Genomic DNA, 71135 nt, shown 5'->3' with positions numbered 1-71135 from the left:
GAACCCTAATAAGCCAGGGTTCTAGATTGTGTGGGATTCTATAACTGTGTTCTATAACTTGCAGAGCTTCCCTGTCAAAATGGGGAGGTTGCAAGTGGAAGGGGCAAGAACAGAGCATGCATCCCCAGCTCCTTCCATACTTACAGTTAATCCCTCTTTGGAGAACACCTCAAAAGGGCTTCTGCCTCCCCATTTTCCTCCTCAGCCAGTGGGCTTCCAGAGGAGAGGCAGATTGCTCTTGCCAGAGGTCTGAACTGATCACTTTCAGAAGGTTTTTGAAATAAGTCCGAGAGCTGCATACGGTTGCTCACCCCTCCTCTAAACACTCAGGGATAGGGGTTGTCAAGTCTCTGGCATCCCAAAGCCTGAGGCTGATGGGGCTGGGCATAATGAGGTCATGGGCTGGGCAGTAAAGTGTGTCCTAGCAGTAAAGGGATGGAACTAGAGATGTGCACAGTGGAGGCTGGTGGCTCTGATTTCGGTGGGGCTGTGAATCCATCTGCATTTCAGTCAGAACAAGCCAGAACTCCAAATGAGCTATCCAAGGTGCTGGACCTATTTTGGGGATAGAGCTCAGAACCTTGGATAGCTCCTTTCCTTTAGAGTTCTGATTGATACCCAGAATAGATTAGCAGCCCCACTGAAATCAGAGCAACCAGCCTCCACTGGATGTGAAGGTCCAGGAAAATTGAACTTTTCTGGGGAAAACGTTTTGCTTTTTCATTCCGGGGGCAGGGATTTTTTCCATTGGAAAAACTGAAAATGTGCGGAAATGTAGGGGAAGGAACTTCTTATGCAATGTTTTCTCTTTCAGAATGAGTCGGGGGGGTAAAATGCTGTTTTTAAAATATATATATATATATATATATATATATATACGGCTGCAGAACTCCTGGACCTAAGATTCAAAGGAAGTAATTTGATCCTAGCTCATGGCCCTGAAGTTTAAGCTTGCTGCCCTGAAATGGACCCCAAACCCTGAGTCTCAAGCCCAAAATATCCATTTTCATCATTCCCTATAATTGCAAAGTTTAGGGGTGAATGCCGATCCTTGTGCGGCCAAAACAGCACCATCCATGCTCAAGAGGGAGGTGTTTGTTTGTTTGTTTGTTTGTTACATGTCTATACCACCCAATAGCCAAAGCTCTCAGCAGGCTTGGAGAAACTTGCAGAAGTACCAAAAAAGCAGAATAATTTTAATCATTCCCACTGTTTGCTCATTATTGTTTCTACTCAGGGGCACATGTGAGAAAGCCCAAATTTGCCATAGTTCCCTGATGCATGCCGGGCACATGTTTAGGGATGTCTCTATTTTACAGCAGGAAATCCTGATGCAGCCTCTGCCACATAAAAGCGTGAAGCATCCCTGAGTCACCACTACCATTGAAAAGCCAAGATCCTCTAGGCTGAGGCAGGAGTCAGCAAAACAGTTGCATCGGGGCCCTTTTGGAAGAGCTGAGTGCTCCGAGCATTAAAAGGAGTATGGACCCAAGTCAAGAGAAAGGGAGCTAGACAGAGGAAATGTCTTAATTTAATTGGGTTTTAACAGCACATTTAGTTTCCATCAGACCAGTTTCCGTTGGCCTGCCAATCTCTCTGCTCTGCCATTTCAATTAGCAGCACCTGAGTCAGCAGCTCCAGGGGTTGGGAAGCCGAGGGAGGCCTGGGCTAGAGTTACAGCCGGCAAGCAGATGGCTGCGAGGCCAAGCCCACAGGAAGCGAGGGCCACGGCTTTGCCACCAGCAGCATTATCTGAAGCTAGTATCTCCCCAGCTGCGTGTTCCCTGTGATCTCCCTCGCTAGTATTCCCTGCTGTGACCTGCTGTGTGTAAATCCAGCCGTGTGTGTGTGTGTGTGTGTGTGTATACAGGGAAAGAAGACCCACACTCATGTGCACAACGGGCCTGCCTTTGATGCCAAAGGGTTCCATTAGTAGCCGACAAGTTCTCCTGCTTGTTTTGCCATCCTCCTCCAATAGAACAGCAGCATTTTTTAACATCTAAAAATCTGGACGGCACAGCATATACACAGAAATGATGATGGTGATGGTGATGGTGATGGTGATCTTATCCAAATTTCCTAATCATGGGTGAACACGGTCTGAGCATGCCCTCCAACTAGGGTGGCCCTGTGTCCTACTTTATAGAGGACAGTCCCCTGTTTGAAGGGCTGACCTGTCCAGATCTGGTTTAAAGATAAAGAACCCTAAGAAAGGAGCGCAACTGGAGCCTTGAAGTTGCCCATCAGCAGCATCTGGACAGCAGACCAAACACTAAGCACACAAGTCACTTGGTCTCTATCTTCCCCACTATGGTGAAATGTATTGTATTTCTATTTAAATGCTAGCCATTATTTCCAAATTTGCATCTGTACGTATGAATCAGCATATTAAAATGTCATGCAAATCTATGTCCTCATTTTTGGCGATGCATTTCTTTGATTTGGGGGGGGGACAATGTGTAAGTGGCCAGCGTCTGCCCAACATTTCAGAGATGAAAATCTTGACATGCTCAAGACAACCCTCTTCTCATACCAGCGGTGCTTTCAGACCAAGCATTTATCCTGCCATCACCCTGCCTCATTCACGGAATTTGTCCAGGGGCCTAGGTGACAACAACTTCAACAACACTGTGTTTTCCAACCACATCATCTGACTTTTTTCTTACCACGGAAAATCCATTAAGGAAGAAAAGATAGAATAGCTACGCAATGCCCTCCGATAGATCTAGGAGCCCTCCGTCTGGAAGCACCCCAGGTCTGGCATCAGCATTCATCATTCTTGGGCAGCTACCAGTGGCACAGAGCTCAAGCATGCCCCCACCACCACCACTGACACCTGCCCTAGGCATCACTTTATAGAAATGCTGTGTGGCTCCAAGCCACAATTTTAATTTCCCAGAATGCCCCCTACATGTAGTGTCCACTCTGGGGCATTGTGGGAAAAGTAAATGGCAGATCCCTGCATTCCTGCTGGTTACTGGAGCCAGGAGCCATTGAGGTAATGGGGCCTGAAGAGTGGCCAGGTGGCCTACTTTAAGGAGCATAGTCCTCTATTTGAAAGGCTGCCAGAAGACTGATGTCTATTTGAAAGTATCCTCTGTTTGAAGGATTGTCCTGTTGAATTCCAGTTTAAAGACTGAAAAAAAACACCATAAGAACTGTTGCCTATCAGCATCTGGGCAGCAGGCTGAACAGACAGGCACACAGGTCAGCTGGTCACAGTCTTCCTTCCTAACGTGAGATGTACCATAGCTTCCCTCAGGCTGGGTGCTGCAATTGAGAATGCCCTCTCCACAGTTCAGGTGGGGGTGGGGATCCAAAAGAAGGCCTCTGTAGATCAGGGGTGGGTATACATCAGGCTTGCAGGATCTCTTCTGTTTTCTACTAGAATCCCAAGGTACACCACAGCCCAGGTGTAAAACAGTGACTTGGGCAGGTGGACATACACAAGTAATTAAGGACCAGGGTATCTCTGATCTGATGCTCAGCCCAAGGATATGTGATCAGTACCTGAACTAAGTTCATGAGTCCTCTCATGCAAAATCCACTCCCCCTTTTTCAGCAGCCTAATTGCGGGGGGGGGGGGAGCTTTTAAGCTGCTGTTATTGTTAGACAATTGGGAGTCAGAAGCCTTTGCTGATCTACTGCAAATCACCCCCAGTAGATCATAATCTAACTGCTGCCCACCCCTGCTGTAGATGACCTAAGTGGACAAACAGTGGTGTTAGGCCAGGTGGCCAGCCATTTAAGCACCCATTGAGATGTGTTCCCATTGTCCGATCCCAGTTACCACACTAACAGCTGTATTTTCAGCTAAGTGCAGTTTCCAAACAGTCTTCAGAGACAGCCCCATGTGCGATGCATGACAGTAGTCTAATCTGGAAGAACAAAAAGCCAAAAAGAGATATCTTTCCGGGGGTGGGGGGAAGGTTTCTTAATTGTATTTCCAATTCTGCTGGGGGAAATGACAGCAACAACAAAGATTCATGCCTGGAAGAAAGAAAGAAAGAAAGAAAGAAAGAAAGAAAGAAAGAAAGAAAGACAGACAGAAAGAAAAGCTTTCCACAGCAGGAAAGATTTCAAGAGGCCTTCTATTTCACTTCATATGTGCCCCCTTGTGGCCATAAAAAGCAAAGATAGCCATATTAGTCCATGAGAAGAAGAAGAAGAAGAAGAAGAAGAAGAAGAAGAAGAAGAAGAAGAAGAAAAATACTCACCATAATCCATAGTTAGGCAATATTTTTATTGGAACCAACCAAAATGTTGCAAAACACTGAGCAAGCTTTAGAGTTCTCCAAAGGTCTTCATCAAGCTAGATGGTACAAAAAGCAGAAGGTGTACCATACATCTCTTTAGCATGATGACTTTGGGATAAATATTATCGCGCTGTCTAAAAGACATCAGCTTCATCTACACAGAGAGGGGGATAGTGCAAAAATGGCTCAGCCAAGAAAGATTCAGGGTTAGGACCAACGGGAGGCAAGACAGAAGTGGGACGTGGGTGGTTCGGTCTTGCAAAGCTGCAGCCGAATTTCCGCAGCGGTTGCCAGTGCAAACCCAGGCAAAGCTGGGAAAATAACACAGACTGGCTTCACAGAGTGGGATGTGGGCACATTTAGACTCTTCAAGAAAGTTTTGCACCATGACACAGAAGGAGACTCTGGGTTCTAGTCCCTGCTTGGCCATGAAGCTCACCTGGTTGAGTTTGAGCTAGTCACTGGCTCTCAGCCTAAGTTACCTCACAGGGTTGTTGTGAGAATAAAATAGAGAGGGGGAAGACCATGTATACCACCTTGGGCTCCTTGGAGGAAAAGGCAGGATATAAACATAACAAATAAAATAAAACTATTATTATTATTATTATTATTATTATTATTATTATTATTCCTACACTGAAACTGAAGGCAGCTGGTTAGCTAGTGAGCACAGAGCAGGCCAGCTTTGGTGACTCGGGGGAATAATTGGAGAGGGGGCTGCTGCTGCTGCTGCCCCCCCAACATCTGCCACTTGAGGCAGTTGCCTCACTCAGCCTCATGATAGTGCCGGCCCTGCTAGGATGTTGCAATCTTCAAGAGATCACTGTGCACCTGTGAGCCAGCCCAAAATTCCACAGGCTCCCTGCAAGAGGGAAGCGTGTTACTAACAACCAGCTTGGTCAACCACAGCTGTCCGATGAAAACAGGACATTGGGTAAAGAAGGGAAGGAGGCAGAGAAGGTTGAGGGAGAGAGGAGTTGTAACCAGCCACACCTTGGAAGAGAAAGGAAGGGGATGTCTTGAGAAGAGCAGGGGTATGCAAGAATTCTGTCTGTTCTATTGTATTTGCTGCCTCCTTTGTTTTATGATGATAATGTGGGGTTTGTTTGTTTTTAAATTGCATTATGTATTATTTGAATTATATTTGTACTCTGCCTGAGTATCCACAAGGATGAAGGGCGGTTTAAGCGCGTTTTTAAAAAATCAAAATAAACCGTGTTCTTAATGCCATTTGTTTTTGTTATTAAAAGATCACATTGGTTTCATTATTTATTCAAATCACATTTGTTCTGCTTTTTATTATGTTTATTTTGTTACTCGCATCCGTCATCTGAGTTACAGTAAAAGAACAATCCCTTCTTTCTGTGCCAAATAGCCCTCCCCTCCAAATAATGGGAGTGATTATCTTATTGGGCCCCAAGAAAGACAAGCGGCACCCAGAATGCCTCAAGAAATAGTCTTTGTGAATATTTATGTGCAATCAGTAAAACAAGATAGTTCCTGCCTGTAGGCTTATAATCTAAAAAGACACGACACACAAGGAAAAGGGAATGAGAAGGGAAGAGGAAAAATGGTATAGTCTTTTAGCAGGGCTGATGGAATGGCTCTCCTTCCTCTCTCATCTCCCTCTGTTACAGCCTTCTGGAATCAGGAAATTCATCATCATCACAAATACTTTTAACTGGATCAAATGTCTGTGGTGTTCTGCACTCATCAAACACACACAAGTTGGTGCAAATTAAAAAGTCAGCACCCTATTACCCAACCTATTGAGTTTTCCTTCTGAACCCAGTGGGCTCCGTTGCACCTCTGCTACTGGACCCCAGTTAAGAAATCAAAGGAGCAACCAGCCCCAGAATGGCCCCAACTCCACGAGGAAGCGATGTTCCCCTCATCCATTCCTGCATGGCATATATTCAATACTCCATAAATATTTGCCCATTATGGGCCATGTGAAACATATATTATACCATGTAGGAAGCACAGGAGTTTACGACCTAATGGCTGGAGTGAAAAGCTGCAGAAGGACTCTCAAGCCCCAGTGGATTATCTTCTCCTGCAGCTACTACTAGCCACAGTCCCTCTTTGATGTTGCCATTCTTGGGCACACAGGATCGGGCACAGATTCATTCAGCCACGCGCACATTTCCAGATCCCCAAAGGGGAGGGAATTTCAAACCAGCCTTTACCAGGAAAATGTCCTTCGGATCGGGGCCATATTTGGGACAATGTGCTTATTTACTAATGCACAGGTATTGCCAGGAGCAGGGGAGAGCTTGTAACACACAAACAGCTGTGGCTGCAGGCTCTTTACTGTTGTAGAGCTGTTAGAGACAACAAAATCCCTGGAATATTCCCTGGGCAGAACTTATGTTCTTAAGTTGAAGTTACATGATGGCCAGGTGGAACGGCCACTGATGGAGGACGTTCTGGGAGAGAAGGAACCAAAGGGCCAGAGATGTAAAGGCCTGGGGAGGAGGGGACCAAAACAAAAAAGGGGGGCGGTTTGGGGTTCTTTAAACAGTTTTTCCCCACACATTTTTCCAGCTTTTTTTCTGATTTTTTTTCCTGGGCCTTCACATCTCTAATTCCTGGCAACCTTAGCACACAAGATGGATTTGCTCATTGTCATCTCTGTATCTGATTTACAGTGCATGTTTGCACAGAAGTAAGGCCCATTATATTCAATGGGGCTTCCTTCTAGTGTGTTTTTCAGACAGGGTGGCTGTATGTCCGACTTTACAGAGGACAATTCTTTATCTGAACGGCTGTCCAGTTCAGTTCAAAGATAATGAACCATCAGAAGGGAGAACAGGAGCCTTGAAGTTTCCCCATCAACAGTTAGCAAACTGAGCAAGCACGCAGCTCACCGTGTCACAGTTGTCCCTGGTACGGTGAGATGTCTTGTATTTCTGCTTAAATTACATCATTACTTCTGGATTTGCATCTACACACACACACACACACACACACGTATGTATAGATATATATTTGCATATGCAAATGTTAGGCAAATCAGCATCCTCTTTTATATATATTTGCATATGCAAATGTTAGGCAAATCAGCATCCTCTTTTATATATATTTGCATATGCAAATGTTAGGCAAATCAGCATCCTCTTTTATATATTTTTCATATGCAAATGTTATGCAAATCAGCATCCTCTTTTATCTTCTTTTTTGGTGATGCATCTCCTCATTTTTGGCAACACATACATGGCCACCTTAATTGCAGCCTTTTTATGTACGTGTTATTTATTTATTTACCGCAATAATATACTGCCTCTCTGACAAAGCACTCAGGGTAGTTTACATTTTATTATAAGAAAGCCTTACAATCTATTAAAAGTGACATAATACAAAAGGAGAAAAGGGGTGGGGAAAAGATGCCAGTCTGGAATTCACTTGCACAAAATGTAGTGATGGCCACCAGTTTGGATGGCTTTAAAGGGGATTGGACAAATTCTTGGAGGAGAAGGCTATCGATGGCTACTAGTCTGGGATGACTCTATGATACCTCCAGTATCAGAGGCAGTATGCCTATGTACACCAGTTGCTGGGGGAACATGGGCAGAAGGGTCCTGTTAGCCTTATGGGCCCTTGGTCTGATCCAGCAGGGCTCTTCTTATCTTCTTAAGTTGAAGTTACATGATGGCCAGGTGGAACGGCCACTGATGGAGGACGTTCTGGGAGAGAAGGAACCAAAGGGCCAGAGCTGAGGTGACACAGGGGGCCTTGTGATCTCACCTCTCCCTTGGATGCAGCAAATGGAATGTCTGCTGATGGCAGCAGTTCTGGGAGAAGAGGAGCCAAAGGGCAGTTAGCCACCTCTGAGCAGATACAGGGGGCCTTACTGTCTCACCTTTCCCTGTCGTGTAGCATATGGAATGGCCACTATTTCAAGGGCTGCCAGGACTAGAAGCGGGTAGGGTGACCACTTCATTAAAAAGAGGATACGTTCTTGTGAAGGTTTGAGGCCTACAGAGCCAAGGAAAGGAAAAGGATCAGGCCTAGCGGCCTGGTTTTTTTTCTGTTGGGAGGGGATATCCCTGAGAGAAGCAGTTTCATTCCCCCAGTTAATATCATTTCTTCAGGTTCAAAACAGTACTTTTGGTTTTGAGGGAGGAGGGTATAAAAAGAGAGAGTCAGAAAGGCCAGAGCTGAGTCAGGGAGACCAGAGCCTGAAGAGTACAGGAGTATCAGTCACCCCTACAGCCTAAACCACATGTTACTTAGAAGAGGAAGGTAAAAGAAGGAAGGTGGGACTCTTAAGGAGGCAAGAGATCCTTAAAGAGTTGCTCAGTGGGTCCAGGACATAAGGGGAACCCTGGCAGTTGTATAGGACTTTGTATACTAATACCAACATCTTAAACCTAGCTGTGTAGCACACTGGCAGCCAGGGTAGATCTTTTAGCACAGGTGTAATACGTGCACAATGAAGCACCCCAGCCTTAAGGGCAGCCCCACACAGAGCACAGTCATCCCAGTCCCACACAACAGTTGTCCCTCTCTTCATGCACACTTCTAAAGGGCCCCCTAGACTGCTCAGGGATCGTTCCCCCAGCCTTTCCTTGCAGGCGTTTTCTTTCTTGGAATTCCCACAGTGCAGGATGGATGGCCTTTGCTGAAAGCTATTTCCATCCACTCCCTCGCTCCGAAGTGCCTGTTCATCCCCCAGACGCGCACCAGGGGAAAAAGAAAAAGTCCCTCCAAAACAGAGAAGGGAAATCGCGTCCCAGGGCTGAAAGGGATCAGAGAGCAGTTATGACATGAGGCGCGAGGGGGAGGGGAGGAGGCCTGACCTCTCCCAGGCTCTGCTGTTCTCATCACACCAGTTCCCGGCTAGTTTATCGGTCATTGGAGTGAGACCAAGAGAATATCGGCTAGGACAGAATGGATAAACATCCGAGCCAGGACTTCCTTCCTACCCTGAATCAAGCTTTCTTCTTCTTCTTTTTTATGAAGTATGGGGGGAAATTGAATTACATGTGAAAAACCAACACAAATAAACAAGTGGTTCTGTCTCCGTGGCAACGTATCACATCTCAAGGCGTTGGAGGTTCGAGGGCTTTGCAAGGACAACAAGAGAGTTCTGTTGTGATGAGGAAATGGACAGGCTGATGATGACAGCCCTGATCGGGTTAACTTTGGTTGGGGGGAAGACTTTTGAGTTACATGGGGACCCATTTCATAGAAAGGTAAGCTGAGGCTGGAGGGGGAATGGGGCACAGACTCCTACAGTGATGGGCTGGACTGTACCATTTCAAACTACAGGTGGACGATTATGTTCTTGAATGTTCCTTATTTATTTTATTTCATTTCTATACCACCCAATAGCTGAAGCTCTCTGTTCCTTGACATGAAAGAAAAACTCCCTGGAAATAGAAACTTAGAACCTCAGGGAGAAAGAAGGGCTGGAACTTTTATCCCTGATGTGCTAGTTTTCTTCTTGCAGAGTGGGTTTTTTTTTTAATGTAAGGAGCTATTCGAAATGGCATCCCAAGATCTGCAGTCTGAAGTGGTACAGTCTGCATTCTACCACATGAATGAGATAGGATCAGGCTGAATTCTCTTCTCAGCAGAGAAGCTGGAGTACCGTGGCCATTCGTCCTACTCTACGGAGGTTAGTCCTCTATTTGAAGGTGCCCTCTGTTTGACGGGCTGTCCAGTCCAAGTCTGATGTAAAGATAAAGAACCATCCAAAAGGAGAGAAGGAGGCGCCTTGAAGTTGCCCATCTGCAGTTAACAACTACACCGCAGACCAAACAGGCACAAAGCTTGCCTAGTAACTGTTTTCCCCACGGTGAGATGGATCATATTTTTATTCAAGTTATAGTGATGATTTCCAAATTTGTATCTATACATATAAATCAGCATATGCTTCAAAACGGAGTCCTCTTTTTTGGTGATGTGCAAGCAGCCACCCTAAACTGGAACCACTGACTAAGGGCACAATCCCATGCAAGTTTAGACAGAGAAAAGGCCTGCAACTCCCAGTATGCCCCAGGGAGTTGTAGGCTGGCTGGGGCATGCTGGGAGCTGTAGGCCTTTTCTCTGTCTAAACCTGTATCGGATTGCGCCCTAAGATGGGTACAGAACCATGTTATGCAGCCGGCCTAATCACAAAATGCTTTTCATAACAAGTGCAATAAGTATCATAGGCAGAAAACATCAGGTGTGATCCAGCCCAAATTAAACACTTTCCCCACCTGTCTGCATCAAAGGAACAGGGAAGGCAAGCAAGCCCCGCTCCATCTGTTTTCCTGGGACCAATTGCCATTTGGCTCCGGTGTGCCCAGAACTGTCTCCATCAGTGTCCATTCCACCTGGTCATTATTACAATAAAAATTATGTAAGAATGTGCTTATTTTCCCTAATTGGGGCCAGCTTGGCCATAGGCCTGGGGTCTCCAGTGTGGTGCCCATGGGCACATGGATATTTCTCTTACCCCCTGCCAGGTTCCCCACCCCTCCTGCTTTTTGTTTTCTTTCCTAAGATTTTTTAAATTATTTTTTAACTGGGAGGTTGGCAGACCATAAAGCGAAGGGCTGCCCTTCAGGACCATCTTCATGCAGGTTCAAAACAGTGGCTTGGCATGTTAATGCTCAGACCCCACCCTTGCCTTGTACTTAGGTTACTGGGCAAGTTATTTTTCTTTTAGCCTCACCAATTTGCCTTCTGGGACATGAGTCCTTTGTGACTGGCCGTGCTCATCATGGCAGCCATTCTATGAATGGACAAGCCCCAACTCTGTGGTAGCCATTTTGTGAGAGCATCCATGACACTCTCTTAAAATTCCAAATGTGCTCACGAGCCTAAAATGTTCAAGGATCCCTGCAGTGGGCAGAGAGAAGCAGGCACCTCAGGCAGCTGACTTGGGTATCACGAATGGTTATGTCTTTGATTGATTTTTCTGGTACTGTTATTCTCACAGAGAGGCACCTGTGGGTTTTTCTGCCAGCCATGGCTTCTATGCACATTGATTCACAAAGGGGGAGAGGGTTGCTTTTCCACATCAGGCAGCAAAACACCTTAGCCAGGACTTATTATTTTAAATTGGAAACCGCCTTGAGTGCATTGGCGGAAAGACGGTATATATGAATGTAGTGAAGAAATAAATGAATATGGTGTAAGCCTGTTTCCATCCCATTGATTGTGATGGGACATTGTTTGCCTAATGCTTCCGTTTAAGTCCATAGGACTTAAAAGTGCTTAACTGTGGCTGGGACACGCCCGTAGTTTTAAAGAGGGTGTGAAGGCTGCTGGACTTCTTCCCTTTTTGCCAACTGTGTAGCTTTTCCCCATCCAAGTGGAGAACCCACACAAAGATAAAATTCTCCTTCCTATGAAAGACTTAAAAGTACAGGCGCCCTCCAAAGTTTGGACATCACAGCCTTAAAAAGATGAAGGAACACAGTTGTTTTTCTTCTGCTGTACAGCATCCTTCCCCCATCTCTTTTAAAAGGGAAGTTGAAAAATTGCCTGGGAGTCTGGCTCTCAGATTATCCCAGGAGGAAAGCAACAGTTTGTGTGATGTGGCAGTCCAGGAAGACAAGATTGCATCAAGGGAGATGGGGTTTGGGAGGTCATTCCCAAGCACGCCAAGCCTGCCGTCCTCAGCCATTGGCTGGAAAGGCAATCCTTGGCTGCCCACCAGAGAAGCACCAACGGGCTTCAGGAATTCCAGGAACGGCCTGTGACAAATTCTCATGGAGGCCAAAATGCCTCAGCTCTGAGCTCACTCAGTAGACTTGCCCAGTTTGTGTTCCTCTGGGATCCCCTCAGCTTGAGGCCCCGTGAGCAGTTTTCTGCCCCTTCCCCACCCTCCAAAGAACACACTCCAAATATAAAATGATAAACCAAGTCAGACTGTGCCTTGTTGGAGTCATTCATAAGTCTTCTCCTCATCACCACCACCACACACACACACACACACATTTTGATGCAACTTTCCAGATGAGCAATAGAAATAGTTCCAATTAAGCCGTGGTCAGGGATCCCATTAACTCACATGAAATCCATGTTCAAATTATGGGCCAGGGGAGTGGAGGAGCAATAATAAAACCCACAATCCCTACTCTTACACCTGACTTTCTGTAATTTTAATGGTATTAGGGGCCCATAAAAACGGTAGCTACGGGAGGACAGTACAAAAGACAATTCTATGAACGTGTCATTGTAAAATGCAAAATCAGTATAGAAACCCACTAAAAGCAAACCATCTAAAAGATGAGTCTTGGAGCTCAAGCCCCATGGACCAAATCAGGCCCACCGGTGGTCTCAATCTGTCCCCCGGGGGTTCCCCAGATGGCCACCCCTTTCCCCCAAATGTCGATCACTTGATGATTTAAGAACACAAGAAGAGCCATGCTGGTCCACCTAGTCCAGCATTCTGTTCACAGTGACCAACCAGCTGTTGACCAGGAACCCACAAGCAGGACATGAGCGCAACAGCACCCTCCCGCCCACGTTGCCCAGCAACTGGTGTACATAGGTTCACTGCCTCTGGTACTGGAGGTAGCACACAGCCATCAGGACTGGTAGCCATTGATAGCCTTTTCCTCCAGGAATTTGTCCAACCCCCTTTGAAAGCCATCCAAAGTGGTGGCCATCACTACATCCTGTGGTAGTGATTTGCACAGCCCTTCCCCATTCTAGGGGATGGAAATGCCTCTCCTAAGGCTAAATGATTGGCAGCAAGATCTTTAAGCAAAAAGATGCTGCTATTTGGGGTGTTTGGGACCTGCCTCTTTTGCCTTCGGCCCTACCCACCGCTGGAAAGCGGCCCCCGAGAGCTTCTCTGAAATACCATTCAGCCCATGGTGAAAGAAGTTCTGCACCCCTGATCAAAGCAATCACTAAGAACAAGCAGCAGCTATTTACAATTATCATTTTAGAAATTTGAGCCCATTTCAAATATATCAAAGTGGATGTAAACAGCCAGGTCTTAAAAACCTGATTAAAAACACACACACACACACACACAAGGAGGAGCCAAGTGACTCTCCTGTGGCAGGGAGTTCCAGGGTGATGGGCCCAACACTGAAGAGGCCATGTCTCTTGAGTTCAGCAGCCTGATGGACCTGGTGGGTGAACCAGAGAGTAGGACTTCAGCAGCCCATCTGAATGGTTGGGCCAGTTCATGTGGGTGAACCACTGACAAATCTTGCTGGCAACCCACAGAAATTGACATCAAAGGGCATTTGGCCAGTTAAGGGGATGTTGATTACCAGCAGCGTAGTGGTAAATTTTGATGTGCAGGCACCCATCATGACAGTCCTCTTAATCACACCCCCAAGAGTGTTGAAAAATGCAGGCAGCTGTGTTGATTCGTATGGAGGAATTTTCATCTCCATCAAGATTACTGTCTTTGGTAAAGCTAATGGGTTTTAATTGCCCATTCAAGACCAAACCACCCCAAAATTCTTTGCATTATGACAGTTATAGCTCACAAGAATATATTGTTGCTGGGAAAATCCACAGCTTCCCCACCTGCTGTGAGGATTGCAGCTAAGCTCCCATATGAACCTGCCTGGACCCTAAGATCACCTTCACCGGTCCTTCTCTGGGAGCCCTTGCCAAAGGAAGTGAGGTGTGTGGATACCAAGAAGTGGGCCTCTTCTGCTTCAGCACCCCGGCTGTGGAATGATCTTCCCAGAGAGGCTTTCCTGCTGCCTACTTTGTGCTCTTTCCGGCGCTAGGGGAAGGCCTTTTTATTTTCCCAGGCATTTTAGTCTTTTAGCCCTGTTGTTTTAAATCTGTTATTGTATTTGAAATCTCTGTATCCCTGCTAGGTTTTATTTTGGTTTGTACTTTTATACCACACTTTTTAACTTTTACATTTGATATTGTATTTTATGATGTATTTTCCGGTTTTAATTGTTGTGAACTGCACAGAGAGCTTTAGTTGTTGGGAAGTATAGAAATCTGATAAACAAATAAACAAACAAATAGGAAACTGGAGAGAGCAATCCTATGGCCCTCTAGACACTGTCTAACGGGCCATAGGATATGCTCATTTCCGGGAACCGACCTCAGAGCCCGCACTCCGAGGTCGGTTCCTGGAAAACTAACCTCCCCGCTCATCCGCACTGCCTCGGAAGCAGCGCAGAGAAGCCCTGTCCTCTGCACTCGGGAGAGGAGCGCGGAGCAACTGAAAAGGGGCGTCCTGGGGGGTGGGGTGTTCCGGGTGCGGGGAGAGCGGAGCTGAGTGTACAACACAGCCAATGTGACATACGGCAGCTTCTTCTCCCGGTTGGCCCCAGCACCACTAGACAGCCAAAACCGGCTGTCTAGTGAAAAAGAGCAAGGCAGGAGAGGTGTGGAGGGAACAATCCCCCCCCCCATGCCTCTCCTGCCTTGCTTTGGATAGGCGGTCACCTCCAAGGTCAGAGGCGGCCGCCTATCTAGTTAGGATTGCATCCTAAAGGGGGTGGCATATGATGTCATTATCCCTGCTGATCAGAAACTCCTGGTGCTTCGACCCTGCAGGTCCTGGCTCCACCACACTACTGTCGGCTGAACCTCTCCAGAGCTGTGGGGGTTTTTTTACTCCCACCTGATCATTGCATAGTGGTGCTAGGCATGTATTTCCCAGCCCTCGTGCATCAGCAAAAGCCTGAGTTGCAAATACAATCCCAGTGCTGTGGATGCCAAAGAGGCAGTGCTGTAGGCTGCCACTGCTATGCCAGAGGCAGACTCCCAGGTCTGCACCATCCTCACCCTGCAGGAACTTGCATTGGGCTGAGTTAAGAACGGATGTGAAATTTTCAGGTTCCCACTGCTCCTGCTTGAAAGCTGTTGTGTGGAGCCTTTGGGTAAAATCCAACCTAAGTCTGCATCTTTTAAGAAGGATGCAGACAAACTGGAGAGGGTTCAGAGGAGGGCAATGAAGATGATCAGGGGACTGGAAACAAAGCCCTGTGATGAGAGACTGAAAGAACTGGGCATGTTTAGGCTTGAGAAGAGAAGACTGAGGGGAGATAGGATAGCGCTCTTCAAGTCCCTGAAAGGTTGTCACAAAGAGGAAGGCCAGGATCTCTTCTCGGTCATCCCAGAGCGCAGGACATGGAATAATGGGCTCAAGTGACAGGAAGCCAGATTCCGGCTGAATCTCATGAAAAACCTCCTGACTGTTAGAGCAATATGCCAATGGAACCAATTCCCTAGGGAGGTGGGGGGCTCTCCCACACTGGATGCACTCAAGATGAGGCTGGATAGCCATCTGTCAGGGATGCTTTGACTTGGATTCCTGCATTCAGCAGGGGGTTGGACTCGATGGTCTTGTAGGCCCCTTCCAACCCTACTATTCTATGATTCTTACTTAGAGTAGAAATGAATGGGGCTTAAGTTAATCTATTCATTTCAATGGGCCTACTCTAAGTAGGACTTATGCTGAATTTTACCCATTCAGTTAAGAAAGGACAAGAAAAGAAGCTGCTGCCTTCCCAATGAGTTCCCCACCCCACCAAAATTCTTAGAATGTCTTCACCCCACACAAACACACCTGCAACAAAATCTATTTTTTTCTTCCTGCATTTCACCCTGTGTGCCACTTTTTTTTTTCCTTCAGAGAAAAGAACGGATTCTTTACATCTCTTTGCAGGGGAGGGGGCGTAGCTCAGTGGGAGTGCAAATGCTTTGTTTGCAGAAGGTCTCAGGTTCGATCCCTGCTATCTCCTGTTTTAAAAAGCAATGATGATAGCCAGCTGTGGAGAAACACCTCTGCTCTGCCCCACCCCAGACCCTGGAGTGCCACTGCCAGTCAGAGTAGGCAATACTGGACTGGATAAACAAATAGTCTGACCTGACATAAGGTCACAAATTCTCTGGTTTTAGTGCTGCAGCCCAATTAATGGATTGCAAGCAGCCCAAGTCCAGCACTCTAACCACTACACCACACTGGCTCTCAAGTTGCCCATCCACAGACTGAGCAGCCACCCAGGTCACCTGGTCACTGTCTTCCCAACTATGGTAAGATGCATTGCATTTCTATTTATAATATAATCATTATTTATAAATACCCATCTATACATAGCAGGTGCAAAGTTTATGCAAACCTGAGTCCTCTTTTATTCCCCTTTTAGGGAATGCATTTCCTCTTTTTTGGCCATGCATTATGTGGCCACCCTAATTGTAAATCTTGTGAATTCAGCCTTCCAGAATGGGTGGGAAACATGGTATCTTCCAGATGTTTTGGCATCCAAGAGCCAGTGTGATGTAGTAGTTAGAGTGTTGGACTGGGAGTTGGGAGCTCCGGATTCTAGTCCCCACTTGGGGATTGGATGTGGCCACAAGACTGGAAAAGGTCAGTTTACATGCCAGTTCCAAAGAAGGGCAACGCCAAAGAGTGTTCAAACTACCGCACAATTGCGCTCATTTCACATGCCAGCAAGGTGATGCTCAAAATCCTACAAGCTAGGCTTCAGCAGTATGCGAACCGAGAACTACCGGAAGTACAAGCTGGGTTTCGAAGAGGCAGAGGAACTAGAGATCAAATCGCCAACATTCGCTGCATCATGGAGAAAGCAAGAGAATTCCAGAAAAACGTCTCTTTCTGCTTCATTGACTACGCTAAAGCCTTTGATTGTGTGGATCACAACAAACTGTGGCAAATGCTTAAAGTGATGGGAGTACCAGACCACCTTACCTGTCTCCTGAGAAACCTGTACGAGGGTCAAGAAGCAACAGTAAGAACCAGACATGGAACAACCGAGTGGTTCAAAATTGGGAAAGGAGTACGACAAGGCTGCATATTGTCACCCTGCTTATTTAACTTATATGCAGAGTACATCATGAGAAATGCCGGGTTGGATGAATCAGAGGTCGGAATTAAGATTGCTGGGAGAATTATCAACAACCTCCGATATGCAGATGATACCACCCTAATGGCAGAAAGCAAAGAGGATCTCAAGAGCCTCTTGTTGAGGGTGAAAGAGGAGAGTGCAAAAGCTGGTTTGAAACTCAACATTAAAAAAACGAAGATCATGGCATCTGGCCCCATCACTTCCTGGCATATAGAAGGGGAAGAAATGGAAGCAGTGACAGATTTTACTTTCTTGGGCTCCAAGATCACCGCAGACGGTGACTGTAGCCATGAAATTACAAGACGCTTGCTCCTTGGGAGGAAAGCTATGGCCAACCTAGACAGCATAGTAAGAAGCAGAGACATCACCTTGCTGACAAAGGTCCGTCTAATCAAAGCTATGGTTTTCCCAGTAGTAATGTATGGCTGTGAGAGCTGGACTATAAGGAAGGCTGAGCGCCGAAGAATTGATGCTTTCGAACTGTGGTGCTGGAGAAGACTCTTACGAGTCCCCTGGACTGCAAGGAGGTCAAATCAGTCCATCCTAAAGGAAATCAACCCTGAGTGCTCATTGGAAGGACAGATAATGAAGCTGAAGCTCCAATATTTTGGCCACCTAATGCGAAGAGAAAACTCCCTGGAAAAGACCCTGATGCTGGGAAAGACTGAAGGCAAAAGGAGAAGGGGACGGCAGAGGATGAGATGGCTAGATAGCATCACGGATGCAATGAACATGAACTTGAGCACGCTCCGGGAGAGAGCGCAGGACAGGAAGGCCTGGCGTGCTATGGTCCATGGGGTCACGAAGAGTCGGACACGACTGAACGACTGAACAACAACAAAGATTAGATCTGGATTCTAGTCCTCGCTCGGCCAGGAAGCTCACTGCATGACTTTGCGACAGTTACTGACTCTCAGCCTAATCTACCTCGCAGGGTTGTTGTGAGGATAAAATGGAGAAAAGGAAGACCATGTAAGCCACCTTGGGTTTCTTGCAAGAGGAAGAAAGGTGGGATATATTTGTAATAAATAAATAGCTAAACTCCCATCAGCCCTAGCCAGAACAGCCAAAAACAGTGATAGATGGTGGGAGTTGTAGCCCATCTGGCAGGCCGCAGGTTGCCCGCCCCTGTTCCAGAAGCCTCATATAAACCCAGGAGGTGCAGCAGCTATCAAAGTCTGGTGCTTTTTTGCCAGTTTCTGGTTAGTGCCACATTCACACACCGCACTCCTCTTGGCATGCTGTTTCTAAACTTTGGCAACCTGTCCAGCTTCTGGCACTGATGTAAGACCAAGTTTGGGGAGGTTGTGCTCCCTGGTACAGGCACAGTTTTGCTAGAGAGCAAACCACTGCAACAGGCCATCTGTCGGTAGCTCCCTACAAACATGAACGAACGGGCCCAGAAATAGGAGCAAATGCCTTATGTCTATTCCGCCACTGACTAAGAGGACATCTAGTGGGCAGGAAGAGGATCTTCACCCAAGCTTAGCCAGGCTTGCGAAGGTGTGCAATGTGTTTTAGCAGAGCATTTCCATGCCATGGGTGGGATGGAGGTCCTGGAGAGCACTTATCAGCCTTTACACCACTTTTTCACCACTTTACAGGAAAAAAAGGGACGTAACAGCCGTTTAGGGCACATCTGCTTTGGCTTTGAAAGACTTCACAACAGGGGAACAAAAACTCAAGCCAGGCTAAAGGCCTGGCAAAACAAAACCATTTTCACATTAAGGAAGGGGCTGATTGGGCTTCCCAGGAAAGGGAGTATCACAGTCTGGGTGCTGCAACTGAAAAGGCCCTGTCCCACATCCCAGCCAGATGAGCTTCTGGAGGCAATGGGACGTTAATGCAGGGAAGGGGAATGTGTACCCCTCCAAATGTTATTGGACTGCAGTTCCCATCATCCTTCACCATTGGCTATGCTGGCTGGGGGATGCTAGGAGTTGTAGTCCAACAATCTGGAGGGCCCTGGGTTGGAAAGGCTGCCGTTTATGCTAATCACAGACCCATTTTCTGAGTGCGGAGCCATTATGTAACCAAAATAGCAGCAGCAGCCATGCACAAGATAGAGGTATCCGCAGTCTTGGAGGAATGGCAAAGCCGTTGTAGGAGGAGGGGGGAAGCTTCATGGGGGAAAAAAACTCTAGAGGGGACCCTAAGAAAACAACCCAATGTGGAATGAGCATGCTCAATGGTCACAAAATGCTGACTGTTGGGAGTGGGGTAGAAATGGGCTGGCAGTAGAATGAAGTGTCCTGGAAGGAGGCACAGCTAGGTGGTTGAATCCCTCAACAGGAGCACTCCACGCTGCAATGTTTTGTTGCAGGGGCCCACTTGTTTTATTATGAACCATGCAAAATACACACTACGACAGTGCCATAAGTGGACACGCATTTGTTTCAAACTGTGTTCTATTAAAACTACTGTGAGTTGGCCTTTACACTGCTGTTGTTTTTCGTTTTTGTAACTGGGCTGTTGTATTTGTATTTGAAACACTGTGACATGGTTTTAATTATCTTTTGTACTCTTCCTTGGAAAGGCCTTGCCCTGACAGGGGGCATATATTTTATCATGGTGCATTTTGGGGTTTTAACTTCTGTGAAGCGTCCAGAGAGCTTTGAAATATTGGGTGGTATAGAAATGTCACAAGTCATATCATTTTTATTTTTATTATTTAAATGAATGACCAAACGTTGTTTGCTCTATTGTTTTTGAAATTATTGTATGCTATCACTAGCTGCTTCATTGTGCTTAGATTTGGAAGGAAAATGTTATTGTTGTTATTGTTGTTGTTATTATTACAAACATTGTTTCCTCCATTGTTTTTGAAATTATTGTATGCTGTCACTAGCTGCTTCATTGTGCTTAGATTTGGAAGGAAAATGTTATTGTTGTTATTGTTGTTGTTATTATTACAAACATTGTTTCCTCCATTGTTTTTGAAATTATTGTATGCTGTCACTAGCTGCTTTATTGTGCTTAGATTTGGAAGGAAAATGTTATTGTTGTTATTGTTGTTGTTATTATTACAAACATTGTTTCCTCCATTGTTTTTGAAATTATTGTATGCTGTCACTAGCTGCTTTATTGTGCTTAGACTTGGAAGGAAAATGTTATTGTTGTTATTATTACAAACATTGTTTCCTCCAGTTTTTGAAATTATTGTATGCTGTCACTAGCTGCTTTATTGTGCTTAGATTTGGAAGGAAAATGTTATTGTTGTTATTGTTGTTGTTGTTATTGTTGTTATTACAAACAAACATTGTTTGCGCCATTGTTTTTTATATTGTTGGGTGCTATCGCTACTTGCTTTATTATGCTTCCATTTGGAAGGAAAATATTATTATTGTTGTTGTTGTTATTATTATTATTACTATTATTATTTAAAGAAATAAACATCGTTTACTCCATTGTTTTGATATTATTGTAAAGCAGAATACAAACACTGAAATGAAATGTAAAAACCATGTCATTTCAAAGCGCAGCAGCAGCAGCAGCAGCAGCCTGAGCCTCTAACCCGGCCTGCTCCGTTTGATTTTTACTTTTTCCCATTCAACTCCCCTTTCCACCGCTCTTGCCCCGCACATGGAGGCGCCCACCGACGGCAATCGAGGACCGGAAGGCCCAGTGCAGAAGACTGCAGCCCCTTGAGGCCAGGAGCACGCGGCTCGCTCCAAAGAGTTCTGTCCTCCCGTCTCCATTCTCGCACCCTAGAAAACGAGGTGCGTAAAGACACCATTTCCGGTTTGTACGGGCTCATCGCCATAGGCGGGCCAGGAGCGCAGTGCCAAAGAGTGGAGCAGGAACCAGACGTGTCTGTCTAGCTGCCTCTCTCTCTCTCTCTCTAGCTGTGTTTCTCTCCCTACCATTTCCTGAGTCCGCTCTGCTCTGTGAGCTCTATGGCACTAGGCGGCCTCCATCCTCCTTCTGGGGGGCGGGGCTGCTGGTTGGTCTCCTAAGATCCTGCAAGGTAAGTGCTGGGCTTGCTTGCCGGAGGCGCGTGATAATTGGCGGGGGGAGCTGGGAGCGAGAGGCATTTAGGAGTTTCTGGGGATGCCTCCGATTGGGCTTCATGGACAGGGCTCGCCTGTAAAGCATATAAAACTAAGGAGAGAGTGCTTCTGAGCACGTCCAGAGTGCATTTCCCTTGCCACTGAAAAACCACCACCAGAGGCCAACCATAGAGGATTTGGGGAAGCGAGGGCTGCTGATATAAAGAATGCTCTCTCTCTCTCTCTCTCTCCGTTTTTACACCCAAGTCAGTTCTTCCCCAACCTAGTGTCATTCAACACACCTTGATGCCAACTTCCATGAACCCCAGCCAGCAGATCGGAGTTGTCATCCAACACACCTGGAGAGCGCCAGACTGGGAAAGGCTGCCCAAGCCTTTCATGCATGTTTAGTCACACCGGTGGCAGTGGGATTTACTCCCAAGTAAATGGGTACCGGATAGCTTGATTCTCGAAAGGGATTCTTGAGATGCCAAGCCCGAGCATACTCCGGTGGAAGAGTTTGTCCTTGGGAAGCTTCCCTCTTCCAAATCTAGCTGATGTATGCTTGATTTCATTGTCACCAAAACTATTTGCCAGGGATGCATCTGCTTAGGATGAATTCTACCCTTAAGTAACCTTATGGCAGCAAGCAACATGGCATTCTCCAGATATTTTGGACTACAACTCCCATAATCCCTGACCTTTGGCTGTGCTGGGTGGGGCTTATAAAGTTGTCATCCAAAACAGCTGGAGGGCACTGGATTGCTTGCTCCCCTAGCCCAATATTTTATACCAACTCTGATAGTGGCTCTGAAGGGTCTTAGCTGGGAGGATGCTGGGATTTGTAGTCCAACACATCTGTAGGGCACCAGGTTGGGGACAGCAGTGCTACCTGACCCTTGTTCCTCTTTAACTGGAGATGCCGGGTTGATTGAACCTGGCGAAGCTGAATTTAGTTTCTAGTTCCCAGTTCTTCTTCCCTGGTTCTTGGTTCCTTATTAGGACATTTGAAATGGGGCTGCAGTCTGAGTAAGGAAGTGCGGGGAGGGATTCGTAGTCTGTGTGTGTGTTTTAAATTACGTCTAGGCAGTGACGGGAAACATGCAAGACCATTTCACCCAGCCGGGTAATGATGCAAATGGGAAGGGGTGCTTTGATTATGTCTCCAAGTGTGTTAAGTGTGTTAAGGTTGTGGTTTCTGCAGCTCTGTTACTTGGTTGGGTTTTAAATCTGTTCTGCTTCCTGCCTTTTATGTCAAAGACATGTAACTGCATACTTCTGGCATCTTAAAGTGCACACAGAAATATGTGATGTGGGAGCAACGATGAAAGCAACAAGTTGAGCATATGTCATTGACAGGAAGCACACGAAGATATCGGCTGGGATGTCTCTATAATCATGTCTGTTGCCGGCTTGTGTAGTTCATTCTTGCTTGCTGGGGTAGTCTGAAACCACTGCTGGCTCTTTTTAATATGGATCGCTCTTTCTGCTGTGTAACTCGGCTCTAACAAAATGTCATTTGTACCAGTACTTCAGCAGAGTGTTTTGTGCAGCAGCTTATATAAAATGCACTGCACACTTACAATCTAAAAAGACACAACACACAAGGAAAAAGCAATGGGGAGGGAAGAGGAAAAAGCAGTCAGACTTATTCTGATTGTTGCCAAACCCCATTTGCTTCTGCCTGCCTTCCCGTTCCACATCCTGTATTTCTTCCCTCTAATCCATACCATGCCATCCTTACCTCCTCTACCTTTTCCTGTCTGGACATAGGGAACTTCCATATACTGAGATCCTTGATCACTAATTCACTACTGCAGTGAGTCATCTGGCACAACACTGGCAGAGAAGAGCATTTATTTATTTGTTTTTATTTACAATATTTGTATACTGCTCCACATCCAAAGATTTTGGAACAGTGAACAGCAGATAGGATAAAAGAATAAAAACACCATGTTAAAATAATTACTATAATTAAAAAGAAACAAAGTTCTGATAAAACCATGTCCAGTTGCTTAAGACTTCCCATAATAACAATGTTTTCAGGAGGTGGCAGAAACAACACAGTATGTGTGACTGCCTGATATCCAAAGGCAGGGAATTCCATAGGAAGGGGGCCACCACACTGAAGGCTGTTCTCCTGGTAGACTCCAATGGGGCCATAGTCCATGTGGAACCACCAGGAGCTGGCCCTCTGATGACCTCAGTGACTGGACAGGTTGGTAAGGGAGAAGGCGCTCTCTCAGGTATCCTGGTCCCAAGTTGTTTAGGGCTTTGTACACTAGTGCTAGAACCTTAAACCTGGCCCAGTAAGTAGCGAGTAGGCAGCCAGACATGCCCCTTCATGGATCACTGCCTTGTTGTGGCGAAGGGGCTTGCGTAACTCAGTGAAGCCATAAGCTATGCCGTGCAGGGCCACCCAAGATGGACAGGTCATGGCAGAGAGTTCTGACAAAATGTGGTCCACTGGAGAAGGAAATGGCAACCCACTCCAGTATTCTTGCCAAGAAAACCCCATGGAACGTATCACATGGCTAAAAGAGAAGACGCCGGAAGATGAGCCCATCAGGTCGGAAGATGTCCAATATCTTCTGGGGAAGAGCAGAGGGTATTTCCAAGTAGTGCCAGAAAGAGTGAAGTGGCTGGGCCAAAGCCGAAAGGACACTCAGCTGTGGATGTGTCTGGTGGTGAAAAGAAAATCCAGTGCTGTAAAGAACAATATTGTTTAGGAACCTGGAATGTCAGATCAATGAATCAAGGTAAGCTGGAGGTGGTCAAACATGAGATGGCAAGATTGAACATCGACATCTTGGGAATCAGCGAACTAAAATGGACAGGCATGGGCGAATTTAATTCAGGTGACCATCATATCTACTATTGTGGGCAAGAATCCCCTAGAAGAAATGGAGTAGCACTCATAGTCAACAAAAGGGTGGGAAAAGCAGTACTGGGGTACAATCTTAAAAATGACAGAATGATCTCAGTACGAATCCAAGGCAAACCATTCAACATCACAGTAATTCAAGTCTATGCCCCAACCGCTGAGGTTGATCGGTTCTATGAAGACCTACAACACCTTCTAGAACTAACACCAAAACAAGATGTCCTCTTCATCATAGGGGATTGGAATGCTAAAGTAGGAAGTCAAGAAATCACTGGGATAACAGGCAGGCATGGCCTTGGTGTACAAAATGAAGCAGGACAAAAGCTAATAGAGTTTTGCCAAGAGAACACGCTGATCATAGCAAACACTCTTTTCCAACAGCACAAGAGACGACTCTACACATGGACATCACCAGATGGTCAGTATCGAAATCAGATTGATTATGTCCTTGGCAGCCAAAGATGGAGAAGCTCTATACAGTCAGTTAAAACAAGACCTGGAGCTGACTGTGGCTCAGATCATGAGCTTCTTGTTGCAAAATTTCGGCTTAAATTGAAGAACGTAGGGAAAACCACTAAACCATTCAGGTATGACCTAAATCATATCCCTTATGAATATACAGTGGAGGTGAGGAATAGATTTCAGGGATTAGACCTGATAGACAGAGTGCCTGAGGAACTATGGACGGAGGTCTGTAACATTGTTCAGGAGGCAGCAACGAAATCCATCCCAAAGAAAAAGAAATGCAAGAAAGCCAAGTGGCTGTCTGATGAGGCTTTACAAGTAGCTGAGGAAAGAAAGGAAGCGAAAAGCAAGGGAGAAAGGGGACGATATAGCCAACTGAATGCAGAGTTCCAGAGAATAGCAAGGAGAGACAAGAAGGCCTTCTTAAATGAACAATGCAAAGAAATCGAGGAAAACAACAGAATGGGAAAGACTAGAGATCTCTTCAAGAAAATCGGAGATCTCAAGGGAACATTTTGTGCCAAGACAGGCATGATAAAGGACAAAGAAGGCAGGGACCTAACAGATGCAGATGAGATTAAGAAGAGGTGGCAAGAATACACAGAAGAACTATACAGGAAAGATCTTAATGTCCCTGATAGCTATGATAGTGCGGTCACTGAACTTGAGCTGGACATCCTAGAGAGTGAAGTCAAGTGGGCCTTAGGAAGCATTACTAACAACAAAGCTAGTGGAGATGACAGTATTCCAGCAACAGAAGAAGCAACAGTAAGAACCAGACATGGAACAACCGAGTGGTTCAAAATTGGGAAAGGAGTACGACAAGGCTACATATTGTCACCCTGCTTATTTAACTTATATGCAGAGTACATCATGAGAAACGCCGGGTTGGATGAATCAGAGGTCGGAATTAAGATTGTTGGGAGAACTATCAACAACCTCCGATATGCAGATGATACCACCCTAATGGCAGAAAGTGAAGAGGATCTCAAGACCCTTTTGTTGAGGGTGAAAGAGGAGAGTGCAAAAGCTGGTTTGAAACTCAACATTAATAAAACTAAGATCATGGCATCTGGCCCTATCATATCCTGGTATATAGAAGGGGAAGAAATGGAAGCAGTGACAGATTTTACTTTCTTGGGCTCCAAGATCACCGCAGACTGTGACTGTAGCCATGAAATTAAAAGACGCTTGCTCCTTGGGAGGAAAGCTATGGCAAACCTCGACAGCATAGTAAGAAGCAGAGACATCACCTTGCCAACAAAGGTCCATCTAATCAAAGCTATGGTTTTCCCAGTAGTAATGTATGGCTGTGAGAGCTGGACTATAAGGAAGGCTGAGCGCCGAAGAATTGATGCTTTCGAACTGTGGTGCTGGAGAAGACTCTTACGAGTCCCCTGAACTGCAAGGAGGTCCAATCAGTCCATCCTAAAGGAAATCAACCCTGAGTGCTCATTGGAAGGACAGATACTGAAGCCGAAGGTCAAATATTTTGGCCACCTAATGCGAAGAGAAAACTCTCTGGAAAAGACCCTGATGCAGGGAAAGACTGAAGGCAAAAGGAGAAGGGGACAGCAGAGGATGAGATGGCTAGATAGCATCACAGATGCAATGAATATGAACTTGAGCACGCTCCGGGAGAGAGCGCAGGACAGGAAGGCCTGGCGTGCTATGGTCCATGGGGTCACGAAGAGTCGGACACGACTGGACGAATGAACAACAACAACAACAACAAAGCCAGACATGACAGATGTCTGGTTGTGGCTGTCTAAGGTTTCAAGTAAAGGACTTCCCAGGCTCGCTTCCTAGGATCTTTTAATCGGAGAAGTCGAGGATTAGACTGGGATCTTCTCCATGCAACACTGTCGTCAAGGTGCCACCTCTGAATCAGGTTTTTACTTCTTGTCCCTGATTCACAACCATTACCCCCCGCTTTAGACTTCTCTTTAGACCAGGGGTGGGCATAAGTTTCGGCCTACAACTCCCATCATTCCTCACCATTGGCTCTGCTGGCTAGAAAGGGTCCTCCTGTGCAAGCATCGGGTCATTACTGACCCCTAGAGGGACGCCTGCTTATGCTGGTGTTTTCATGGCAGACTATAGTGGGGTGGTTTGCCATTGCCTTCCCCAGCCGTGACTACCTTTCCCCCAGCAAGCTGGGTACTCATTTTACCAACCTCGGAAGGATGGAAGGCTGAGTCGACCTGAGCCAGCTACCTGGGACCCAGCTTCCACTGAGATCGAACTCCGGTCATGGGGAGAGTTTTGGTTGCAATACTGCCACCTACCACTCTGCGCCACACGAGGCTCTCTGCTGGCTAGAGCTGATGGCCAAAACAACTGCAGGGCCACAGATTGCCTGTGCCTGGTTTAGGCTTTTGTAGTTATCCCAACCAAAAGCGCATCACTCTAAAGTAAGTTTCAGTTTCCCAGGGGCTGGAATCAAATTTTTGGTAGGAGCCTAAACAACCTGATGCCTGGGATTCTTCCCATTATCTCATCCGGGTATCCTACTTGCTAGTCTGGCTGAAAATGTGCATGTGTGTGTATTGCATGGTTAGGAGTTGCACAGGGAAGCCCTCATGAGTTTCTGGTAAGACGACAACTGTGCTTCCTTCATTGTTCAAAACGGCCTTGCATTTAAGCACTCACCTGGTAGACATTGGTGATGAGGAATTTCCTGCAGGCCAGGGAGCAGGCTGGCCGAGGGAAGATGGAGCAGTCTGTCCCTATGCTGCACCCAGCACAGATACCTTGTCGGAGAAGGGAAACCCCCGTTCTCCACACCCAGCATTGAAATGCCAGTGGACTGCTGGAGGAGAGATGGGCCTTTCCGGCTCTCCTCCACCGGCCCCCAGCAGCCTAGTAGAAATGTGTGCAGGCTAGCAACATTTGTGGGCGTGCTCACGAGCTCGCTTCGGAACACTCGCCCCAAAACGAGACTTGTGCCAAGTTCCCCTTTGGCTTTCAGGGTTCAGTAAGAGAAGGGATGTTAAGCATCAGCAGAGACTTGCCTAGAGCTCTTCTTTTCTTTTTCTGTTGCTGGTACATCAGTCGTTCAAGCCACTGAAGTGCCTGGAAGCTAATCTGGACTCTTTGGAGCACTAAGTGGCCATCTGCATCTCTGTGAGTCAGTCCAGACTTACTGCCCTGATCTTTATCTACTGTATCTGTTCCCTGCAGGTAACTTTCCATCTGCTCTGCGCTAGTGTCTCTTTCCAGTATCTTGGCTGTGGCTTGTAGCAATTGGCAAACAAGTTGTATTATTATAGGATGGCTGCAGCTCCCTAGTCTAGTCTTACCTATCCCTCCATTGCTACATGAAGATTTCCTCCCCTTACTTACTGGCAATCCTTCACCTTACTCCCCCACCGCACCCCCGGATCACAATTACATCTGTCTTATGCAAACCATGTAGGCAGGAACTTGTCAACGCCTGTGTTTCATACAGTATCTTAACACACTGTTGGCACTGAATGAACCAGTTGTAATACAGCACGGGGTAGACAATGTGGTGCCTATGGGCTCCGATGTGCCCCCAGACACTTTTCCTGGTGCCCACCAAGGCTCCCTCCCCCCCTTTTTTTAAAAAAAGAAACAATAAGACATTGTCTTACCAGCAGCTGGAATTGCTGTGAAATAGGTTTCTGTTGGTTTTGACAACTGTGGATTCAAAGCAGTTTTGTTTGTTTTTACCGTGTTGGAGCTCGGCCCCCACCTCTGCCCTCAGTCTTTGGGGCAGGTTACTCGTCCTTTGCCACAACTCCCATGGCAGCCATTTTGTGGTGGCGTCCACGACAGTTTCTCAAATTGTGCCCACAGCCCAAAAAGCTTGCCTACCCCTGTGATACTGTGTGGTGTTACAGCCTTCTTCTAGGCAGTGTGTTTGTGTTTGCATCTTTGGTCCACGCATTGGTTTTTAATACATGGTGACTGCCTGATGGCCCAAAGCCATGCCCACACTTAAAAGTCCACTTCAGAGTAGCCCAAAGGAGGTTACCTTCTAAACTGGGTTCTGAGAACCATCTGTATTATGCCAAGGGTGGCTTAATCCTTATTTATTTATTTCATTTCATTTCTATACTGCCCAATAACCGAAGTTCTCTGGGTGGTTTACAACAATTCATAAGACAATAAAATACAGCATAAAAGTACAGCATAAGATACAGCATAAAATTTTAAATATACAAAATGTAAAACAATTTAGGGTGCAATCCTATGGCCACTAGTCAGCGGCTAGATTACCATAGGATAGGTCAGTTCCCAGGATCCGACCTCGGAGCCCACGCTTTGAGGTCGGTTCCCTGAGAACTGATCTTCACCCCCTCCCACGCTGACTTGTAGGCAGCGCAGAATAGTCAAGCACTCTGTGCTCGGAAGAGGAGCATGGATCGGCGAAAACAGGGCATTTCTCGGGGCGTCCCGGGGTGGGGAAGTTGGAAATCTGGTACAACACATCCAACGTGTCATCTAGCCTCCGCTTCCTCTGCTCCGACTTCCCACGGCTAGACAGCCGAAATTGGCTGTCTAGCCGCAAACGCAGGGTGGCTGAAGTGTGGAGGGGATGATCCCCTCCATGCTTCTCCTGCCCTGCATTGGATAGGCGGTCGCCTCTGAGTTTGGAGGCGGCCGCCTATTCCGGTAGGATTGCTCCCTCTGACAGCTAAAAAGTTTCAGTACAATCCTCTAGTCCCTTATTGCAATTCTCCTGGGAAAACTGGAAACAAAGCTCTTTCTCCTATAGCTGAAACTCGTGTTAGCATAATCATTCCTGTCTAAAACAGAGTTCGATGCTCTTTTGGCCTGCATAATATGCTAACTTTTTTTTAGGGGGGGGAAACAGCAAAGTCAAAGGAGCAAGTGGTACCAGAAGGCTGTTTTAGGACAATGAATGACTTGGCCTAAATTATTCTCTTCACTTGCTGGTCAAAACCCAAGTTTCTTTAAGTGTTGTTTCTTCTGCTGCTGCTCTACAGTAGCTCTGATCTCATCCCAGCCAGGGTGGGAGGTTTTTCCCCTTTAATTCAAGATACAGTTGTGTTGTGACGTGCATCATGAAATATGGGAACTGGCCCATCCGTTCCTCCACCCCCATATCCCTCATTATTTTTGCCCCAGATTCTGCGGTAGGTGGCGCTATACTTTTGTGTAGTCCTTGCTCTGCGCGCCACATTAATGTGTTAGGAAGGTGGTCAAAATGAGCCCCGTTTGGAGAAATTCTTGCACTGATCAGACTTGTTTTGTACAGGGACAGATAACACTGTTTGCTGAGTGAGCAAATGGGAGCTTTTGAGAGGAGCCAGCTGGGGAATTAGTGGACCTACGAATGACTTCAAGGAAATGATGGGAAACTAGTTTGAGTCGGCTACTTTTCGTCATTAAGTCCTAGCAAAAATCTGTTGCAAACCCGATGAGGTCTCTCGCTTGCCTTGATCAGCCTCTACATTTCTTCCTAGCAGCTTTCAGCCAAGGGTGTGTGTTTGGATTTTTCCTTTGAGATCTGGAGTGCAAGGCCGCTGCAAATACGTGTGTGTGTGTATATATACATAGTGTCGGGAATCTTTTCTTTGTAGAGTTGTTGCAGTAAGTGGCTGATGACTGTGTGTGTGTGAGAGAGTGTGTATGAGAGAGAGAGAGAGAGCATGAACATGTATGCTCTTGCAAAACTGGGGACCTTTGGCTATGATCTGCACTGATGTTTTTGTTATTTTTATTATTTTCTGATACTTTTAATGGAAATTGCTTTTAGCTCTTTTATATTTTGTATGTGTTCATCTTGTTGTAAGTTGTCTTGGGTCTTTATTAAAGAGAAAATGACTAAAAATGCTATGATGATGATGATGAATAACAATTTGACCTTTAAATTTGATGTATAAAACACCTATAGACTGAAGAGTTTGTCTTCCCCATGAGATTATTTAAGGCAATACTTGGCTTGGGAATATGGTCTGTTTGATAAGACTCTAACAAACCATTTTGCTGGCTCTGGGAAAACCCCTTGCACAGTTCTTGGGCGCAGAGGTGTGATACTCCTCTTGGTTCAGGAATCTTCCCCCAAAACAGGCATGAATGAGGTGGCACTTGCTTTGAACCTAAGTGTTGGAGCTCTAACCCCCAGGCACTCAATGCAGCAAGCAAACTTAGTCTTGCCTCGGTTTACCTAGGCGAAGCAGCATGCATACCCACAGCTTCAGACCCCATGGTGCTGGGTCTGGTATTTTTGGAATTACTTGATTTCATCAGTTGAAAAATGGCCCTGAACAGTACTGTTGCAAGAAAGGTGAGTTCCTGCTTCACCTGGGTAAATTGACGTAAGACTGAGCTTGCTTGCTCCTGCGTCTTTGCAGGAGCCATGGAAAGATCTGTTTCCACAAGAGAAATAGAACAGGATGTTCTGTTATTCGTCTCTTGTAACAAACGGGCGGGGGGGGGGGGTTGTATTGTAAATTATAAACTGCCTTGCATGCCTTGGTAAAAAGGTGGTATATATAAATGCAATAAATAATTTTGATTGATCACCCCCTCTCCCTCTTGTACTGACCTCCGTGCTCCATGCCAACAGTATTGGAGCCAAAATGGGGTCCATGAGAAACAAAAGGGAGGTCTCAGCATGTTTGGATAAATTCCAGGGTATATGCAAGTAAAAATAACTAACTTTTTTAAAAGGCTGGGGGGGGGGAATACCACCTTGCAAAAAACAAGAAACATGCGAACTGCAAATACGTGAGCATACAAATACGTCTCCAGGAGCCAAGAAATGTTGCAGAACTTGGAGGGGAACCCCAGAAGACCCCCAATGTCAGAGTGGGGCACCTCAGCCCAGGGGACCAAATCTAGCCCTGGGGTCCCAAGATGGCCATGCCCATTCTCCTAGCCCTTCCTCCTTTCCCCCTACCAGCGATTATTTAGAGGTTTCCTGGCTTTTCTGCAGCCCCTCTCCCCAGCTCTAAAAAGTTGAAATGCCTCTCCTAAGGCTTAATTACTGGCAGTCAGAGCTTTAAGGTACAGTATGATGGTATTTTGGTATTTTGGCCCCATCCCTTTTGCCTTTGGTCCCGCCCACCACTGTTATGGCCCCCCACCCCCACCCCGCTTGTCTGAAATGGATTTCGGCCCTCAGGGCTGAAAGAGGTTCTCCACCCCTGCCCTAATGGCTTATAGTATCCCAGTGGAGGGCATGGTTGGCTGGAACCCTGTACAAATGATGTACTGCAACATTTTGTTGCAGGTCTGACTTGCATTATCTTAACTTTCACAATGACAGCAGTTTCTGTGCACCCAGAGCAAACAGTTTCCTCTCCGGAGGCCTGATGTCAACATGGACTTTTATTACGTCTTATTAGGACGTAGTCAGCTTTTTCTTCTCTCTCTCTCTTTTTTAATAAAAAGCCAACCTTTGATTGAAGCAGCAGTAAGCCATCTTGACCTATGTCCTGCATCAGGGAGGGGAATGGCTGGCAGCCAGCACAACTGTTCCCCCCTTCTTTGGATCTCCATAGTAATGCATTCCTGCCCTTTCCTTGACCATTCATGCCCTAGGCATGTTGGGCCCCTCTGCTGTTAACTGTGGTTTAAGAATTCATGTTTGGGATCTTGGATCGAATCCAGAGCAGTGTGCGTCACCGGACCAATCTGTGGACTTCATCCTGCCCATGTTCAGCTGAAGTGTGGAGGTAACACTGCTTACTGTGCCCTCGTCAGAAGATGTGTTCACTTCTCTCTCTTGGAGTTGAGGAAAGTTGAGAATGACAGTAAAACAAAAGACCCAGTTGGGAAAAGTATAGCCACTTGAAACTGCTGATTTTGTCTTCTTCTTCCTGTTCTGGTATACCAGTTTAAATTAGAAATTCCAGCTTATATGTGGGTTTCTCTTTGGCTCCTTAAGCGTCCGGAATTAATGTAACGGTTAAAGGTGCATGCAACCCAAGATCTGGATGTGGTCCAAGAAGCACATGGAATCGAGCACGCAGAATCGCCCTAACTGATTAGATCGAAGCGTGCTCCATCTGTGCCTCTGGCAACCTTGAAGGGTGATAGTGGCTGTGTGCGGGGAAGGAGATAACAGCTTTTCACCTCGGGCTCCCGGCAACAAAACGATCCTGGCAGGTTTGTCTGAGCGAGCATAGCTTTGTAACCTCTTTCCTTTCTCTTTCTGCCTATGGATTCATCTGGGTAGACTCGCTTGAATTTCTCACGGATGCTTGCGCTGAAATGATCACCTCTGCTCTTTGGGTTTTGGTTTTGCCCTAGGAATTTTGGTTTTGGTTTTTCCCCTAGGAATCAAGAATCAGGAACTAATCCTGCAGGGAATACTGCTGAACCTTCTGTTTTTGTTGTTGCGTTCGTTTTCCCTGTTCATGTGTGAGGTTTTACTGCATTTTCCCTAGAGATTGTCTTTTCCATAAGTTTCCCATTTGCCGTTTTATGTTTCCGGCTTGCCAGTTTGTGAATTTAATTTCTTCCCCCTTGCAAAGAGTCTAGGAAGTGAATGCATTAGGGCAACAGTGCCACAGCGTCTTTCTTTCTATCTTATTAAACAACCAGAAGACGCACATTAAATTAAATGGAGTTTCTTTTATCGGACAGGTTTAAGTTAGCATAGGGCAACAAAGATGGAGGGGGAATTGGAAACCGAATCCTATGGGGAAAAGTTGAAGGAGCTGGGTATGTTTAGCCTGGGGAAGGGATGATTTAGAGGCGATAGGATTGCCGTCTTGAAATATTTGAAGAGCTCTCAGGAAGCTGATAGAGCATATTTGTTTTCTGTTGCTCCAGAGCATAGACTCCAAATGAACGGGTTCAAATTACAAGAAAAGGAATTTTGACAAAACCTTAGGAAGAACTTCCTGACGGTATGAGCTGTTTGACAGTGGAATGGACTGTCTCAAAAGGTGGTTCGAGGTTTTTAACCAGCTGCTGGGTGGCCACCTCTCAGGGATGCCGTAGCAGCCGATTTCCTGCATTGCCTGGCGATTGAACTAGATGACTGTAAAGGTTCCTTCCAACTCTCTGATTCTAGGAGTATGCGAGTTTTGGGGTTACACAGAACTCTTGGTTAAACTGAACATATAGAATCTCAGGTATACAAAGCAATTAACATATGTCCTTGCTGCCAGCAGGCTATTAATTTGAAACACTAAAGCTGGCATCCTCCAATAGCAGCCTAATTCAGTCCAATAAAAGAGAGTTGTCTCCTGTCCTTTAGGACCAGCATAATGACCACCATGTGGCAGGGAACCTCTTGTTCAGAATGTGAGGTTCTCGAAAGATCAGCTGAAGCTGTTTCTGTTTAAAAAAATAGGACTTTCTATTTATCCACTGATGGTACATGTGAACTTGGATGTCAGTAATCAGTTGCCTACGTAATGCTCTTAATGTGGATTGCTTCACAGTATCTTCCTTGTCAACCCACTTAAAAACCTGTAATGAGAACATAGGATGCTGCTGTATACCAAGTGAGACCACGGTCTACCTGGCTTGAGATTGTCTACCCTACTACGGGTTCCCAACCCAGCCCGCAACCATCTTTTGCTGTCATCGCCTATCACTAATCAGAGATAAGAAGGCTATTAACCTTTCAGTACCCTGCAAAGAGCTGTTGACATTATTTTGAGCTGTGCATTTTGCAGGCAAGCAGACCTGTTGCACAAAACTGAGGTGTATATTTTACAGGCAGGTGGACCTGCTTACTCATGAGTAGACATGCTGAGGCTTGATATTTTGGACACCAACTGGCAGTGTTGCTAAGTGATTCCACCTTACCTGCTTCTGAATAGACATGGAGAACCCTTGTCCTGCTTGCTTTGGAGTAGGTGTAAAATGATAATAATCATATTTGGCCCCGCCCATCTGCCTTTGGCCACACCCCCAGACAGAATGTGAGCAGGGCCGCCCCAAGTCATTTTGCTGCCCGAGGCAAAGAACAAGATGGCGCCCCCTCCCATTCCATGTACAAAAGCCAACCAGATAGGCAGATGAATCTTCCTTCAACACTGATGTTGGGACAGCATCCTGGAGACATCAAGCTAACTAACAGGCCTCATGGCACACAGGTTTCTCCTCCAACAGTTGCTGCCACCTCTCAGCATCTGCCGCCTGAGGCAACTACTTCACTGTGCCTAACGGTAGAGTCAATCCTGAATGTGAGCCCCGAGACCTTTCCCATTTTGCAGTTTGGCAGATAAAGGTCTACACTGACTCCAGGGGGTCAGGCTGGTGTCTTTTCCAGCCCTGCTTGAAGATGACCAGAACTGAACGTGAGACATTTTGCAGGTGAAGCAAGTCCTCTCCCGCTATGCTACATCCCTTCCCCGTTTGCACCAAATGTTTGTCTCCTTTTATGCAAAACATCAAAACTGCAGACCTTAAAAACTTTTTTTAAAAAAATTGAGGGGCCATTTTGAGATTGTTCTTGGCACATCTGGTTCTTCTTCCTTGTTTTCGTCTGTTTAATTCTGTAAGGGCCCATGTGCTAATGACGCTGTAGGAATAGGGCATCCTAATTGGTGTGACATGACATTGTACTACCCTTGTACATTGCAGCCCGATCCTTCACTCGTTAGTCAGCGTAGCTTGGATTGCAGCCTTAATTAAGTAGATATTACAGTCCATGAGCCTTTATCTTTCACGGATATGTTTCATGATAGCAAGGTCACAAAATAATTGCTGTGTACATGACTGGACTAATCCTTGGCGTCTGTGCTGAGTTATTCTACTGTGATGACCAATGTTGCACAGTCAACTCTAACCCTTAAAAAAAAACAACTGCGATTCTTTAAACGACTTTACACACTTCTTCTAGGCTTCTTCTGGCATTGCTGCCATTCCAGCTCCGGTTTTTCCACACGCAGATAAAGCCAGTTGGGTGGCTCTGCGAAATGCTGCCTTGAAGATCAGAATGACCTCCTGTCGTCTCTGATGCCTGACGTAAATTGCACTCGGCTTAAGTGCATTCTGGCCTTGAGAAAGTCCTCGCTGTGTTGTCAGGGGGATTCAGGAAGAGAGGGAGGGTTGTCTTTCAAACAGAGACTCCAAATATGGGAGTGGGAGTTAAGATTTCTTGCAGAGCCCATCTGATCAGCTGCCCAACCAAACTGGACTTCATTCTCTTCCTTTTTAAAAATGTGTATATCTCAAATCCCATCTATTTAAACAAGCCTACAACTTATTTCCCTTGTTTTAACCTCAGTGCTGTCCTTTCCTTTCTTCCGGTTCTTAATTTCTTTGAATTTTTGTTTCTCTGGTTATTTTGGGTAGAATCCAGCTAAAGTTCTACTTAGAATAGGCCCATTGGAATGAGTGGGACTAGTCAGTCATGCCTGACTAACTTAAGTCCAAGCATTTCAGTGGGTCTGCTCTAAGAAGGACTTTAGTTGGATTCTACCCACTGAATTGTAAGCCTGTTTAGGCTGACCCTACATCTGATGAAGTGTCCATGAAAGCTTCTGCCATAATGGAAATAATTATAAATTATTCAATGGATAATGGAAATATTATCCATTGAAATAAATGGAGCAAAGAATAAAAGGAACCTGGTGGTCGGAGTCTACTACCGGCCACCCAATCAAGGAGAAGACAAGGATGAAACTTTTGAAAAGCAAATAGCCAATGTTTCAAGGAAGCATGATGTAGTAGTAATGGGGGACTTCAATTTCCCCGATATTTGTTGGGAGACAAATTCTGCAAAACATGGTCCCTCCAGGAAATTCCTGACTTGTGTGGCGGATAACTTCCTCCTACAGAAAGTAGAGGAAGGAACTAGAGGATCGGCTATCCTTGAGTTGATCCTAACCAGCAGAGATGACTTAGTGGATAAAGTAGCAGCTACAGGAACTCTGGGGGAAAGCGACCATGTTGTACTTGAGTTCTTGGTTCTAAGGGAAGCAAACGCGGAGTGTAGTCAAACGCGTACCCTGGATTTTAGGAAAGCTGATTTTAATAAACTCAGAACAATGATCAGTAAGGTCCCATGGCAAGCAACGCTAACGGGAAAAGGAGTCCAAGATGGGTGGGAGCTTTTAAAAAAGGAAATTCTCAAGGCACAATCACAAACAATTCCAACAAGAAGAAAAGGTGGAAGACAAGAGAAGAAGCCAGTGTGGCTTCACAAAAAGCTTAGGGATGACCTGAAAACATAAAAGGACACATATAGGAAGTGGAAAGAAGGCCAAGTAACAAAGGAAGAGTACAGGCAGGTAGCACAGAATTGCAGGGATGGCGTCAGGAAGGCTAAAGCTGAGAATGAGCTGAGGTTAGCTAGGGATGCTAAAAACAACAAAAAGGCTTTCTTCAGCTACGTGCATAGTAAAAGGCAGAGGAAATAAATGGTGGTTCAGCTATTAAATAAGGATGGCAAAACAATAACAGATGACAAAGAAAAGGCAGAGGTGCTCAATTCCTACTTTGGCTCAGTCTTCTCCCAAAAGAGGGTCTATGATCCCCCTGGCAAAGGCGAAGTACAGGCTGAAGGGGCAGGATTGCAGCTTGAGATCGATAGGCATATGGTCAAGGAACACCTAATTACTTTGAATGAGTTCAAATCTCCAGGGCCAGATGAACTTCACCCTAGAGTAATAAAGGAACTGGCAGAAGAACTCTCAGAACCGCTGTCTATTCTCTTTGAGAAATCATGGAGGACGGGTGAAGTGCCAGATGACTGGAGGAGGGCTAACGTTGTCCCTGTCTTCAAAAAGGGTAAAAAGGAGGAACCTGGGAACTACAGACCAGTCAGTCTGACATCAATCCCTGGGAAAATTCTGAAGCAGATGATAAAGCAATCCATCTGGAAGCACCTTAACAACAATGCCATGATTACTCGAAGCCAACATGGATTTGTCAAAAACAAGTCCTGCCAGACAAATCTGATCTCATTTTTTGATCAAGTAACCTCCCTTGTAGACTGTGGGAATGCTGTAGACATCATATACCTCGACTTCAGCAAAGCTTTGGACAAAGTGCCCCATGATATCCTGATGAGCAAACTAGCTCAAAGTGGGCAAGATGAAACAACGATCTGGTGGATCCACAGTTGGCTACAGAATCGGACTCAAAGAGTGCTTCTCAATGGGACCTTCTCAAACTGGGGAGAGGTAACGAGTGGGGTACCGCAGGGCTCAGTCCTGGGCCCAGCGCTCTTCAACATTTTTATTAATGACTTGGAGGAGGAGGTGCAGGGAATGCTGATCAAATTTGCAGATGACACAAAATTGGGCAGGATAGCTAATACTTTGGAAGACAGAAACAAAATTCAAAGTGATCTGGATAGACTGGAGCGCTGGGCAGAAAACAACAGAATGACATTTAATAGGGATAAATGCCAAGTTCTGCACCTAGGAAAAAGAAACCAAATGCACAGTTACAAGAAGGGGGATACGTGGCTCAACCACACTACAAGCGAGAAGGATCTTGGAATTGTTGTCGATCACAAGCTGAATATGAGCCAACAATGTGATGTGGCTGCAAAAAAGGCCAATGCTCTTTTGGGCTGCATTCATAGAAGCATAGCTTCCAAATCCCGGGAAGTACTAGTTCCCCTCTACTCAGCACTGGTTAGGCCTCATCTGGAGTACTGTGTCCAGTTCTGGGCACCACACTTGAAGAAGGATGCAGACAAACTGGAGAGGGTTCAGAGGAGGGCAACAAAGATGATCAGGGGACTGGAAACAAAGCCCTATGAAGAGAGACTGAAAGAACTGGGCATGTTTAGCCTTGAGAAGAGAAGACTGAGGGGAGATATGATAGCACTCTTCAAATATTTGAAAGGTTGTCACAGAGAAGAAGGCCAGGATCTCTTCTTGATCATCCCAGAGTGCAGGACACAGAATAATGGGCTCAAGTTACAGGAAGCCAGGTTCCGGCTGAACATCAGGAAAAACGTCCTGACTGTAAGAGCAATACGACAATGGAACCAATTACCTGGGGAGGTGGTGGGCTCTCCCACACTGGAGGCCTTCAAGACGAGGCTGGACAGCCATTTGTCAGGGATGCTCTGACTTGGATTCCTGCATTGAGCAGGGGGTTGGACTCGATGGCCTTGTAGGCCCCTTCCAACCCTACTATCCTATGATTCTATGATTCTATGGTTGTGCAAGCAGTTGCACAGCCTGTTGTACAGTGGGCTGGGCAACCTGTTGTTGAGCTCCGCCGAATCTTTTCACTGCTTGGGCTATTTGAGTTTGCAGAATGACACTGTTGGATACTGCCCTTGTCTGCAGCCCATTTCTGTGCTATCCTATCTCCCAGCAGAGCAACATGTGAGGATGAGCCTGTGCTGCTGAACCCATAGCACGGCCCTTGGTGAAAGATTGCCAGGTGCAGGAGATGGGTAGATCACGGCAGGCTGTCGACGTGACTGTTGCTGACAAAAGTCCCGAGAGTCAACAACGTCACTCTCTTTTCTGCTACGCAGCACAAGCCCCAGTGACTGGTGCCTGGACACTGTCTGTCCTCACCCCGAACAGCCTTCTCTTAATTGCACTCTAGTTTAACGAGCCTCTGAAATGCAGTTAATGATTATATCCGCAGCATGGCCTTGGTCTTCTCTCTCTCTCTCTCTCAGCTGCAAATGATTATCTCGGTCTTAAATGTTCCCCTCAAGGCGAATGCAGGCAGACCCCATGGTGGTGTGGTTGCAGCCTCCCCTGAAGCTGAAGCTTGGGGCAAACAGCATTTGGAGATGGAAGGCAGGCGAGCAGCCTGCTGCTCTTTGGAGCTGCCCTAGACTCTCGAGAGACAGAAGCGCCCCCCTGATTCAGGTTTCCCAGGGGATATCACATAGCCCAGGGGAGCAGAACCTCTTTCAGCCCGAGGGCCAAATTCCATTCTGGGGAAACCCTCGGGGGCCACATTCCAGTGGTGGGCTGAGCTGAAGGCAAAATGGGTGTGGCCAAAGGGGCAGGGCCCAATTTTTTTTTATTTTTCTTTTTTTTAAATCCAGCATTTTTTCGCTTAAAGCTCTTCCTGCCAGTAACCAAGCCTCAGGAGAGACATTTCAACCTTGTAGAATGGAGGGGGGGGACTGCACAAAAGCTGGAAAACCACCCAACTATAGGTGGGAGGGGGGCAGGGCTTTCTGGGGAACTCCCACGGGCCGGATATGGGCCCCCCTCCACAGGCCGGATATGGGCCCCCCTCTCCCAAGGGCTGGATATGGGCCCCCCTCTCCCAAGGGCCGGATATGGGCCCCCCTCTCCCGAGGGCCGGATATGGACCCCCTTCTCGAGGGCGAGATATGGGGGGGGCCCTCTCCCGAGGGCCAGATACGGGCCCCTGGGCCTGAGGTTCTGCTCCCCTGACATTGCACGTATCTGTCTTGCTTGGTGTGTGGCCCATGTGGTCTTCTGCTATTGCCGTATCTGGAGTGCCAAGCTTCGGTTGCAGTGTCTTTTGTGCTTGCTTCCAATGGTGGCCCAAGTCAGTGAGATGTCTTCCTCCCTCCCTCCCTCTCCCTCGCTCTTTTTGGTCTCCCTTTCCCAGGATGTGGGGTCGTCAAGTGATGCGCCTGTTCTCCAGCTCCCACCGCCTGGTGAAAAAGGGTCTCAAGTGCCAGATGCCGTGGCAGCTCAGCTTCAAGAAGATCCTTCCGGGTTCGACCCATTGGCATCACACAGCCCCACAGGTGCTAAACTGTGCCTGGCAGTTAAATGATGATCATTTGGGTAAGGAGACCGGGGGGCCGGGGGCTTTGAAGGCCCAGGATGGGTGAGCATAGGAGCACATGGGTACCTTCCTGGGGCAAAATCCAACATAAGACTTAAATCATGACTGACTGAAGTCCCATTGATTTCATTGGGTTTACTCGAAGTAGGACTTATTTTGGATTTTGCCCATAGGGAAAAATGTTCCTGTTCAGGATACCAGCCGGCCCTTTTTCAAGGATATACCATTCCGTTCCCACCTCTCCCCACAACCCCTTTTTGGTTCCCCTCTTGAGAGTCAATCTACATTCCATGCCTACTTAACATATTCAGTCTTCATTGAGCTGTTTTGGAGTCCCGTCCCCCCCACCCCCTTAATATTTTTTTCTGAAGATTTTTTGTACTCTTGCAAACCTTGGGGTTTCCCTCAAAGCTGCTGATCTCTCCCTCTTCTGTGTGGATGGACAGTTTTGGCTACATAAGGATCCACATTCAGAGAACGAGTTTGCTATTGGTACGTATTAGCTGCTATTACCAGCTTACATGGAAGAGCTGGGGGGGGCAGGGGGGAGAGATCTCATAAAAATGTAAGAAGAGTCCTGCTGGATCAGACCAAAGGCGTATCTCCTTCATCCTGTTTTCTGCAATGGCCTTTGGGAATTTCACAAGTGGGACATGAGCACAATAGCACCCTCCCACTCATGCTCCCCAGTAATTGGCATTCAGAGGCATACTGCCTCTGATACTGGAGGTAATCGCTGTAATAATAAAAGAGGATGTGCGTCTGTCTGTCTGTCCATCCATCAACGCCATAGCTCCAAGACCATGAAACCTAGATACTTGAAACTTAGCATGCATACTAAGGGGACCCTAGGGGTGTGCTTCTCAGGGTTGTTTTGTTTTTAAAACACATTAGTGAATGTTACTTAATTTAAATGTGTCCATGTGCTTGAAGCCTGCAGTAATGTCTTCGGTCACTAAGTGGCAGACTTCCCTAAACAGCGCCTAGCTTTGGAGTCAATACTGTTTGAAGCCAGGGCAGATCAGGAGACCAAGGGACAGAGTTATACACCTGCCTCTGCCCCACGGCTGTGGGGGCACCTCCCAGCCCCCCAGGGGAATGAAGTGGGCAGGGCTGTTCCCTAGGAAAACTGCCGTTTCACCTGTGGGTGGGGGAAGACTCTTCATGCCTTCTTCTGACCCGAGCGGCATGTGTTGCCTTGCTAGAGCTAAAGTATGGGGACACCGTCATGCGCTTTGACTACGTCTGGCTGCGTGACCACTGCCGCTCCGCGTCCTGCTACAACACGAAGACCAACCAGCGCAGCCTGGACACAGCCAGCGTGGATCTGGGCATCCGGCCAAAGACTGTCCGCGTGGATGAGACCACGCTCTTTCTTACCTGTGAGTTTATCTCCTGCCCTCCACCCCCAAGGCTGGGGCTAAGTGAGGAAGGGAGCCTGAGAGGATGTGGTTCTACTGAGGATTTCCACATGTCTGATACCAGGAATCTTCAATGTGCGGTAGAACTCTGTGTGCGCGTGTGTTTGGAGGAAGTACCTCATCCGCCCCTCCTCTGCCGTAATGACTTGCAGTGGAAAACATGTGGCCTGCTAACATTTTAGACTCTGAAAAGTTACGATAGGAACATAGGAAGCTGCCTTATACTGAGTCAGACTGTTGTTCCACCCAGCCCAGTATCGTCGACACTGACTGGCAGCAATGGCTCTCTAGGGTTTCAGGCAGTAATTTTTCCAGCCCTACCTGGAGAGGCTGGAGATCGAACCTAAGACCTTCTGCATGCAAAGCAGAGGCTCAGGTGAGGACATATTTATCACTGCTTTTCCCCTGCACCACCTTCTGTCTTTGTTACGTGCCTGTCCCATTCTTCTTTCGAAGATTTCTGGTGCTGTGCATGGCTGTCCATCCCCCTTTAAACCTCACAACATCCCTGTGAGGTGGGTTAGGCAGAAAGTGAGTGTGGCCTGAGGCCACCTGGTAAACGTCGTGGCCGAGTGGTAGATTTGAACCCAGCACTCCTTGGTTCTAGTTCAACATGCTACCCACTACATCAGACTGGCTCTCCTTCTGACTCCGTTTTTGTCTCTTTTCTGTGAATAGGGTTGCCAGTAGACCTGCATGGGGAAAGCTTGGATTTTTGGAGGGCCACTTGCCAGCAAAGCTCCCCTCGGCTGTTTAAGACAGGAGTCTGCAACATGGCACCTGCAGGCACCATAGCACCTACACAGTTCTTTACTCCCTGCCCCAATAATAATAATAATAATAATAATAAAAACATTAGAGCGCCAGGTTCTCCTTCCTGATCATGAACCTGCTGCTGTTCAGCGGGCAGAAAGCAAGGCAAAGGGGTAAAGGGGAGAGAAAGAGCAAGGCTAGGGGCTAGAAAGGGAGAGAAGGAAGGAGGCTGGAGGCTAGGAAGGGGGAGAAAGAAGGAGGCCAGGGGATAGGAAGGGGGAGAAAGAAGGAGGCCAGGGGATAGGAAGGGGGAGAAAGAAGGAGGCCAGGGGATAGGAAGGGGGAGAAAGAAGGAGGCCAGGGGATAGGAAGGGGGAGAAAGAAGGAGGCCGGGGGATAGGAAGGGGGAGAAAGGAGGAGGCTGGGGGATAGGAAGGGGGAGAAAGGAGGAGGCTGGGGATGGGGAAGGGAGAGAAATAGCAAAGAAAGGGATTGTGGGAGAGAAATAATGAGGCTGGGTGTGGAGAGAGAGAGAGAGAACGAAGGAGAAAGGTGTTTGCAGATGGAAGACGATTGGGCCGGCCAGGAAGTAATTCTTTCTGTTTTCCTGCTCCTCCCAGCCTCTAGCCTTGTTGTTTCTCTCACCACCACCACCTCTTTTGACTAGACAGGCCCCTACAGCAGCCGTTATGTGACTAGCCGCATTCTTCATGGGAGCCATTTTGTAGTGGTGCCCACAGCAGTTTCTCAAATTCTGAAATGTGCCCACAGGTCCAAAAAGGTTGGGGACCCCTGGTTTAAGGGATCATAGGTCAGTGACAGAGCACATGATTTTCATGCAGATGGTACCAAGTTCAGTCCCTGGCATCTCCCACCTAAAAAGCTCAGGTGGCAGTTGGTGGGAAAGATCTCTGTGTGCCTAAGACTGTGGAGGTCTGCTGCCAGTCAGTACAGACTGTGCTGGGCCTGGATGGACAAAGAGCCTGACCAGATATAAGGCAGCTTGCAATGTTCTTAAGGCTGCCTGCTATAAGGGACTAGGGACGTAGGAAGCTGCCATATGCAAGTCAGACTATTTGTCCATCTAGTCCAATATTGTCTACTCTGGCTGGAAGCATCTCTGCAGGGTCTCAGGCAGAGCTCTTTTCCATGACCTCATTCCCGATCCTTTTAAGTGGAAATGCAGGGTATTGAACCTGGGATTGAGGGAGGGCCCATAGCTCAGAGGTAGAGCACCTGCTTAGCATGCACAAGGTCCCAGGTTCAATCCCCAGCGTCTCCAGGTAAGGCTGGAAGAAACTCTTGCCTGAAACCCTGGAGAGCTGCCGCCAGTCAGTGTCAAGAATATTGGGCTAGATGGAGCAAGGGTCTGATCACTCTCCATTGGCTGTGCTGCTTAGAGCTGATGGGAGTTGTCGGCAAAACATCTGGAAGGCCTCAAGTTGTCTGCCCCTGGTTGATGGTGTTGAATGGGATACAAACAGCAAAGAACTTCAGCCAACTGCAAGGGAGTGCTAAAAAGAAAAGAAAAGGGAAGAAAAAGATAGCCAAATTTAAAATTGAACCACCCAGAGAGCTTCGGCTATTGGGCAGTAAAAAATGTAATAAGTAAGTACATACATACATACATACATACATAAAAAAGAGGGGTGTTAACTGATTAAAGACATCTGAGTCGATTAATCTTGGGAAGGGCCACAGCTCAGCCTTCTGGGACATGCAGGAGGTCCCAGGTTCGATCCCCGGCATCTCCAGGTAGGGCAGAGAAAAAGGTAAAGGTGTCCCCAACCAGTCGTGTCCGACTCTAGGGTGCGGTGCTCATCCCCGTTTCTAAGCTGAAGAGCCAGCGCTGTCCGAAGACACTTCCGTGGTCATGTGGCCGGCATGACTGAACACCGAGGTGCACGGAACGCTGTTCCCTTTCCCGCCGAAGCGGTACCTATTTATCTACTTGCAATTTCTTGCTTTCGAACTGCTAGGTTGGCAGGAGCTGGGACTGAAGACGGGAGCTCACTCCGTCACGCGGCACTCGGGTCTCGAGCTGCTGACCTGCCGACCTTCCAGTCTGCAGTTCAGCGTCTTAACCACTAAGCCACCGCGGCCCCTAGGGCAGAGAAAACTCCTCCCTGAAACCCTCAAGAGCTGCTGCCAGTCAGTGTTGACAATACTGGGCTAGATGGACCATTCGTCTGACTCAGTGTAAGGCAGCTTCCTGTGGTCCTAGTTCCTTCCCTGTCCAAAGTGACTCCATTCCTTCAAGAGAAGGCCAGGCTGAACGAGCGGACTAAGCAGCTGCCTCCTCGATTCAGTGGGCACCTGTCCCGTTGGATCAGGGCGGCACCGTAGCTCAGTGGGTAGAGCACCTGCTTTGCATGCAGAAGGTCCCAGGTTTGATCCCCAGCATCTCCAGGTAGGGCTAAGAAAACTCCTCCCTAAAACCATGGAGAGCCATTGCTGCCAGTCAGTGTTAACAATATTGGGCTTGTAAACGAATCCTCTGACTCGGCATAAGGCAGCTTCCTGTGTTCTGTGTGCAAAGCAGGTGCTCCACCCCTGAGCTATGTTCTCTTCCACAGCTTTTGCGATGGTCTGCGGTGCTCCCCCACCCCCAAAAGCCCATCCAGGTACCAGCATTTTTGCTTTCGAGGTTTGGCATCCCCAGCTGTGAGCTCCCAGTCCTGAACCAAGCCCTCCAAACAACGCCAAAGTGTGCTCCACCCAGAACGCCTCGAGGAGAATGTGCAGTTCTGCTTGAGAAGCGTTTCGCTTGCTGAAGTTTGGGCTTTCTGAGGGCCCAAGTGTGGGACTCTTCCCAAAGCAGGCCAGATGCCCCAGGCAGGCCTGGACAAATCTCAGAGGTCCTTCCCTAAAGGAAAGTGCCAGCAGCAAATCTGAGCTGCTGTCGTAATGAAGTGTTGCTTTGAGAAGAGAAGCCCATGTGGAAGCCAAAGGGCACGAGACACAAGAGCCCTCCGGATACAACCCTCGACCCAGTGAATCCCCAGTCTGGTTGTCGATGAATGTGAAGTTGTTGGCACTTAAAATTTGGCTGGGACTTTTTGTTAGTGCGTGGTGCAGATGTTGGATAAATTACAAAATTGATGTATCCCCCTCCCTCTTCCCCCATCTCTCCTGGTCTCTCACCCTTTCTCTTGCTCCCCCTTCTTAGTCTCTACTTCTCACCCTCTTCCCCCACCTTCCTGGTCAGTCTGTTGTTCTTCCCCCACCCCCTTCTTGGTCTTCCCCTCTCTCCTTCCCCTCACCCCTCACCCCTGTCTCTCCCTCTGTCTCTCTCCCCCTCCTCTTGCCCCGGTCTCTCCCCATCTCTCTCTTTCTCTCCCTCCCCTCAATCCAGTCCCTCCCTCTGCCTCTCCTTCCCTCTCTCCTTCCCTCTGTCTGTCTGTCTGTCTGTCTTTCTTTCTTTCCTTCTTTCTTTCTTTCTTTCTTTCTTTCTTTCTTTCTCTCTCTCTCTCTCTCTCTCTCTCTTCCTCCCCTCACCCCCACCTCTTCCTCTCTCTCCCTCTCTCTGTCTCTCTTCCCCTCTGTCTTTCTCTCTCCCCTCAGCCCGGTCTCTCCCTCTCTCCCCCTGTCTCCCTCTTCTCCCCCTGCCCAGGTCTCCCTCTCTCCTTAGTGCTGTGGTGGTGGAATGCCCTGCTGCAGTGGAGGCGGGGGGGGGGGGGTCGGTCCAGCTGGCTCCATCACTGCTTGCCATCTGGCAGGAAGTGAAAACATGGTTATTTCTGAGGGCCTTCAAGAGAAATGGTGGTCCACCTATTTGCTGCGGCAAGTCCAGCTGTGTTTTGTAGGGCTGCATCATTTACTCTAGGTGTGAGGAACCTTTTTTTGGCCCAAGGGCTAAACTGACTCTGGACAAGCACATTAGGGTCCACCACCCAAAGTTGGCAGGGACGCCTTGCTGCTAGCCTCCATTTGATTAGATTGACGGATTTTAAAAAAATCTAAAATTTACTAAAATTTGATTTACTACAAAAGTGCCCCAACTAATCAAGCAGCACATAGATATATGTATAAAGTGCATATATAATAAACAACAACCCTGCAGATAGCAAATGCCCTGTTAAAAGTGGTATTCTCCCTTCTCTCACATGCAATGGAAAATGTCCCTTTTTAGAAAATTCCTGCTACAACCCCAAGTGGGTGTCATATGAAGCAAGGAACATACTGTGTTTAGAGCTTTTGTTTACTGACATGCAAATATATGCAAATGTAATGGACAGATCAATCGATTAAAGCTCATATAATTAATCAATCAAACCTTTTTTAAAAAACGGGTGGCAAACCTGGGTTCCTCCACCCTCCTTCCATTGCTATTTTATGATTTGGGATGGGTTTTTTTTTAAATATTCTCAAGGTGTGCTGTGTTTTATATTGTTTTTATAATTAGTTGCCTCGAGGATCTTTTTGACAGAAAGGCAGGGTAAAAAAGATTTTAATAAATACCAGACGGACCAGCACCTCCTGTACGAGCTTGCCCATTTACTGAGGTCGTCACTGGAGGCCCAGCTTGTGGTGCCCCTGCCTCTGGAGGCCAGGCTGGCAATTGCCTGGGACAGGGACTTCTCGGTGGGGGCACCACAAGACTCTGGAATTAGGCCCTCTGGAGACATTGGCTCGATGCCCACTGCTTGGTTGGGGAAGGCTGGGTTAGAATGATATGTTTGGCACCCATAACAAAGGAACCAACAGTGGACTGTCACTCTCGTTCTCACTTTCTTCCCCTTTAAAAATTTATTTATTTATTTATTTATTACATTTCTATACTGAAATGTAATCGCCAAAGCTCTCTGTCGGTTTAGAAAAGCCATTGCCATAAAAGCATACGGACAATATATACAATCAACATATAACTAAAAACAACTTTGAACTAAAAACAATTTAATAAAAAATAAAAATCCAACAATAAAACAACACAGCTTAAAACAGTATACAAAAGTCAGCGAAAGGAGAAAGAGTTCTGGAAAGGGAAGGCCTGCTGGAATAATAGAGTCTTTAAAAAGCTAACAGTTGTTCAGATTTCTCTCTAACATGGGCATGTTGAAACTCAGGCCCAGGGGACAAATCCTGCCCTCTTTGTCATCTCAATCCAACCCTCCAGGGCTCCCTAGAAAGCCATGCCCCCTTCCCCACAATCACCAATCATTTGGTAGTCTCTGGGATTTTGCGTGTTCCCCCCTCCCCCCGTTCTTAAAGTTTGAAGTGCCTAACCTCAGGCTTAGTTTCTGACAGGGAGAGCTTTCAGCTAAAATATGCTGGCTTTGGCCCCACCCCTTTGCCTTTGGCCACACCCCTATCCTTCCAGCCCTGTCCACCACTGGAATGTGGCCCCCGAGAGCTTCTCCAAAATGGAATTTGGCTCTTGGGCTAAAAGAGCTTCAACCCCCCCCCCCCCGCCCTAAGGTTTTGAAGTGTGTTCGCACTAACCCTGTCTGTGTCTCCTCCACCACTACCAGGGCCAGATGGCCACGTGACCAGGTACGGGCTGGAGTGGCTGCTGAAAAACAGCTATGAGGGGCAGAAGCAGCAGGTGATGCATCCACGCATCCTGTGGAATGCCCAGATCTACCAGGAAGCCCAGGTGCCCTCCGTGGACTGCCAGAGCTTCCTGGAGACCAACGAGGGCCTGAAAGAGTTCCTGCAGAACTTCTTGCTCTACGGGATCGCTTTTGTGGAAAATGTTCCCCCCACCAAAGAAGACACCGAGATCTTAGCGGAGAGGATCAGCTTGATAAGGTAACTGCGTAGGTGCTTTGGTAGCCTGATCATGATGATGATGATGTTAATAACAACAGCAACAGCAACATCGGTGAAGGTTTTGGGCCTACAGAGGCAAAGGGGGAAAAGGGCAGGCTTACAGACCTGGAGTTTTCTGTTGGGAGGGGGCAACCCTGAGAGTAGTTTCATTTCTCCAGTTATGTGTCACTTTCATTTCTCCACTTGAGTTTCATTTCTTCAGGTTTGAAGCAGTACTTTTGGTTTTGAGGGAGGAGGGTATATAAAGAAAGTAAGAGAGCCAGTAAGAGCAGAGAGACAGCCAGAGCCTGGAGTGAGAGCCGAGTCTGAAGAGTGAGCAGGAAGAAGCAGCCTAGAGAAGTCTAAGGACAGCTAGGGTAAAGGAACTTGCATTTTGCAACTTTTATTTTCTTTTAATGCCTTTTGTATTACTCAGCAGAATTATGTAAATCCCTTTAGTTGTGAATTGTTTGCTTTACATTTACCAGTAAACTGTTGTGGATAAACCCTGTGTCTAGAGTGTCAATCACCCCATGTCTACAGCCTAAACCCCACATTATTGGGAAGTGGAAATTTAAAAGAAGGAAGTGGGACTCTTAAGGAGGCAAGAGATCCTTCAGGGGATCCAGGTCATAAGTGGAACCTTGACAACATTATCATCATCAACAACAACCATCTTTTATTAAGTTATTTTCATCCACTTTACAGACCTTGAGTTCTCATTGTCATACAGATTAACAAAAGAAGGCAATATCCACAAACACTTTTCTAACAAATCAAAACAAAGTGGTCAATGGAATCTCCCCACCAAAATATGCTTTAAAAAGGTCCATTATGCGTATTAAAGCACACGAGGAATGTAATGTATCGATATTTTGACAAAGAACACAGTCGTATGGATTTGCTGTTCTACAGATGGACAGCTTCAAGAAAGGAACCCCTCATTTGTCCGTAGCCCTGGCAGGCAGGGCGGGAGGAACGATGGAGGCCTTTTTGCCTCCCATTCCTCCTCTTTAGCATATTTGGCTAGACAGGTCTCTGAGCCCATCTAGCTTGCTTACCTCTTGGTGGGTGGGGATGGGAATGGAGAAGTTCTTGGATCCAGCGGACCCACAGCTTTTCTCTCCTCACCCACCGTCACACACACACCCCTCTCGTCTCTCTGTGTCCTCTTCCGAGGTTGCAACAGCAGCAGCAACCTTGGAAGACGAGCCACGGCGGAACTTTCCGTGTCAGTTGGGAGGGGGTTGTGGGGGAAATTGGATTCGGCACCTGCCCCCCCCCAAGGTCGTAGCTCCACCATGATGTCTAATGCGGATCATTGGCCCGGTTTGCACATCACAACAGCCCACATTTTTAAGACATTGGGGGTTGTCATGCATGTTGCCGTATCTCTCCCGCTGCAAGCAGGAGCAGCTAAACAACCCAGGGATTCTCCAGCCCTAGGTTGTTTAGCGTTGTGTCCGAACCCAGACCTCTGGCTTGTCTCTCACCTGAGAACAAACCATGGCTTCTTTCTTTTCAGGGCAGACAAGCCAGAAGTCCAGGTTCAGATGCAACACTAAATCACCCGAGGACTGAGTTGTTCAGCCGCTTCCACTACATGAGCTGTGCAGTCTGCAGTAGCGTGCTGCCTTGTTCACCACAACCCACGATTCTCAAAAACGTTGGGTGGTTGTGATGTGCAAACTGTACAGACCTGGGAAAATCTCCCCCTCCCTCCCCTGTGAAAAGATCTTCAGCGTCCTCTCCAAGAGCAGCCAGAGCTGAGCAAAGCACAAGAAGCGGTCCCTTTTATTAGGCTGGGAATGTTTTGGTGTTCACGGCGAGCAAGATTTCCTGTTTTGACAGGCAAGGTTAGGAGGGCAGCCTTGGCCCTGGGAGACCAAAAGATCAAAACAGCACCCTGGACTCCAGAGGAAAGGGGAAGAAAATACTTCTTCCAGTTAAAATATAATTGCCAGGCCGACCTTGGATCGTGCTTGAGGATTAGGAAACTAGGGATTTGCACTAGTTGCCTGCCTACTCCCTCTTGGAAGTCTGTAGATGACCTGGCCTAAATCACTTCCAAATACCCTGTCTGGCCCGGGAACTTCCAGTCCTCATTACTGTTGGGTCCAATAACTGTTCCCTTCACTCCTTCCCATGTTTCGGTTGTTGCTAAGGCTGGGTTTTCCCGTCCAAGTTTTCTTGTCAAAGCCACCCAGATTTGCTCAAATGTTACTAAATATTCCCGCCCCCCTGCAAGATCTACAACAGATTTCTCCAACCTGGTGCCCTCCAGATGTTTTGGACTACAACTCTTGTCATCCCTGCCCAGTGGTCCCACTGGCTGGGGCTGATGGGATTTGGAGTCCAAAACCTCTGGAGGTTACCAGGTTGGGGAAGGCTGGGGTAGCCATTACCGGGCTAGACGGAGCAGAAGTCTGCCTTGGTTTAAGGCAGAGTCATATATGATTAGTGGTGGTGCCTTTTCAGTGGTGGCACCTTGGCGGTGGAGTGCTCTCCCCCAGGGAGGTTAATCTTGCACCTATCTTTCTGTCATCAGCTGAAAACCTTTTTAATTCTTCCCAAGCCTTTCAATAGTCTTACTCCCTTGTTTTTATGCTGCTGTTATACGCTGTTCCTTTTTATTATGTAGTTTTAACATCATGTGTGGAGTGTGTGGGTAGGTGTGTTTTAATGCATTGTTCTTTATTTTGTAATATGCTGTAAGCCACCCTAGAAGAAATCTTGATTATTTTTTTCAAAATGTAGGATATAAACATTTTGATAATAAATGCATAAAAAGGAAAATTGCACCCAGGAAATTTAGAAGTGAAGATTTAAAAAAATAATTAATTAAAAATATAACAGGGGATAACTGCATAAAAATAAAATATTTATCTGGCTTGTCTGACATTCCATTGGTGCAATTTTATGCACACTTGTGAGTCTGAAGCCTGTTGGAATTACTTATGAGTAAGCATGCAAAGGATCAGGCCACATTACTCGAGGCGGTGAACTAGGATCGTGTCACTTTCCTATTTATGTGACCAGTCATCGCATGTGGCTTCACACATCACGTGTGGTTCTGCATCTACTGACCCGTATGTGACTGGTACCAACTCCATGGCTTTTGTTGTTCTCTCTCTCCTCCTCTAGGGAGACGATCTATGGCAGGATGTGGTACTTCACCTCTGACTTCTCACGTGGAGACACAGCTTACACCAAATTGGCTTTGGATCGTCATACAGACACCACCTACTTCCAAGAACCCTGTGGGTATGTGCCAATTGCATAAGAGGCAGCAGGAAAATGGCAAAAGTGACTTGTATATGGGTTGCTCCTCTTGGTCCAAGTGCTTTGAGGAAGTAGGCAGTTTTAGCTGCTGCTGCTGTTGTGATTAATTCTGCTAACCTTTTAGAAAGTGCAGATTATTTCAGCCAAGTACTCAGCAATTATTTTCCAAAACCCATATAGTGTAATACCTTCATTAGGCCAACTGAAAGATGATAGATGTCAGGGTTGTATCTGAGCCCATAGAGTCCCAAAGCAGCTCTGATTCTCAGGAGGAGAGTTAACTCTGGGGGGGGGACGACTCCTTCAGACTTCAGAGGCACAGCTGGAGGGGGAGCTCCCCCTTCTCACATCCCTGGGAGTGACAGCGAACCAGGCATGAAAAGGGAGGGACAACCTGAACTTTTAAACACGAGGCACAGACGCGGGCACAAGCGAGAGATCGCAGGGGCCAAGCTTTGGCACTCAGCCCAGTTGGCTCGACGTCAACAGCTGCGCCCAGAAGCATCACGGGAGAGTGGGAGATCTTCCCCTCCCACCCCTTAAATTCAGAGAATTGCCGCTCTTTTCCCAAACAGAGATCAACTGACGTCCTAACCCTTAGAATCCCTAGATGGCTGTTCCTTTGTAGTTTCTCTGAGTCTCAAGCAATTAGCATCTGTATGCCTCATTAGGATAAATGGAATTAAAGCCTTGGAAAGCAGCCCTTTTGTCTGAGTGTTGATTTTTGGCTATTGGAGTATTCAGCAGGCTACAGGGGAACCTTGACAATAGAAAACGTGCAAGTGTTCAAGATGAAGAGATCTGGAGATCTTGAAAGTTTGCACATTTTCTGTGATCTTTGTCTTATACAGAAGTCTGGTCAGTGACCGTAATAAAGATGATGACGACGATGATGACTTATAAAGGTATTACACTATATGGATTTGGGGGATTTTTCTTATGGCACATCACAGCTGCCTTTGTCTTTTGTATGACGTGGAGCGATTATTTTGTGAAACATAGTCGTGAAAGATAAGGCTCAGCAGGGGCTGCAATTTCTATTCATCTAAGGCTACAGTCCTACTAAGTATAGGACCAGGGTGCAAGTCTTACCATGTACAAGAGTAGTGTCATGTCACATCATGCAGATTATGACAGGTGGGTAGAAAATAAATCTCCAGATGTTTAGGATGCCACCTCCCAGCATTCCTGACCATTGGCCATGCTGATGGGCTTCTGGGAATTTACATCCAAAATATCTGGAGATTTATCTTCTGCCCATCCGTGGATTATGATTCAGTATTTATACCAGGGGTGCAGAACCTCTTTCAGTCCGAGGGCCAAATTCCATGTCGGAGAAGCTCTCGGGGGCTGCATTCCAGTGATGGTGAGGGCAAGGGCAAAGGGGTGGGGCAAAAAATACCAGCATATTTTAGCTTAAAGTTCTTACTGCCACTAAGTAAGCCTTAGGAGAGGCCTCTCAGCCTTTTAGAATGGGGGAAGTTGGGGGGAACTCGTGCAAAAGCTGGGAAACCATGAAATGATCAGTGGTTGGGAGGAAAGGGGTGAGGCCAGGGGGGAAGGGTCATGGTCTGTGGAACCCTGTCAGGCCGTATTGGGAAACCCCGGTGGGCTGTATTGAGAAACCCCAGTCCTGGCGGGCCATATTGGGAAACCCTAGTCCTGGTGGGCCATATTGGGAAACCCCAGTCCCGGCGGGCCATATTGGGAAACCCCGGTCCCAGCGGGCCATATTGGGAAACCCCGGTCCCGGCGGGCCTTATTGGGAAACCCCTGTCCCGGCGGGCCATATTGGGAAACTCTGGTCCCGGTGGGCCGTATTGGGAAACTCTGGTCCTGGTGGGACCGGGTGGGCCATAATGGCCCCTGGGCCTAAGGTTCTGCACCCATGATTTCTACAGTGTCATCAGCACAGGGGCCCTTCCAGAGTTAAACAGACCCAAACAACAATATGAAGACACCAGATATGCCAACAATAACCTCAAGATGGTCCCTGCTTACCCTTGTATACAATGCTGAACTAAATGAACAAATGGTCTGACTCTGTACAAGGCAGCTTGTCTGTGCTGGTAGCGTAGGAAGCTGCTATTTTCCTATGTAGCCCAGCATTGTCAGCTCTGACCGTCCATGGTTCTCAAGGGTGCTTCACATCACCTGTTATCTGATCCGTAAAAGGGGGGTGGGGTATAATTAAGGGTATGAGTGCGAAGGACATTAAAAGGACTCTCAGCCATGAGGATGTCTTCCAGCTTTTCATGGTATTTCAGAACAACATCAGTAAGAAAGTATGTGGCCTTGCCCTTATTACTGATGGAGGCGGTTTCATGTTTTTCTTCCATCAAGTTACAAACTGGCCATCATCCTAACACAGCCCTGCTCCAGAGAGCTCCAGTACAGAGGGCTCTGTGGCACTTTAACCTACATTAATGCCATTCGGCCTAAGCCATGCTTACGTTAATTCCATTCAGCCTGAACTATTTTCAGGCTCTAACAGCATTGACTTTGGACCAGATTTAGGAAGAATGTGTATGACACAGAAAATTCAAAGTTTAAAATCTCACTGAAAAAGAAAACAAGCCGAAAAGGTCAGCAATTGCTCCGTTATGTTCAGAGCTGTGTATATCCTGTCACATTAATACGTTTCTAGGCCTTACGATTGTAAAGTGGAACATGAAAGCAGAGTGCCTCGTCCTTTGACCAGGATGGGTGGGGCTGATGGAACCTGGAGTCCAACCACATCTGGTGGGCCTCAGGTTCCCCAGCCCTGGTCTAGCACAAAGCCACTGTAAAAGATACGTCAAAGCAGCCTTTCTCAACCTGGGCTACAACTCCAGATGCTGTGGATTACAACTCCCATCAACTCCAGATGTTCTAGATTACAACTCCTATCAACTCCAGCCAGAATGGCCAGTGGTTTGGGGGAGTGATGTGGGTTTCTTGGAAAAATTTGAATGAGGAAGTTTCCCTATGCAACTTCCATTAATTGGCATTGGGAAATTTTCAGTTTCCATCAGAAAAAAATGTGATGCCCTAGTGCAGAGGTGCAGACCCTCTTTCTGCCCAAGGGCTGAATTCCATTCTGGAGTATCTCTCAGGGGTCACACTCCAGTGGTGGGCGAGGCTGAAGGCAAAAGGAGTGCGGCCAAAAAAACAAAAAACCCCAGCAGATTTTAGCTTAAAGCTCTCCCTGCTAGTAACTGAGTCTGAGGAGAGGCATTTCAACTTTCTAGAATGGTGAAAAGACTGCACAAAAGCTGGGAAACCTCCAAGTGATTGGTTGTTAAGGGGAGAAGGGTGGGACCTTCTGTGGCCAGATCAGAACCCCGGGCCTGAAGCACTTTACCTCTGCCCTAGTGTAATCTCATCTAACATATATTTTTTATTTGCATTTAGTAAACAGCAAAGCTAATGAAACTACCCCATCTTCATTTTTTGGCCCAATACACCACAAGTATTTGACCTAAAATATTTGAGGGGGAAACTTAAAGCACACTTCAGGCACAATCCTATGGGTTGCACCCTCAATGATTGCAAGCCCCCCTACGATCATCTAATGCAGGGTGATAGGAGCATCGGAGGTGATCTTTGCCTCTCCATCCTCCCACCCTGCATTTTCGCTAGGCTTTTCAGCCCATCTAGCGAAGGTGTTCCGGGGGCGGTGGGGAATGAGGCTGGCAGAGGCTCAGGATAACTCATATCCTGGCCTCTCTAGTCTCCTCCCCTCCCTGCCCACTGAAACGCCCTCTTTTCCCCTTCTCCGAGATCGAGTTCCTGACCTCCGAAGCCAGCAGGCGCAGTTCTTTCTGTGCAGGCTGCAGGTGGGGGGGGGGAGGACGAAACTCCGATTCCCCCTTCTGAGGGCAGAGTGCTGTCTTTGGCCTCTGATTGGGGAATCCGAAGAATCCTATGGCCCCTCAGACACTGCCTAAGGGCCATAGGATTGCTCCCTTAATGTGATTTAAGTGTTATAATAGAACTCTTTATTGGAGTACTTGTAAAAATTTAAAGACAATGGCATGTACTTTCCTTACATGGTTTAAATTTAAGGGGGGAAAAAACTCAACAGGTACTGAAAACAGCTGACACACTAATACATTTTAGCAGTCCAAAGAACTATTCATGATATGCAGACAAGCACTCTGTACAACTTTGAAACTGCCATGCTTGCCTAATATTGTATTTGCAATTGGCATCCATTCGTGGTGGAAAAAATTCCACTCCACATCCCTGGTTAGATATGGTGGGGCCTGTAATCCAGAACATCTGGAGGCTACCAGGTTGGGGAGGGCTGGGTTAGAGAATCTGTTGGCTGTTCTTGCAGAATGATAAGGATGACTTCTCATGGTAACTCCTAAAGCTGTGCTTCTTCATCTTTTTGAACCTAATGATCCTGGATTCCTGCATAAAGACCTTCTTAAGCAATTGTATACAGATGCAAAGTCATGTATAGGCTTAACTGGAAGTCTCCAAAGCTACCGACTAAAGAGCAGAGGGTTAATAAAATCTGGGAGACTATGACTACATATAAACTTACTCAGCAAGTGCTCAGGAATCTGAACTTTCAGAAAGATATTATGGCACCATGTTTTCCATTTATTTCCTATGTTAACGCTCTTCAAACTTTTGATCAAATTCCAACCAAGTACAATTGCCTATATTTTTTTCTGACTAATATGTAGGGATGTACAGATTTTGTAAAATCCATTCCATCTTCTCATTGGCAGAATCTAATTTTTCCAATTTTCTTAATTTGCACAATTGCGCAAATCCACCCCCCGGACAAATCCTCCCCAAGATGTGCAAATCCCCCCTGAAATATGCATTTTCATGTGTTAGCCTATGGGGGAAATATGCATTTTCAGCCTTTAAAAAAAAACACATATTTTTCTAGGACTAAATTTGCGTAAAATTCCAGAAAGTACAAAAACCAGTCCAGAAGTCTGTGGAATCTGTGCGACTTGGGAAAAGCCAGTCCTCTGCAGAATCCGAGGGTCAGATTCATGGAAATCTGAACTCATTTGTTTCTGTTGTGGATTTCTCCGACATCCCTACTAATACACACGAAATTAAACACGCTCAAACATGCTCCTTTTATATGTTGTATGAATTGTATTTCGACTCTTTCCTTAGGTATTGAACTCCCACTTAGGCCATTTTACTGCAGATCTTCCATATGCATATTGGTTATAGACTAATTATTAGTAGTGACTTCCTTTGTTTGTTTAGTGATCTTGATTTACTATTATGTATGTTCTTCTTTTTGTTGCCTTTATTTTGTTGACTTTATTTCAAAATAAAATAACATGTTATGGCTAAACAGAATGGTTTCTTCATGTCTCTCCTCCTTTCACTCCCCTGTACCTACCAGTTTCTGTCCCTACCGTTGACTGACGGGGTCCTTCCTTGCCCTCTACAGCATCCAGGTGTTCCACTGCCTCCGGCATGAAGGGACAGGTGGGCGGACGTTGCTGGTGGACGGCTTCCACGCAGCTGAGCAGGTGCTCCAGCAAGCCCCGGACGACTTCGAGCTCCTCACCAAGGTGCCGCTGAAACACGAGTACATTGAGAATATGGGCAGCTGCCGCAACCACATGATCGGAGTTGGTCCTGTCCTGAATATCTACCCTTGGAACAACGAGCTCTATCTGATCAGGTGAGGAGGCTGGCATTGGTCAGATGGAGAGGTTGTGTAAGCGTGACAGGCTGCAGGTCACCTGATGAGCTTCAGGGCTGAGCAGGGATTTGAACCTGGGTATCCGCAGTCCTAGTCTGATACCCTACAGATATTTTGGACTTCAGATCCCATCTACCCCAGCAAGTATGGCCAATGGTCAGGATGCTGGGACTTGTAGTCCAAAATGTCTGGAGGTCACCAGGGTGGGGGAAGGCCACTTTAGTGACACCAGCACACTGGCTGTCAGTAGGAAATCCGGTAGCAGAACCCAGTTGATGCTGAACTGTGGATCCTTTGCTGATAGATGGTGTAATATGGAAGTTGACCATTCATGTGGAGAGTCAGCTTGTGCTGCAAGATTTACTTTTTGCAGTGTGGAGAACAGAACATTCCCAAGAATACACCTTGGCTATCTCTGCTTTTAAAAAATGTGAATTCCTCTCCAGGGAAACGACTGAAAGATCCTCCTTTGCACAAATGTTCTGGCTTCCCACCATTTGTCCTGGGAAGACAGATATCGCTCCTCACCTCTCCTCTCGTACTTCAGATGATCCAAGGCTGCATTTATGCTTCTATTTTTTATTTTTATTTTATTATTACATTTATATCCCACCTTTTTTTTCCTCTTGCAAGGAACCCAGGGCTGCTTACATGGTCCTTCTCCTCTCCATTTAATCCTCACAACAACCCTGTGAAGTAGGTTAGGCTGAGAGTCAGTGACTGGCCCAAAGTCACCCAGTGAGCTTCATCATCAAGTGGGGACAAGAACCCTGATCGCCCAAGTCCCAGTGCAGTACTCTAACCACTCCACTATGCTGCTCTCTGTGTGTATGCAGAGTTTCTGCTCTCCTTGACAATAGTTAATAGCTCCTGTAGTGCTTCTGACCCTGACACAGAGACCCGGGGGACCTTCTTGGTCCCTGTTGTGAGAATTTCAACAATTAATGATTAACTAAAGCAGCTGTTTTTCTGTGTACACTGAGGAGATGTCTTAGCCCGGAAAGGAAAAGATTAAGAGGGGGCATGACTTCAAACATCTAAAGGCTATCTTGTAAAAGATGGAGCAGACTTGTTGACTAGGTTCGCACATCCCACTAACCCACACTCAGTGGTTCAGTGTGGGTTGTCTTTGAACTCTGGGTTGTCTGTTGAACCATGGGTTAGTGTGTTGTCTGAACCCAGGACATTTTCCTCAGGTTGGCTTGGTAACCATGCATTGTGGGTTATTTTTCTCGAACAAGGTTGGTTGTTGGGTTGTTCATTATTATTAGCCACCCTGCGGAAAATGTCCTGGGTTCAGACAACACTGCTAGCCCATGGTTCAACCAACAGCCCACGGTTCAACAACAACCCACACTCAACCACTAAGCGTGGGTTAGCATGTTGTGTGAACAGCCCTGTTCTCTGGTAGGACTAGAAGCAACAGGTGGAAACTGCAGGGAAGCAGATCTCAGCTTAATGTTAGATGAAATTTCCTCATGGACAAGATGCTTGACAATAGAACAGACAGCCTTGGGAGGTGGTGGGTTCTCCTTTGCTGGAGATCTTTAAGCAGAAGCTGGATGGAATTGCCAGAGATGCTCACCTGGCACCTAACTTGTGCTCTTTCTGGCAGCAGGTGAAGACGTTCTTCTTTTCCCAGGCATTTTAGTCTTTCAGCTTCTGTTGCTTTAAATCTGCTACTATATTTTAAATATTTGCATTGCTTCTAGGTTTTAGCTTCTATTTTATACTGTAGTTTTAGTAGTAATAGTACAGTTTATTTTCACGGTGAATAACCAGCATATCAGAGCAGTTAAAACAATAAAATACAATTAAAAATCAAAGACTAAAAATAGGACTGTACAAATTCCAATAAAAGAAAACAAGAAATGAAACACTCAACGATGTTGATTTGTCACCTCTCTTTGACAGATGATGGCCACTGTGCAAAATCTAGCCACTTTAACCGTGACCTAAGAATTCCAATCAGACAAGAGATACTCTAAATAAAATTCATTGGTTCTACCGGGAACTTTTTGTATAACTGGGGTTATAAGGGAAGATCAGAGATCTCGATAAAAGTGGCAGCAGCATCCCTGAACAGCCATCTGTCAGGGATGCTTTGCCTTAGATTCCTGCATCGAGCAGGGGGTTGGACTCCATGGTCATATAGGTCCCTTCCAACGCTACTATTCTATGATTCTAAAGTAGGATATGTCCTGCTGTCTCTACTTCTCCCACTTCACAGGGGCATCACTGTTCTCTAGAAGGGATCTTTTTGAATCTACCTTCCACAAGCGCTGATGGTAAAGCATTAAACTTAGATAACGGAAATGCTTTTTCTGAATTTAGGAATGGTCAAATTGGCCAAATAATTAGCGGGAGCAAATTCCCCTCTGTAATTCCTAAAAGCAGGACTGTAGTTTTAAACTTTTATGGTGTATCTTCCATTGTATTCTAGGGTTTTAATTGTTGTGAACCACCCAGAGAGCTTCGGCTATTGGGCGGTATAGAAATGTAATAAATAAATAAAATAAATATTAAATGCTGTAGCTGCATCCTGCATTGCCAGCCCTGTAGTGAGCAGGAGGCTGGACTATATGACCTTCAAAGTCCCTTCTGACTAAAAAAAATGCTATGATCCTTCCATTTTTTCTCAGGTATAACAACTATGACAGAGCTGTCATTAACACGGTGCCTTATGACACTGTGCACCGCTGGTACACCGCACACCGCACTCTCACCACCGAGCTGAGGAGGCCGGAGAATGAGCTCTGGGTCAAGCTGAAGCCGGGCAAGGTAAAGTCATGGCGAATGAGTTGGACACATGGCTTTGGCAGGGGCTTTTGCTGTTTGTTATCATATAAGAAGTGTTTTAAATACTTGCTTAAGCCTTTTAAGTTGTATTAGATATGCTTTTATGTCAGTTTTTAATATAACATTTTTAACTTTGATGGATTAGATTATTGTATTATATTGTAGAATCATATCATAGAATTGTAGGGTTGGAAGGGGCCTACAAGACCATCGAGTCCAACCCCCTGCTCAATGCAGGAAGCCTGATTCCCAGGCGGTCTCCCATCCAAGTACTAACCATGGCTGACTCTGCTTAGCTTCCGAGATGAGACAAGACAGGGCGCATTATCTATTATATTTCTACACTGCCCCGAAGCTCTCTGGGCAGTTTACAAAAATTAAAAACCTTTAAAATACATCATATAAAATATAAAAAACCATTCATGTAATGACATAGAACAAATAACACATGCAACATATACAGTCAGGGCCAGAAATATTGGAACAAGGATAACTGTTTCGGCAGTTGGCCTCTGCACACCACCACACTAAAGTTGAAAGGAAACACACCCAGATGGGGGTGAAGTCAGGACTTTCAGCTGTAATTCAAAGGGCTTGACAAAAGTGGGGCACTAACCATTCAGGAAGTACAGCCAGTGGCATACACACATACCCATCGTTGGTGGCTCATAAGTAATGGAACAAACCAACATCATTTCAAACTTAAGGATCGCCTTTAATACCTGGATGAAAATCCTTTGCAGTCAATGACTGCCTGAAGTCTGGAACCCATGGACATGACCAAATGCTGAGTTCCCTCCCTCGAGATGCGTTGCCAGGCCTGTACTGCAGCTGCCTTCAACTGCTGCTCGTTTGTGGGTCTTTTTGCCTTCAGTCTTGTCTTCAGTAAGTGAAAAGCATGCTCTATTGGGCTGAGATCAGGTGACTGACTTGGCCATTGAAGAACAGCCCACTTCTTTGCCTTGAGAAACTCTTGGGTAGCTTTTGCTGTATGTTTTGGGTCATTATCCATCTACAATATGAAGCGGCGTCCTATCAGTTTGGCAGCATTCGGCTGAATCTGAGCAGAAACTATAGCCCTATACACTTCAGAAATCATCCTGCTGCTTTGATCAACAGTCAGGCCATCAATAAACACCAGTGACACGGTTCCATTGGCAGCCATACATGCCCATGCCATAACACTGCCTCCACCATGTTTGACAGATGATGTGGTATGCTTTGGATCATGAGCTGTTCCTTTCCTTCTCCATACTTTTCTCTTCCCATCATTCTGGTACAAGTTAATCTTGGTTTCATCAATCCAAAGAATCTTATTTGAGAACTGGGCAGGCTTTTTTAGGTGTTTGCTGGCAAAGGCTAATCTGGCCTTTCAGTTCTTGAGCGTTACCAGTGGTTTGCACCTTGTTGTGAAGCCTCTGTATTTACATTCATAAAGCCGTCTCTTGACTGTAGATGTTGACAACGACATGCCTACCTCCTCAAGAGCGTTCTTGACCTGGCTAAATGTTGTGAAAGGGTTCCTCTTCACCATGAGCAGAATTCTGCGGTCATCCACTTTAGTTGTCTTCCGTGGTCTTCCAGGCCTTTTGCTGTTGCTGAGCTTGCCAGTTAAGTCCTTCTTTTTCAGGACGTTCCAAACTGTTGTGCTGGCCACTCCCAATGTTTTTGCTGTCTCTGTGATGGGCTTATGTTGTTTCCTCAGCCTAATGATGGCCTCCTTCACTCGCATGGACACCTCTTTGGACCGCATGTTAGGAGTTCCAGTGAACAGCTACCAAATGCAAATGTAACACTCAGAACCACTTCCAGGCCTTTTATCTGCTTGATTGGTCATGGGGTACCCAGGAAACAGGCCACACCTGGCCATGCAGCTGCTTGTCAGCCATTCGTTCCATTACTTATGAGCCACCAACAATGGGGGGGAGGGTGTATGCCACTGACTGTACTTCCTGAATGGTTAGTGCCCCACTTTTGTCAAACTCCTTGAATTACAGCTGAAAGTCCTGACTTCACTCCCATCTGGGTGTGTTTCCTTTCAACTTAAATGTGGTGGTGTACAGAGGCCAACTGCCAAAACAGTTATCCTTGTTCCAATATTGCTGGCTCTGACTGTATCTAGAACAATTTAAAACAATCAGCCAGAGACGATCAAGAGACTCATTCTACGCTGCCAAATACCTGAGAAGAGGGCAGTTTTAACCTGGCGCCAAAAAGATAATGATGTTGGCGCCAGGCGGGCCTTGTCAGGGAGATTATTCCATAAATGGGGAGCCACCACCAAGCTCCTTGTTGCCGCCCTCGGAGCTTCCTTTTTCGTATATTATGTATAGTGCCCCTAAAGAAGGATTTATAATCTGAATGCGTTGGGCCAAGAATAGAAAGTATTTTACTAGTAGCATCTGGAGTTTCCTCCCCTGTTTCTTGCTGTTTGAAGTGCTATCCCTCTTTTTGCATTCTGGGCTTTTGCCAGGACAGGTGGCTTTGCTACTTACATGGTGAAATGTTGCATGGCTGGCTGGGGGATGTTGGGAGTTGTAGTCCCAATATATCTGGAGGGCACCAGGTTGGGGAAGGCGGAGATAGACGCTTGGACTTGGCAACGGGGTTGTAGACGTTTCTGTTGGTTATGAGGAAACTGCTGATTTCCTGTTTTTGCCATGGAATTACTAGCTCCCTCGTATCTCCTTGATGTGAAGAGGGAAGGTATGGGAGAGGGTGCTGCCTTTGAAAAGCCCCCCCTACCCTCTTCTGCCAAGGAGGGCATTGGTACTTGTTTCTTCCTGAGCCATCCTCACAGTCTCATTCAAGCATCCCGAGGGAAAGCTGAAGCAGGCACATGCATTGATTCCAGCAATTGTTTGACCCCAAATGATCTCTGCTTGAGGGTGAACTGCATAGTTGATGGTGCACGTTGAGCAGGAGAATCAGGAGCAAAACCAGTGCTGTGCCGAAACCCCACCTGCCCTTTCTCAAGCTGTTCGTTTCCCTGAGAAAGAGGTGGTTGTTTTTCTCCCTCTTGCATTGGGATATTGAGGATTTCTGAGAAATTTCTCTGCGTTTAGGGCTTCAGTGCTTGCCTTACTGTAAGGAGGTGCTGGAGGGGTGTGTGCGTGCACTTTCTTTTACCATTTCCCCCATTCCTGTCTTTGCGGCCTGTCTGGCTTCTTGGAAAGCCCCTAGAGAACTTAGCCAGGATTTCCTCCCTCGGGGTTTTCCAGTGCTGCTGCCTGCTGAAGGCCTGAATGCTGAGCGAAGAGTTGTTGTTTTTGTTAAAAGGACTTTTAATTACTTGGAAGCAAAACCAAAAAAGCCTCTCTCCACTTTCAGGCCCTCAGCAGGCAGCAGGACTAGAAAGCTCCAAGGGAGGATGCAGGGCCGGCCCTATCATAAGGCAGAGTGAGGCAACTGCCTCAGGAGGCAGATCCTAGGAGGCAGCAGTGGGAGTCCCCCAGCCATTCAACTCCCTTAGGAGGACAAAGCTGTCCTGCATCCCCTAAACTGCCCTGCTTTCCTCCGGTGTGATGCAGGACTCTGTCCTGTTGCTAGCATTGAAGTAAGGTTCAAGTGCCAGTCCAGTTGGTTTCTGTACCTGGAATAGAAGGGGGCACCATTTGTTCTTTGCCTCAAGCAGCAAAATGTCTTGGGCTGGCTCTGGGAGAACGTCCTGGCTAAGTCCTGTAGGAGGCTTTCGAGGAAGCTCAAGCAGCCAGAGAGGCTACAAAGAACACAGAATGGGGGGAAATGGTAAAAGAAAGAGCACGTATGCCCCTCAGCCCTCTCCTTACAGTAAGCTAAGCACAGAAGCCCTGCATCCTGAGAGAAATTTATCTGAAATTCTCACCCCTTCCCACATTTTTGGGGTGCAATTTCTTTTTGCCTCTCCCCCCCCCCCGCCCCCACGAATGGTCAAAAATAAATAGATCGAAAAATTCAGCACAGTGCGAAGCAAAACAGCGCGGGGGGGTGTCGTTTTTACTTTTTAATTTGCTATTACATTTATATCTCATCTTTCTTCTGGATATGTTCCAACTCCTCTCCGTTTTATCCTCATAACAGCCCTGTGAGGTAGGTTAGGCCAAGAGTCAGTGACGGGCCCCAGGTCACCCTGTGAGCTTCGTGTCCAAGTGCGGACTACGGAACCTGGATCTCCCATGTCCCGGTCCATCACTCTAACCACTGCCCCACACTGGCTCTCATCTCTATCCCTGCTAAGATCATCTACCGGGCATCAATGGATCACAAAACTAGTCAAGTACAAGTGATGTGGACAGGACTCATTTTTTTCTCTCTCTCATTCTGTCTGCAGGCCCTGTTCGTGGACAACTGGCGAGTGCTGCATGGCCGGGAGTCTTTCACGGGTTACCGCCAGCTCTGCGGCTGCTACCTGACGAGAGACGATGTGCTAAACACAGCCCGCTTCCTGGGGCTACAGGCTTAAGGTGGCCTGCCCTTCCGGTGGCTGGGGGCTGCTAATCCAGGAACAGAAGAGCATTTTGTATACCTCAGAGACCTGGCCTCCTCCCACTAGAAAAGGAGAGGTCCCCGCAGCATTACTTGATTATTAAGCACCCATACAGTTCAATGCCTTTTCTTCACTTTCACCAATCTTTGATCCCTGATTGTTTGGTTCCTCTTGGCTTGAAAAGCACAACCCATTGGCTCAGCTTGAGCAGGATGGAACTGGGAGCCATGTATGTGCCTGCTGCAACACTCCAGCTGCCAGATCTCGTGCCTTTCGATGTTTTAAAGTGGTAATAAAACTTGCCTCGGTTAGCAGGCGTTTTGTATGCAGACGTTTTGAAGTTTATCAGTCACAGCACGTGGGTTTCCTTGGAAATGGGGGATGGTCTCAAGGAATGTCAAACTGCAGCAAAGCCAGTCTATGGGACTCTTCCCCCCCTTAAAAAAAACCTCCAAAAAAACACAAGTACCCAGTGTTTCAAGGGTTAGCTTCACCTCTTTTCTTTCCCACTGAGGGCTGGTGGCCTAAGCTCACCATGCGATGGGGAAAGCTGCTCCCAGAAGCTTTAGGGTGAGGGGAGGGAGGAGAGCAGCAGATCTGGAGAGGAAGGTCCTTCCTTCCCAGTTCTGCAAAAGCTGACTCTGCAGGAGCAACACTAGGGATATGTGAACCAACAAAACTCGAGCTCACCAAAATTCTCCGAATCTCAAAACTCGTTCTGACTCAAGTCTGTATCGCATTGCAAACCTTGTTTTTCTCTTTTCGCACGAACATCCGTGTGTATTTTCATGCGTATTTTTCCAAATGTATGCACCAATTGTGTGCATCTTTGAAATGTACACATTCTTCTCCCATGGATTAAAGTGTCTTTGTGCGCATTTTTCAAAAGTGCAAATTTGTTTAATGTGCATTTTTGAAAAGTATGCATGCTATTGGACACATTTTTTTTTGGTCCGCGAATCACATTGCAAACTCAGAAATGTACGGACTTTGACCACAGATTGGATCTGAGCCCAAGTTCTGTCCAGAAGCTGCAGGTTGGGTAAATCCTGATCAAAACCGAACTATAACAAACTTCTCATGCATCTCTATACTTCGCCATTTCTCCTTTCCAGTTTCCTCCATTGTACGGTTTCTGCCATGGTGGCTTACTCCAGCCCACCCAAGCAACCCCTTGCTGCCCGTTCTGCTTTTGGGGAAAGCACAGCAGCTGAGTCACGTTCCACACAGGTTCCTTGCCTTGTACTTTGCTACTTTCTCTATCCAAGGAATTAACTCCTGTTTGCTTTACTGCAAGACAAGGGGCTGTACCTGTCAGGATCTGGAAGGCAGTTGAATTGGAAAGCTGGAAGGAAGGACAGATGAACGGAAAGAACTTCACTGACTTCTGTGCTCCTTGAGTTGGAGATGTCTTCGCCAGTTCAGCAAAAACTAGTTGTGTTTTGGCCTACGGCATTTATTGCTTTTCTCAGCGACTGCCTTTATGCTGGGCCCTTGGCAGGAAAAGAAACGTGACATTTCTGCTGGCATTGAAGCGAATGTCTTGGGCACGCGGGTGAAGAACCTGCATCAGTCAACTTTTCTCATGGTGACCCTAGCCATGCCCTTCGGAAAGATCTTTTCACCTGGGAATGGGATCCCTAGAAGCAGCAGTCTCTAGGGCTGGTGATGTTTGGGTACGTGCTGATGAGGAAATGTAAGCCATTCACCTGGAGTATCTTGCCATGTGTCCAGCCAACCCAGGGGAGCTCCTGCTGCCATCAAACCCCTTGGGCAGGTTTAAATATGGAGGTTGAAGGCTGCTACTTGTGGGGGACACAGGAAGTCATTATCTGTCACTACTCATGAGAAAAGAGCCCCTCGAGGAGCAGCTGGGAGCCTCCTTTTCTGTTCCTGAATTGGACGTAAATCCCCTTCCTCCTGCGTTGGATTTGTGGCAACACTTGCATTGTTGACTATTGTTAATGGTGGAGCCCTTTTAATAGAACTTGGGATGTGGGCTGCTCACCTAGATTTTCAGTTCGTGCAAAGTCTCAAGAATGGTTGTGTGCACACGTGTGTGTACGCGCATTTCGCACTATGATGTATTTTGGAGTCGAACGCTCAAGGGGCGTTGAAAAGTATTTTTAACTGCAGCCAGAGGGAGGTGTCGCGGTGGGTCTGTGAGCTCAAAAGAAGATGGCCAAAGTCCTCCGTGGCTTGGGCCTTGCTACTTTGGCGACCTGCCGCTGCTGAGCTTGGCAAGATCTTGGCTCAATCCGTTTCCTGTTGCTGAAGCACTTCTGCCATTCGCTGGGTCAGCAGGCTTCCTTGGCCTGCTCGGCTAATGGGAGGTGTTTTTTTTTAGCAGGGGGCAGGATTAGCAGCCAGTTACTAGCCCCATATGATCGAAGTAAAAGTAGGACTGGAGCTGGGTGGGTTGATCTCTTTCAGGTGCATGAGGGTTTGGTTTTTTTTGCTAGGGTTGGCCTTGGACATGCGAAGCTGCCAAGGGAGAGACCCATACACGATTTTGTCCATCAGGAGGTGGTTGCACGCTCCCTCGGTGGAGTTTTTGGCACTCTGTGACTTTCCCCTCTTGGATCAAGGTGTGGCAGAAAGTTGGCTGGATTCCTCTAGGAAGGCCTAGAAAGAATAATCCCAAGATATGGTCTGAAGGCACAAGAGGCAGCCACCTTGCTGAAGCTAAGCAGGCCTGGGTCTGGTCAGTGCTTGGAGGGGAGACCACCTGGGAAGCACACGTAGCCACCTTGAGCTCCACAAAGGAAGAAAGGTGGGATATAAATGTAATAAATAATAAAATAATAATAAAGCTGGGGTGCAGAACCTCAGACCTGGGGCTCACACCTGATCTGCTTTGGGTCCCACTCTGGCTCTCTTGTGTTCCCCAGGTGGCCCCACCCCCTTTCCCCCAACGGCCAATCATTTGGTGATTGTCCAGCTTTTGTGCCGTTTTCCCCCAATCTGGAAGTTTGAAATGCCTCTTCTATGGCCTTGTTATTGGTAGTAAGGGGTTTAACCTCAAATAGGCTGGTATTTTGCCCCGCCCCCTTTCCCTTAAGCCCTGCCCATCACTGGAATGCAGCTGCCCCCTCCCTCCACCCTGAGAGCTTATCTGAAATGAATTCGGACCTCAGCTGAAAGAGGTTCATTCACCACCTCTGATCCAATGCTTAATGTTATTAGGTGCTAAAGCTGTATTTGGGCTGTACCCCTTCAGACTGCAGAGAAGGCAGGAGAAAACCTTGCATCATTTAATGCTTCTCCAGGGGACAAAGAAAAGTCCTCCACAGATGTCAGGGATACAGGTTCTAGAATCATAGAATAGTAGGGTTGGAAGGGGCCTACAAGGCCATCGAGTCCAACCCCCTGCTTAATGCAGGAATCCAAGTCAGAGCATCCCTGACAGATGGCTGTCCAGCCTCGTCTTGAATGCCTCCAGTGTGGGAGAGCCCACCACCTCCCCAGGTCATTGGTTCCATTGTTGTCTTGCTCTAACAGTCAGGAAGTTTTTCCTGAAGTTCAGCCGGAATCTGGCTTCCTGTCACTTGAGCCCATTATTCCGTGTCCTGCACTCTGGGATGATCGAGAAGAGATCTAGCCTAGCTTCCCTGAGAGGCTAGTTTTCTGCATGGAGGGGATTTGTGGAGGGGGTTAGTTTATTTGGATGGAGGAGCGTTCCATCCTGAGCCCCTACCTGCTATCTAAACTCATACAGTCAACAGGTTGACCACCTCCCTGAGATGTAGGCCTATACGTGACTCCCTTGCTTCCCCCTACCCCTCTTAACATGGGTACTTCAGTTGCATTTTGTTCTCTTGGCCTTCCTGGGAGCCTGAACAGGGTTCAAATTCCTCTCAGTGAGTCAACTTTCATTTTGAGTCTCAAAGTTAGTTTGCAAAGAGCATCCACTCAGGCCCCTTTTCTGACATTATTTCCCTAGTGAGTTTTAAAGTGTGCGGGATACACGATCCTGTGGAATGAAGCAGGCAGAAAGACAGAGGCCTAATATGAAGGCAGCGGGTCGTGCAAATGCTGCTAGCTGCAAAGCCTGCCGACCTGACCCACCCCCGGCACTCTGCACCCTTCCGGGCCATTGCTTGGGAGCTGCTGACTTTCTGAAGTGGGGCTATAGACACCTGACATTTTGTAAGAGCCGAAGAATGAGGTGCAAGTGTGAGCATCATTTATTGCAGAAACCTTGGGAAGATGCAGACCTAGGCTGGTGATTTGTGCTGCTGATCAGCCACTCTCCTAAACATGCACATCTTACAAGCAGGGAGACGTAGCATCATCAGAAGTTGCCTCCTTGGCTGTCCCCTCGTACCCACCCCTCTGAAAATCTATGCCTTTGTTGCTCTGGTTGGGAATAGCTTGCCTTTACTGTGACATGTTCTGATCCAGTTTTGTAATGGACTTCTTCTGCAACTCTTTCTTTGCTGGTAATAAAAAGATTGTGGCATTTCTTTTCTGAGCTGCGGAACAGCGGCTCAGTTTCCGTCTAAGTGTGTGGTTTATGCAAAGCGCAGCCTAAATACTCTCAGTTCCAGCAAACTTGTCGCAGGTGGGAAATACTTTCTCTTTTGCCGGTGACCATTTGCCAGCACTAATCGTGATCCTGTCTCCATCCAAGGGGGGAGAACAGGGAATAAGGGAAGCGTCTGTGACTTGCATAGCTTTTAGCCTGTCTTGCAACTGAGCAGGAGCCAGATTAAATGTAAACCGTGTAAATTTGCTTTGTGTACATTTCTACAAGGGGTGGAAGTTGGCTTTCCTGGGCACAAGATTTGAGTTATCTGGGTGCAGCAGGATCAGGCCAAGGTCCCATCTAGTCCAGTCTTCCCCAGCCTGGATTCTTAGAACTTCCATCAGCTCCACTCAGCATGGCCACTGGCCAGGGATGATGAGAAGTTGGAGGCCAACAACACATGGGGACCCAAAGTTGGGAAGCACTGATTTCTAGTCCAGTGTTGTTTCTGGCAACAGCCAGATGCTTCTGAGATGGTCACAAGCGGTTCATGAAAGCAACAAATAGCCCTCCTCTTTTGCTTCTCTCCAGCATTTGGTAACTGGGGAGAAGCTGCCTATTGCCAGAGAAGTCCCATTAAGGGAGGGGTAATGAACCTCAGGCCTGGGGGCCAAATCTGGCCCTCCAGGGTTCCTCAGATGGCCACACCCCCTTTCCCCAACTAATGGTCATTTTGTGGTTTCCAGCTTTTATGTATTCCCCTCGCCCTCTTTCTTAGAGGTTGAAATGCCTCTCCTAAGGCTTAGAAAGTGGCAGTAAGAGCTTTAGGCTAAAATAGGCTGGTATTTCAAATATTTATTTATTTAGGGCATTTTTACCCCACTCTTCAGCTGAAAAAGGCTCCCAGAGTGGCTTACAAAGATGAATATTTGTAAGACAGTCTCTGCCCTCAGGCTTATGATTTAAAAGACACGACACAAAAGGAAAAGGGATTGGAAGGGAGGAGGGAAAAGAAAGCAAATACATCACTGACCAATGTATTGGGCTAGGTTGGTCTCCCCACTGTGATTATCTTCCTGGGAGGCAGGAGGTGCAGCCCCCCAGTGGCCCTCACTTCTCCAGCTGATGAATGATAGGCTGGTATTTAAAATATAGGTAAAACATAGGTAATAGGTTGGTATTTAAAATATTTTAATAGGCTGGTATTTCCAGCTTTTATGCATTCCCCACCCCACCCCCATTCTTAAAGGCTGAAAAGGCTCTCCTAAGACTTAGTAAGTGACAGGAGTCACTTTTAGCTATTTAAGCTAAAATAGGCTGGTATTTTTTGGTTCTTTGGCCCCGCCCCTTTTGACTTCAATCCGAGCCACCACTAGAATTCAGTCCCTCAGAGCTTCTCCAAAATGGAATTCAGTCCTCAGACTGAAAAAGGTTCCACAGCCCTGAGTTAAAGTTGATGCTGCCAAGCTCCCTGCCAATTTTTGATTGCTTTAGGGCGCAATCCTATTGAGATAGGCAGCCATCTCCAAACTGGGAGGTGACCGCCTATCCTAAGCAGAGCAGGAGAAGCACAGAGCGGATCGTGCCCTCTGCACTTCCCCTGCCCTACTTTTCTGGCTAGACAGACGATTGCGGCTGTCTAGCCGCGAGAGCACGGAGCAGGGCAGGAGGCTGCTGTATGACACACAAGATGCGTCGTACACACAGCTACGCTCACCCCGCCCCAGAACGCCCCCTGCCACACCCCTTTCTGGCCCCTCGGTGATCCTCTTGCGAGCGTGGAGGATGGGGCAGAAGTGGGGGCAGGTCCGTTTTCTGGGAACTGACCTCGGAGTGTGGGCTCTGAGGTCAGTTCCTGGAAAACAGCATATCCTATGGCCATCTAGCCACTGTCTAGTGACCATAGGATTGCTTCCTCCATTATTTTTTAACTGGGAGGCTGGCATGCTGCAGAGCAAAGTGCTGCCCTCCAGTGCCATCTGCATTTGGGCTCAGAAGAGGGGTTTGGTGTTTTGGAGCTCAGACCCATCTCTGCTTAGAGATCTTAGGTTCTTGGCCAAGTTCCTTTTCTTTTAGCCTCACCAGTTTGCCTTCTGGGAAATGAGTGTTTTGTGAGTGGCCATGCCCACCATGGCAGCCATTTTGTGAGAGCACCCATGACACTCCCCAAATTCCAAATGACCCAAAATGGTTGGAGATGCCTGGCTTAATGATTAAGCTACCATGGCTAATATCCCTCGATGGATGTATTCTCCATGAATTCGCCCCATATAGTTTAGAACCCATCTAATTTGGTGGCCATCACCACATCTTGAGGTCATGGAATTCCATACATTAATTGGAGCAGGGGGGAGTCATAGAATCATAGAATAGTAGGGTTGGAAGGGGCCTACAAGGCCATCGAGTCCAACCCCCTGCTCAATGCAGGAATCCAAGTCAGAGCATCCCTGACAAATGGCTGTCCA

At 47.0% G+C, this 71135-nt stretch overlaps 1 protein-coding gene across 9 annotated transcripts; it reads left to right on the top strand.

Annotated features, from left to right (window-relative positions):
- Positions 1-20988: 20988 nt before the first annotated feature.
- TMLHE (trimethyllysine hydroxylase, epsilon) lies at positions 20989-69835 on the top strand. 9 transcript variants are annotated; one of them, XM_084813967.1, is made up of 9 exons: positions 30912-32506; positions 33176-34672; positions 39875-40056; positions 41263-41439; positions 47703-47982; positions 51127-51246; positions 56681-56917; positions 59581-59719; positions 64047-69835. In XM_084813967.1, exons 2-9 carry the CDS (start codon positions 34641-34643, stop codon positions 64176-64178), a joined length of 1299 nt encoding a protein of 432 aa, XP_084670093.1. In that variant the 5' UTR covers positions 30912-32506; positions 33176-34640; the 3' UTR covers positions 64179-69835. The 9 variants fall into 9 exon arrangements, with proteins under 9 accessions (XP_084670097.1, XP_084670094.1, XP_084670096.1 ...); XM_084813971.1 differs by lacking the exons at positions 30912-32506; positions 33176-34672 and adding an exon at positions 20989-21029; XM_084813968.1 differs by lacking the exons at positions 30912-32506; positions 33176-34672 and adding an exon at positions 21012-22451 and having other exon boundaries at positions 39875-40016.
- The last annotated feature ends 1300 nt before the right edge of the window (positions 69836-71135 follow it).

Source organism: Heloderma suspectum, chromosome 9 (genome assembly GCF_057233095.1).
Source record: "Heloderma suspectum isolate Gila_16-S chromosome 9, 16-S_ref, whole genome shotgun sequence".
Taxonomy (NCBI): Eukaryota; Metazoa; Chordata; class Lepidosauria; order Squamata; family Helodermatidae; genus Heloderma; species Heloderma suspectum.
The sequence above is the reverse complement of the archived record's forward strand: the minus strand, read 5'-3'. Positions and strand labels throughout refer to the sequence as shown.

What these genes read in the sequence shown, in the direction of transcription:
- TMLHE (XM_084813967.1), top strand. Translation starts at nt 34,641, where the DNA reads ATGACCAGAACTGAACGTGAGACATTTTGCAG. An exon ending in GTTAAATGATGATCATTTGG is followed by an intron (nt 40,057 to 41,262) that starts GTAAGGAGACCG and finishes TTGCCTTGCTAG; the next exon opens with AGCTAAAGTATGGGGACACC. An exon ending in TCAAGCTGAAGCCGGGCAAG is followed by an intron (nt 59,720 to 64,046) that starts GTAAAGTCATGG and finishes TTCTGTCTGCAG; the next exon opens with GCCCTGTTCGTGGACAACTG.